This window comes from Helianthus annuus, chromosome 17 (assembly GCF_002127325.2).
Source record: "Helianthus annuus cultivar XRQ/B chromosome 17, HanXRQr2.0-SUNRISE, whole genome shotgun sequence".
NCBI classification, from domain to species: Eukaryota; Viridiplantae; Streptophyta; class Magnoliopsida; order Asterales; family Asteraceae; genus Helianthus; species Helianthus annuus.
The window spans coordinates 152,174,112-152,246,200 of NC_035449.2; positions in this window are offsets into that span (position 1 = coordinate 152,174,112).

Genomic DNA, 72,089 nt, shown 5'->3' on the forward strand with positions numbered 1-72,089 from the left:
GTGATTAGAAATCAAATCAAATCCGTAAACGACTATACCACAAGGACCAAATATGTAATTCTTTTCGTACAATAATAACAAATTTAACATCAATAAATATGTGTATCTTTGACTAACTGACCGAGAGTCAAATCATACGTTTAACATTGAAAGAAGTTGACACCTAAGTGAGTTGTAGACGCTCTCATTTGACCATTTTGGGTTGATATGCATGCTACCTTAGATGGTATCAACTATTAAAGTATTCGGTAAGAGCATTTGGTTTTGGGTTGATCCTTGGCTCAGAAACGAACCTTTACGTGAGGTATGGCCTAGCCTTTTGCGATGGATTCTAATAAATGGTGCAGCGTGGAGGATAGGGTGGTTCCAAATGTTGAGCCGATAGAGTAGAATTGGGTTTGGAGCAGGGGTGTTTTAACGGGAGGCGAGAGGGCGGAATGGGAGGAATGTATAAAATGTTTAGAGTCAACTACTTTGTCTGGAATTGAAGACTCTAGGACTTGGAGCGGTGATGCTTCAGGTCAGTTCTCTGTCGGGTCTTGCAAAAAGCTTTTCAGGGATATGAAAGATTATAGTAGTAATTATGTTTTTAAGTGGTGTAAATGGGACCTCGCGAAGATCAATATTTGTATGTGGCGGGCGAGTAACGGTCGAATTCCTACTTGTGATGCTCTTCAGAGAAGAAATATACAGGTGGGATCGGAAGCGTGTGTGTTCTGCGAGGAAGCTCCTGAATCTGTTGACATATATTTACAGTCTGTTTGTTTCGGTGAGGATTTGGGCAAAATTCTGGAGGTTGTGTGGTATGCAGTTTTTCTTTGCTTTCAGCTTTAAAGATTTGCTGGAACATTACATGGTTTCTGGTATGGATAAGAAGAAGAAAAAGTTGGTTCACGGCCTTTTTATGGTGGCATGTTGGTGCATTTGGCGAGCGAGAAATGATAAAGTGTTTGGTAATAGAAGATGCGATGCTAGAGAGATTATGGGTTCTATTAAATCGCTGGGTTATCTTTGGGCTATACATAAGGGTAATTTCTGAGCTCTTAGTTGGGCCGAATGGTGTAATTCTTCTCTGTACATAATGGGTTTGTAATTGTGGTTTGTCCTCTTTTGAGGTGTGGTGCCGCTGCTGGTTTTGGCAGGGTGTTTTGCTATTAATAAAAGTTAACTTTCAAAAAAAAAAAAAAAAACTATTAAAGTACTTGACTGCTATAATGTAACAATTGATTGATTGATGCTACGCGATTAAACTTGATTAATTAGACCATGTGTAGTCATAAAGCCCTTTTAGGGGCGTTATGCGACAAGTGGCGAAATGCGTAAGAGAGGGGCTTTATGGGGCTTTATATCACAAGAGGGTGTAGTGGTAAGGTGGTTATATAACCCCTTCAATTATACATATACATGTGTGTGAGTGGGGGGAAACATTGTGCAGCGCTATCATCTTCGCGGGACTGGATTTGAAGACCCCATAACGCCCGCCGTAGTGCTGTTAGGCGGCACTATGGGGTGCTATAGCCTCTTTTGTCGTGATATAATGCCCCACTATGGGCGGCCTTAAGTGTGTAACTTTAAATGATTCACGAATGACGTTCAATGATTGGCGATTGATGTTGAGTGATAGACGATTAAATGACAGCGCTAGCCTTATTTGATGGCATGTGAGCGCGACGATATAACATGCATGACGTCTTATACCGGTGTAAGCTTATCTGAAATAACAGTGTAAATGATTGACTTTTTGCCGTGCCCTTATCCATACAGTGACATACAGCAAACCTACCCTTCTTGGGCTTTAAACTTTCATGAAATATGTAAGGTCTAATAATAGGACGATGTTATCAATTTTGTGATCTCGGCAAAAATCTGTTTGCTTCACAACTACTTGCGAGATGGAGGTTTTCCAACAAGAGGCAGCATGGGTTGGAGAATAAGGCTCGATGACATTCTCTAGTGTCGCCATGGCTAATGGTGACACTGTCTTAGTGCCACCATGATGAATGGCGGCCTTGTCCTAGTGTAACGCCCTGCGTCCCTAAACTTTTAACTTTTGGCAATTCTAGTCCCTATACTATGTGAAACTTTACTCAATGTGAAACTTTGTAATGCTTGATTCTTATGATACTTGAATCTTGTGATACTTCAAAACTTGACTCTTGGTACTTTGAAACTTGACTCTTGATGCTTGATACTTATGAATCTTGATTCTTGGTGGAACTTGATACTCGATACTAGATATTTGATACTAGATACTTGATTCTTGATACTTATTGAACGAGACTCTTGATACTTATGGAACGAGAAACTTGAAATTGAACGAGAAACTTGATACTTTGTTAAACAAGAAACTTGAAACTGGACACTTACTAGCCAGCTTATGTAGACTTGAAACATGGAAACTTTTGTGTTAGTTATACAATCTTATCATGAGATGATATCATACAATAATACGCAACGCAACACTTAATCTAGCTCGCAAATTGAATCGAAATCAGAAAACTAGCAAACGGGTCTCGGCTGTCCGAATGGACATCTGATTGGATGACCGTCCGAACGGATGACCGTCCGATCGGATGACCGTCCGATCGGAGGACCGTCCGATCGGATGACCGTCCGATCGAACAGCCATCCAACCCAACACACTTGCACTACCTTATTGTCGCTCTTGCACTATCAATACCTGCTATCACATCATTATTCACTGATGCGACAACCTCCTCCGATCAGACGCACGCTCTCTCATCCTAAGGCACTTTTGTTCCAATTTCACGCGATTCTTGTAATTTTCTCCGTAATTCTTGTACAACTTTCATCTTTACACACTTTCTCACTAGATTCTTCATCAAAAGCATACTTTTCCCCGTGAAATCACTAAGATTTGGGCTACTTGAAGATGACGTCATCATGGATGTTTGTACAATCGGCTAAGTGATGTCATCCCGTCAAGATTTAGTCCAGATCTAAGGGATTTCTACACGTTTTACTACGAATCTATACAAAATCTAATCGTTTTCGGTTGATTACATGCTTTCTTAACTTATCTACTCAAACACGGTGAAATCTGGAGCCAAAACAGGCCTAGGTGTAACACTCCGTGTTTCGAAGTCAAAGTCAAAGTCAAGATTGAAGTCAAAGGAAGAAAATATTGCTAATTGCGATCTGTCTCTCCTTGCTCAATTCCTGTTTTGACTTCTTTGACTCGTAGATTAGTCTATTTTATTTTCACTTTAGTTGTATTATGTGGAGTATCTATTAATAATCGCATGGTAATCGCTATTTATCACATGTTTAGTCGCTTAATCACTATCGCAATCGCACTCGCAACTCGAATTTCGCTTTTTGGTTATTATTATACGTGTGGGTGCTTTATGTGTTACTTGTGCATGTTTAATTTAGGTTATGTGTGGCAATCAATCAAAACGCAATCGAACTCAATCGCAATCGAAACGGTATGATAATTGGTGGAGAAAAGATAGTGCAAGATATGAGTAGTTGGGATTAAAAGTAATTTGACTAAGAAACTCTAACGCATCGCAACGCTCGCAATCGCAATCAAAACGACAAGATGCGTCGCACCGAACACGCGAATCAGATGGTTGATCGACTAGGAGACCGACCGATCGAACAGCCGCTCGATCGATCGACCAGCTATCCGATCGGACTGCCTAACCGATCGACCAGCCCCTCTCCATTCCTTTCCACTTTGGGTAATCCTATAAATACCCCTTGTCACTTTCATACTTACTACTTTTGGCAACTGACGTCCGACCAGCGCTTTCACCTTGCTTTTTCTCCGATTTCTCGCAATTCCGGTAAGATCTCGTCCTAAAACTTGTACTTCCTTAATCTACACGCACTCCTACACCTTTCTATCTTTTGAATCTTAACTTTTAACCGCGAAATCATCAAGATTCAAGGTGTTCTAGGATGACGTCTGTTGGACCGTCGTATGACCCTAAATAGTCAGTATGAGTAGTTCATCATCAAATACAAAGGCGGAATCAATGTAAAAGATGTCAACACAGCTTGTTCCTTTCTAATCTTTATCTATTACTGATTTCCTGAGCTTTTACACGTTCAAATGACAAACGAACAACACCTCGACTCAGAACATATGACCTGATTCCGCTCCAAATGACACAACACATCACCTATTTATAATGTTGGGATTTCGCTTGAACATGACATGACTGTTTCAAGCGGAATAAGTAATTTCGCTTGAACATGTAAATGTTCATTTCAAGCGAAATGAACTTCGTGATTTCGCTTGAAATGCACATAGACACTTTCAAGCGGAATTACCCACTTTTACACATAAAACCCTAATTTCAACCCTGTTGAGTGTTCGTTTATCCTATCTAGACATAAGACTCGATAAAGACGAAGTTAACAGACACTAGATGCACCAACAGACTCCCCTTGGATGTTGACGAAGTCTTCGGCGTCGAGTCTTCAGTCTTTGTCTCTTTCCAAATTGTCTTGTCATTGTAAAAGCTTCCTTCAATCTTCTATCTTCAATCTCCCCTTTGAATATTGATCCAGAATTCTGACTCCCCCTCTCGCTATGCTTGGACTCGAATTTCTGGTTCAAACTTTAACATTTTGTTTCCATGGGGATGTTGAATCCTGTTTCCTGTTTCTCAAACATATAACATTACAATCTATACAAACTTAAAAATTTTCCAACTATTCATCAGTTTTAGAAGTCCACTTAAGTATTCAGGTCCAAATTAATGACCCTGATTACTTAATTTATCTACCAAGTCCAACTTAATGACCTTGGTTGATCTGTGACAAAACAAACTGATTTTTGTTCAAGTATTTACAAACATTTTCTGAAAATTACAAGTTTCAAGTTAATGAACTTGTTTTGACTTTCCAATTTCTCAAGTTTAAAATATGAAGCTCCCAACTCATCATCCAGCTAGAATCTTTCTGCATCTGCTCCAACATTCTGAATCTGAAGATCAATTCTCCACTATGGTTTGTCGGAAAATAAAGCAGAAATGAAAGATCTTTTTGTATTTTAATAAAATTTCTAAACTAGAAAATGAATTACAGAAACTTAAATGCAGAATATAATGAAAGTAAACTATTTACAAACATATTTTTGGTGAGTGTGTTAGGGAATCATATCAGCTATCAGACAAGTCACTAGTACCGTTAAGCTTTAATTACATACTCAGAATTAAACAATTCACTTAGATTGTCGATATGTTGATCCACTTAAATTCTCACACCATTTTCAATCTGTTCAGGATACGAATTAGGTGAATTAAGAACATAAACTCATTCATGTGTCCTACCTCTTGAATATACTCCCGTATCTAGATCCAATATTCAGTCTTACATGTGAGTATACCACAGATGATATCTGTAAAAGGGTTAGATGCGAAACCGTGAGAGCTCAGGTCAGAACTTCCGTTCAGCAGAGAGATGACGGTTCGACTTAAGGTGTGTTCCCTTTAGAGAATCTTTTTTACAACAGCACATGATTACCATTTTTCAATGATTCATCATTTTTTATGCTGAGGGCGATGCTGTATTTCAAGCAATGCAGAAAGTATTATACGGGGACTAGGCCATTGCTTCCGCAAAATCAGAAGTCCCGGAATAATACCCCATATATCACTGAGTATAAAGACCTAGTATCTCAGAAAGAGGGACCTTTCAAACAAGATTTCAGGGGTTACCTATATATCCAAGATTTGTTCCCCACAAAATAAGCAAGTTTGAATTTTTTTGTTTATATCCCGAACAAACCTACTAAATGTGTAAAAACCTATCGGCACATCATCAGCGAGACTGTTTAACACTATTAAACTTTAGAAATCTTTAGCATACCGTAACTGTCAAGCCGATGTACTATCATTTCCCTTTTTACACAAACTCTTTTTCAGTTTTCTATTGTTTTGGATTTTGAAATTTTATCATGTTTTTGTATTTTTGAATTTTTTACTGTTTTTGTATTTTCTGAAAATATTTACTCCCCCTAAATACCAAAACAAGTAAAAAATCGACAAACCATTGCAGATTGTTTCTCAACATCATCATCTACAATGTTATCCTCATCAACACCAATAATCCCATCCGACACCGAAAGAAGCTTCATACCATTTAGTTTTAAAAGATATTTAAAACGAGTTTTATCAAAAGCTTTGGTATGTAAATCAGCTTTCTGTTCGTCAGTTTGGATTTTCTCAATTCGTATCAACTTCTTCTCGAAGCAATCTCGAATGAAGTGATGACGAATTTCTATGTGTTTCGTTTTAGCGTGATGAACAGGTTTTTTCGTTATACTTATTGCGGCCTCATTATCCACAAAGATAGGTGTGTTAAGAAATTGCAAACCGTAGTCACGCATCTGTTGCTAGATCCACAAGATCTGAGAGCAGCAACTGCTAGCAGATACATACTCCGCTTCACATGTGGATAGAGCCACAGAGGTTTGCTTCTTACACTGCCAGGTGACCAGACGAGGTCCAAAAAACTGACAACCCGCTGTTGTTGATTTTGCATTGACTTTGCAGCTTCCGTAGTCGAAATCAGAATACCCTTCGAGCGTGAAATCGCCTGTTTTTGGATACCACAACCCCAATGTTGGAGTTCCTTTCAGGTAGCGTAATATCCTTTTCGCAATTACCATACGCGAAGCTCTGGGGCTTGACTGAAACCGTGTTGCGAGGCACGTTGGATACTTGATATCGGGTCTTGAAGCAGTTAAGTACATCAACGATCCAATCATGGAACGATACGTCGTTTCATCTACCCTGTCTCCAGTGAGATCTGGGTTTATCCCATGATTAGTTGCTAGATGAGTTGACGCTGGAGTGGAACCTGACATCCCAAATTTCTCTAAGATATCATGAACATACTTCGTCTGGTGTATGAAAATTCCCTCAGGTAGTTGTTCAACTTGAAGTCCTAAGAAAAATTTCATCTCCCCCATCGATGACATTTCAAACTTTTGCTTCATAACTGATTCAAAATTTTTGCATAGATTCTCATTCGTTGACCCAAATATGATGTCGTCCACGTATATCTGAACTATCAGAAGATGTCCGTCGATCTCTTTGGTGAGGAGAGTGGCATCCACTTTTCCTCGGATGAAGCTGTTGGCTAGTAGGTGTTGAGACAATGTCTCGTACCTAGCTCTCGGGTCCTGGTGTAAACCATACAACGCTTTATCCAGCAAATAAACCTTGTTTTTGTGGATTGGATCGGAGAAGCCCGGCGGCTGTCCGACATATACCTCCTCTTTAACCTTCCCATAAAGAAACGCCGCTTTAACATCTAACTGAAAGACTTTGAAGTTTTTCCACGATGCAAATTCCAGAAAGATCCTAATTGCTTCTAGTCGAGCCACAGGAGCATAAACTTCTGTAAAATCAATACCCTCCTGTTGAGTAAAGCCCTGGACTACAAGTCGAGCTTTGTTTCGAACAACAACTCCTCGGTCATCTCTCTTGCATTTAAATTGTTAGTGCACTACATCTGTTGATTACGTCTAGGTGTCTAGGATCAGGTCTTATATCGTATTGTATAGCATAGGGCACGAAATACGAGAAAACAGGAGTCTGTATAGGTTTTATATGTTAGGGTCGCTCATAGGGACATAGAAGTCTTGGGTCGCTTATGTGTCAAGTGTGGATCGCTTATATGGACTTACCTGGTCCGCTCATATGAACATGTGACAGATGAGCGGACCCAGTGGCCTATATATAGTTGTTGTTAGGGCGATCCTTAAAGTATGTATGTGAAATTCCACGCCGAAGCTCTGCCGGTGTGAAGTTTGAGCTGTAAAATGTTTCATATCAATAAAACAAGCAGTTAGGAGGAAGAACAAGCTATATCTACTTGCATTTCTTATTATTCCGCATCTGAAACGCAAGAGACAACCTCTGAACGACTCGTTCGGGTCAGCAAACGATCCTACAACTGGTATCAGAGCCTAGGAGGAGGTTTTCTGCAGATTATAGCCGGATTTCATCATTTCTTCTCACTTCTACACCTTCTTTTCGCATTTTCGGGAGATTTCACGGTCGAATTTCGTTCAAAAACTCTCAGATTGTGTATAATCACACTTAGACAAACCCTTGAAAGATTCAGGCAGAAATACAGCTTAAAAACAGATCAAAACATGTTCGTTATATGGTTCGCTCGGAATGACGTCATCTTGAACCGCTCTTAGGTCACGTTTTGGATTGCTCATTCGTACAAATTTTCAGTTGGTTCGCTCAAAATTGGTTTCTGGACCGCTCATAAGACAGTTTCTGGACCGCTCGAGTGTACATTTCTGGACCGCTCCAAAGATCATTTCTGGATCGCTTAGATCGCTCATTTGGATCAGTTTGGTTCGCTCTTTTGGTTATCTGCTGGTTCGCTCGAACGGACATCCGCTTATCTGGACAATTTAATTGATTCGCTCATTTGTCAATTCGTTCGTCAATATGGATTCCGAGTTTTATAACGCTTTTGCTACATCGACTACTCCAGCTGTAATTGCTCAAGCAATGAATTTAGAAAACGAGACGGGAACGACTCAAAAGCCCCCTAGATTGATGAGCATTGAAGAGTATTATGGGTGGAAGGATCAGTTTGAAAACTGGGTTCAGGCAAACCATCTCAGATCATGGGAATGCATATTGAAGAAGTACACATTGCCTCGAACAGATTTGCAAGTTGTTAAAGAGATATCCGAGTTTACTGATCAAGAAAGAGCAATGTATAGAGCCGAGAAAATGATGATCAGTTTGTTGCAGCAGGCAATTAAGGAAGATATATTCATCTTGTTACAGCACGACAAAACTGCTAAGTCCATATGGGATGCTCTTAAGGTTAAATTCGAGGGAAGTGAAAACATGATCAAAAGCAAGAAGGCATTGTTAAAGAAAGAGTTCGATTTGTTTAGCAGTTTGCCGGGAGAGGATACTAAAAAGCTAATCGAGAGATACTGTCACTTGGTGCGATCATTGTCGATGTTGGGAGTTGAAAAAGGTCGTGAGGAATGGGTGGATAAATTGGCTGACGCGTTACCTCAGAAAGAGTGGGGAACGTATTTGATGATCTTAAAGAATACTGGTGTGTATGACGGATTGACTATTTCACAGTTCATTGAGAAAATTGAGAGTCAGGATCTTGAACAACAAAAGATCGCGAGAATGAACAGTCCGAGTGGTCAACAGGACGTGAAGATGTACTACCAGGGTAGTGTGCCAGTCACTGAGTCTGAAAGAAGTCCGAAGATTCAAACTGCGTTTAGTGCTGGTGATTCATCTGAAAAAGCTGATCAGAGTTCGAACAAGAGTAGCAGCGGGTTTTCATCATTTCCAAGTGTGAATCCGAAAGAGACTAACACGAGTTTTCAGTATCAGAGTACAAAAACCAGAAATGGATACATAATTCAGTGCAACATAGCTCTTAATCTTCCAGAAGGTCGAAGCTTTTCTGAAGACACTGCTAAAGACCACATGGCACTTCTTGGTTCTGTGTTGTTATCGTATGAGGGTCTTGTTGCTGGTCGGATCGGAAATCCTATGCTTACCAAAGAGGATTACGATCAGATAGACGCCGAAGAGATGGAACTCATGGATATTAAATGGTGTCTTGCAAGTGTTCTTCGACGAGCAGAGAAATTCAAAACCATTACCGGGAGAAATGATTTTTTGATGCACATGTCTCTACTTTAGGTTTTGATAAATCTAAAGTTACTTGTTTTCGATGCAGGGAGAAAGGCCATTTCAAACGGGAGTGCAAAGGAAGAGAAGCTAGCGGAGCACAAAATCCGTTCGGGAAAGATGATTACTATCGCAAAGCTATCTATCAGCAAGTTGGTCAATCCCAGGAACCACAGACAGCTCACGGAAGAAAGATTGAAGATCCGAAAAGAGCATGTTTGGTAGATTTCAGCTGGAGTAATTACATATCATCTGAAGTCACAGCAGCACGCATTAGTGATCAAGATGATGAGAAACTACAAGAAGGTTTCAGTTGAGATATGTTTGTGGATAAGAAGGGAGAATTCAATGCCTTCATTGCTAAGATCGTCCGAGAGCCAGATTTGTTTGCTACTTGGATGAAATCTATTGGAGAGACTGTGAAAAGTGAAGATGAAAAGTCTGTGTCATCCGATGAAAGTTTAGACAGTACTGATAAACTTTCAGAAATTTCTGGGGAAGTGTCAGAAAGTTCAGATGAAGGTTTACAGGGTTCAGATGAAGAATTACAAAGTTCTGATAAAAGTGTACAGAATGAAAATGTTCAAGAAAAAGAAGTTATTTTTGATAAAACACCTACTGATTCTGATGTATCTGATGGTGATTCTGATAAGTCTGTACAGTTTGATCAATCACCTGATCACAGCAGTAGTGATGATGAAGAAGAAAAACATATAAATATTGCAAAAACTCATCTTTCTCCTGAAAGTTTTCATTTTTATTTTGCAGAAAGAATGGAGAAACTGAAGGAGAAACGAGCTGCTAAAGAACAACAATCTGAATCTGAAGGTGATATTCAAAACGCTGAAAGTGTTGCTGAGAAGATTACTGAGGTTGTGAAATATGAAGAAAAGGTGATTGAAGTAGAAAAAGTGGTAGAAGTTGTTAAAACAATCGAAGTTGAAAAGATTGTTGAAGTCGTCAAGCCGTGTGAGAAGTGCTTGGAAGATTGCAAGAATTGTGCAGCTAAAGACGATATCATAGCTGAATACGAGAAGAAAAAGGAGCAGTTACTGTTCAACCTCAACTATGTGAAAGAATCATATGATGTTCTAAACAAAACAGTAACTGGTCTTCAAAAGACTAACTCAGAGAGAGAACAAGCATTGACGATGTTGAATGCAGTTTTAATGACAAAACAAAAAGCAACAAATTTTTACATCGAAGAGAGTGCTAAGTGGAAGCAAGAGTTGGAGACGGAAAAGATAGAGAATGATAGAATTAGACGCTTATTGCAAAGTTATTCTAGTTCTGATTATCTCATTGATCGTATTTACCCAACTGTTGCAGGTATGGAAGCTTTCAAAGATGAGAAACTGAAAGACAAGAAAGATTGTGGTAAGAAATCGACTGTTAGTTACAACAAATGTCCGCCTCCGATTTGGGATGGTTATTCACCTAGAAGACCAAATGAGGAGCAATTGGAAAAAGCAGTCAATATAAAGCTTAAAACCGACACAACTGACGTTTTACCAGATAACATTGATGTCACGTATACCTCGTCCGATACTGATCATGAGTCTGTACTAATCAAAAAGGTGGTCGATCAGGTGTTGGATACTGATGAGGAATCTGAGTCGAAATCTGGGTCTGGAAAGTCAAAGTCGTCAGTCAACAGTCAAAATTCGTCGGATAAACGGTCTTATAGTAAAGAATTTTTATTGTCAAAGGCAGATTTGAATGATGAAACATTCGAAGTTGTATATACTTTGAATGGTTCGGACAAATTATATTACAATAAAGAGTTCCCAATAATGAGTATTAAAACAGAACTAATAAACAAAACTTTCAAACTTATAGAAATTAATATTCCAGAATTAAAAGTTTTGAAAAGTTTTGAAAAATCTAAAAAATACACTTCTAGAGTTCAGCAACGTTTAAATAAGAAAAAGGGCAACAATTCTGGTCTTGGTTTTCAAAAGAAACCTAACCAGAATAGTAGCTACAAAAAGAAAGGTCTTGGTTTTGTTCCACTAGAAAACGATAAAAATATGAAAAATTTTAAAACAAAATGTGAATTTGTGTCAGGTGGAAGTGCTGAGGAGGAACAGCAGAAACCGTTCTGGAGACAGTCTAATAAAGAGTTTCTTGAAGAGAGAAAGATGAATGGAGCTGTTATATGCTATCAAAGAGAGACAAGAACCTGTTATAGATGCAATGAAACTGGTCACATTGCATGGAATTGCTCAAAAAGTGTCAAATCAAAACAGGGAGTTTCTCAGAAGATGAAAGAGAAAGTTGTTGATGTTGACACACCAACCAATAGACCAAAAATTTTTGAGAATTCAGAATTTGAGGTTGGAGAGTGTTCGGAAAAGAATTTCTACAAAAAGAAAGGAAAAGACAACCAGGTGTGGGTTGCAAAGAAAGGTGAAGTGAATGTCGGCGATGAATCTGGTTCCATAAAGCCAGAAGAGCCACAGGTTGAGAAGAAGATCTCAGTGAATGATGAGGAGTTTCCATCATTAAAGTTTGAGGAAGTGAAGAAAAAAATCGGAAAAACTGAAATTTCTAATCAGTTCTACAAAGAAAAGAATGAATTTGATGTCGAGAAAACATTCAACGGGAATGTTAAAAAGATTTTTGGAAAAATGTTGAGTGGGAGAGCTAAAGGGGTTAAAGATTTTTACGCAACTAAAAAAGCTACATACAACCCGACTGCTCAAGAGTTGAAAGCCATCAAGTCTGAAAAGACTTGGATGGAAGTTTGTTTTCCATAATAATCGAAGGACTACGCCGGAGATCCCAAGTTCATATCGTGGATCAGGAATCGGCATCTTTCTAGTGTTTGAAGAGATTGTTTGAAAGATTTTAAATAATGTTGTTAATGTTTTGCAGGTGAAAGGACTACGCCGGAGCTTCCAGGTTGGAAATTACGAAGCAGGAATCGGCATTCTGATTGGTAAAATGGTGATGTAGATGTAACATTCCTACAGGTGGTAATTTTGATCTTACAAGTGGTATTTGTGGTTATTTTTTGAAATGTTTTTTTTTACAAGTGGTACAAAAGTTTCTGAAATGAAAATGGTAAAACAGGGACATTAAATTGTACTTGATTTACTATTCATGGCAAGAGAAGCACATGATGATGAACCACATCCCCGGTTAAAAATGATAAACCTACAAATGGTTTTTATCAACACTAATTCATTTTCCGGAAAAATCATTTTGATTAAAACAAACTTAAGTGTTTTGAAATGTAAATGAGAAAATGGTTTGTGATAGGGGGAGTTCTGATTGTTTATGCTGAGTGAATGGCGATTTGATGTGATTCGATGTCAGTTGTCAAGTTTCTGTACAGTTTGTTTTACTTTTCATGTTTCTAGTGAGTCAAGAGTCTAGAAGTTTTAAAATTTTCTTTGAAATGTGTTTGCATTTTAGGGGGACTAAGAAATATTTCTGAAAATCCAAAAACATTTGAAAATTTGAAAAAGCCAAAAACATGATAAAATTCAAAAATGAGTTTCGTTGTGAAAAGAGGAAATGATAGTACATCAGTGGACTGTCATGGCACGCTAAAGAAATGTAAAGTTAAAAAGCGATAAACAATCTTACTGCGGATGTGTCAGTAGATTTTCGCACATTTAGTAAATTGAAACGAGATATAAACCTAAATTCAAACTTGCTTGATTCGTGGGTAACTATTCTTGAATATATGGGTAACCCCGGAAATCTTGTTTGAAAGGTCCCGTATTCTGAGATACTAGGTCTTTATACTCAGTGATATCTGGGGTATTATCCCGGGACTTCTGCTGAATGGAAGTTCTGACCTAGTCCCCGGATAATACTTTCTGCAAATGCTTGAAAAAGCGCCGCCCTCAGCAATCTGATTAAACAATAAAATTGATAGTCATTGCTGTTATAAAAAGATCCTCTAAAGGGGACCCACCAAAAGTCGAGCCGTCATCTCTCTGCTGAACGGAAGTTCTGACCTGAGCTCTCACGGTTTCGCACCTAACCCCTTTACAGATATCATCTGTGGTATACTCACATGTAAGATTGAATATTTGGGATCTGGATACGGGAGTATATCCAAGTGGAGTGATACACAATTAAGTTTAAGTCTCTAAAACATTAATATTGTATCTCGAATCGATTGAAATCTGTGTGAGAATTTAAGAGGACAAACATACTGACAATCTAGGTAAATTGTTTAAAACTAAAAATGAAATCAAGCTTAACGGTGTTAGTGACATGTCTCATAAACTGATATGATCCTCTTACACGAATTCACAAAAATATGGTCGGTAAAAGTTTTCTGTTATTGAATTTCAAGTTTTTTTATTTCAAAATCCAAAAAGATTTTAGTGTGTTTTAGCATAAATTTTGAAAAAGTCAAAAAGATTTTCGACAACTGGTATTGGAAAACTGGTTTTCAAAATTCCAAGTGCTAAACATGATGAGCAGCATTTAAGGGGGAGTGTTTGTGTAATCCAAACTGTTTTTGTTAATCTAATCTTCTTCAAGTGGTTCATCATAGTCATATGAGTGTAATCATGTGTTGGTGAATAGTTGTTTGAAATGTTTGTGAAAAGAAAAGTTTATTTCGGAGTTGAGATTATGCAAGTAACCAGGTTTCGATTCCTGAAAATCTCTGATGGAAGAGAGCCAAGTTTCAATCCTGGAAATCAATTCTGAAAGAATGAGTAGAGTCAGTTTCTGATCCTGAAGATCACGTCTATCGTTTATGTTGATGAATTTAAGGAATCAAGAAATCTGATCAAGAGAATTAGAGTGTTTTAGAGCCAGGTTATTCAATTCTGAAAGCCTGTGAAGATCAGACAAAGATCCTGAAGATGTTACTGAAGAACAAAAGAATGCCAGTAAATCGAGAGGGGGAGTCTGAAGATTGAAAGAAGAGAAAAGCCCAGAGACTGATCTAGACTGAAGATGTGAAGATACAGTTTTGAAGTCAAGGTGTGTTGGCGACTCCATCAACATCTGAGGGGGAGTCTGTTAGTGCACTACATCTGTTGATTACGTCTAGGTGTCTAGGATCAGGTCTTATATCGTATTGTATAGCATAGGGCACGAAATACGAGAAAACAGGAGTATGTATAGGTTTTATATGTTAGGGTCGCTCATAGGGACATAGAAGTCTTGGGTCGCTTATGTGTCAAGTGTGGATCGCTTATATGGACTTACTTGGTCCGCTCATATGAACATGTGACAGATGAGCGGACCCAGTGGCCTATATATAGTTGTTGTTATGGCGATCCTCAAAGTATGTATGTGAAATTCCACGCCGAAGCTCTGCCGGTGTGAAGTTTGAGCTGTAAAACGTTTCATATCAATAAAACAAGCAGTTAGGAGGAAGAACAAGCTATATCTACTTGCATTTCTTATTATTCCACATCTGAAACGCAAGAGACAACCTCTGAATGACTCGTTCGGGTCAGCAAACGATCCTACATAAATACCCATTTTGTGTTAATTTTCCTGTGACCGTCAGGCAAATCTACCAACTTCCACACTCCTAACTTCTCGAACTGACTTAAATCTTCTTGCATAGCATTGACCCAAGAATCTTCAGTTAACGCCTCTTTGTATGTTCTCGGTTCGATCTGCGAAATAAAACAACTATGTGAAAATCAGTTTGTAAAGAAGCAACTGTAGAATAAAAGCAAGTAAGCCCTTGGTCAATTTGACATCTTGTGCGAACGCCTGATGGCAATTCTCCTATGATCAAATCCTCTGGATGGTATGAAAGAGTTCTTGGCATTACTTCGCCTGGAACATCTACCTCGCCTTCCAAATTCGTAATATTTTGGTTTTCATCTTGTTCACCAACTGGATTTGTTTGACTTGAAATCTGAATTTGCTCCCCCTCAGAATCTGAATCACCATGATCGAAAACTGGTCCGTTCTCAGATTCTTGATTATCATTCTCTGCCGTCTGTTTATCATGAGCAACTTCATCTTGTTGAATATCATCATGTTCTCCAGCATTGCTTGGACCTGCTTCATCGTCATTTGAAGTTTGTCGAGGTCGACTTGAATACTCAGCTGGGAACCTTTCCTGAGATGATTCATACTCTCTTAGAATATCCAACTCATCAAAGAAATCTTCTTCTTCCTCTTCTCTCATGTCAAACGAATCCCATAAAGTATCATAGTGAAAACGCCATGAATCACCGGGATTTTGTGGTGGCATTGTATTGCCTTGACATTCAACATTTTGCGCCTGAATAATCCGCTTTAAGCTTGGAACAAAAACTTGTTTCATAGGACTTGAACAACCCACAAATACTCCCTCGATGCTCTTTGGACCAAACTTACCAGAAGGCTCAAGAACTGTACAGGGAGACCCAAATGGTTCAAGATACTTTAGGTTTGGTTTGCGGTTGTTGATTAGCTCAAAACATGTCTTGTTGAATTTCTTGACTGTTAGAACCCGGTTGAGCGTATAGCATGCGGCGGAAACTGTTTCTACCCAAAAATTTACAGGTAGTTTGGAATCAACAAGCATCGTCCTGGCCGTTTCGATTAGTGTCCTGTTCTTTCGTTCAGCTACTCCATTCTGCTGCGGAGTGTAAGGAGCACTAAATTCATGCAATATACCTCTTTCATCACAGTATTCTTCCATCTTGTTGTTCTTGAATTCAGTACCATTATCACTTCTGATTCATGCTTGGTACACATTTTCAATTTTTCTGAACAACGACATCAGGCTTTCAAATTTCGACTTCAGAAAAGAAACCCACGAAAATCTGGAATAATCATCAGTTACTACAAGACAATAGAGATCCCCAGTAATACTTTTGACGTTCACTGGACCAAACAGGTCCATATGAAGTCTCTCTAAAGGTCTTGAGACTGAATTGACTTGCTTTTGAGGGTGTGACTTTTTCTTCTGCTTGCCTTTGATGCAGCTAATGCACTCCCCTTCCAGATGAAAACCTTTAATGTGAACACCCGTAACTAGATCATTGTGCACCAAATGATTCATTTTTCTCAAATGTATATGCCCCATCTTGCGGTGCCACAACTGTGATTCTTTCTCCGTTGCTCTAGACACAAAACAATGAGCCTGATCCGTGGTTGTAGTTGCTACACTCATATCCAACACGTACAGATCATTGACTCTTGGTGCCCTCATGATAATCCATTCTTCAGGAATAACAAATCCTGGCTTCAAGATCAAACATTCCTTATCAGTGAAATGAGTGGTATACATCCTATCACAGATCTGCGAGATACTCAGCAGATTATTCTCAAGCTCAGCAATGTAATTCACTCTCTCAAACGTTACAATCCCATTGGATAACGTTCCTTCACCAACTATTCTACCTCCTTGATTTCCTGCGAAACCTACATAACCTCCATTAAAATTTCTAACATCGTACAACAGGGCTGTTTACCCTGTCATGTGCCGAGAAGCTCCACTATCCATAATCCATCGCGAAACGGATCTTGGAAGCTCCTGCACATTTAAAAAACACTTAGTTAGATTTTGGTGCTACCCAAGCCTCTATCGACTCAGGTAACTGGACATCAATAACAGTTCTTTTGTTGATCAATGGTGGAAAATTCTTATCATTGATTTTCAAGTTTTCTTCAGACCCAACCTCAACCCTTTTTTATAAGAAAAACTCATCTTTCTAAGGTTGACCAGATGGTTGGTCTTTCTTTTGAACATCTTTCTTCTCAGTTTTTTGCATTTCTTTCTCAAGTTTCACATAATAATCCAAAGGAACATCCATCTTTACCAGTGTGGTAGAAGATGATTGTTTTTCAGTCTCAGAAACCTTTGTTTTTGGAACACTTGATTTCTTTTCAATCACTTTTGGCTTCCATGTTTGTTGAGGTGATGCAACCCGCTTATAAAATTTGTCATTTTTAGTTACCACTTTTTTAGCAGGTTCAGTTTTTACTTTGATGTTTTCATTCTTCAAAACCTTTTTCTCAACAACCAATGGAGCTTTTCCTTTCCCATCAACTTTCTTCTTTTGAATCTCAACAACTTCAGTCTTAGGCTTCAAGTTGGTACACTTTCGTGCAATATGTCCAACTTGATTACACTTGAAGCATGTTCGAGTGTCAACTACTCGACTTGTGCCTTCAGACTGAGGCTGTGAGGCCTTCTTTTCAAAGAACTCTTTGTTTGATTTCGAAAAGATTTTAGATTCCTCATCAGAAAGTGAACTTGAACTTGTCACAAACACTTTCTTCTCAACAAACCTTCTGTTTTGAACATTCTTTTTCTAATAAGTCTTACCACCGTGATAACCACCCGACCATTTGTTTCGATTGTTGTTATAAAACCGTGGTGGAACAGCAGGTTTCTTGTAGTAATCTTTATCTTTTCAAAATTCATTTGTCTTTTTGTGTGATTTAAACTGTTCACTTATGATAGATCAACTTCAATCAATTTGAACACGTTTGTCAGCTTAGCAACATTTACATTCTCCGGTGGAAACTCAGAATCCGAAAACAACTTATCCGAACCCAACATCTTGTACATGACAAGATTTGGTTCTTCATTTAAGTTATTTTTGGACTGTGGTTTCGGAATGTATTTGTCCAAGAAACATTCATCTTCCTCAGTAGTGTCACTTTCAGATTTAAAAACATTCTCAACTACACTTTTCACAACTTTAGTCTGGACACTATCCTCATCGGAAGACGAAGTGAACGTGGCATCAATTGTGTCCGGAAGTTTCACCTCATTTTCATCATCATCATTAACCAACCCTAATTGTTTCTTTGTAAAATTGTTTAGAACTGGTGGTGGAATTTGATGATAACCCACCCCTGTTCCATCAAAATATACATCTTCGCCTGCTTTGTTCTTTCCAATGGGTTTGGGAACAATATGTTGTAAAACAAAGCTTGCGGAGTTGTAACTGGTTAATTTCAGATTGATGCGCTCATTCTCAATCTTAGCTTCTTCAAACTGAAGCTTTAACTTAGCAATCTCATCCAGTTGCTTGTTGATTTGTTCGTCTTTGTGTCTAAGAACTCCAGTTAAATGATCATTTTCTTTTCTGGTTTTACTGTTTCGTTCATCAGAATCCTTTATCATTTGTTTTAACTTGTTAAAATTTTCTAAGAGTTGACGATTTTCATGAATTAGTTTTTCATTTTCTTTCCTAATTCTTTCTACTTCAATTTTATCATTGTCAATTTTCTCAGTCAACTTTTTAACTTGATCATTTGAAAATTTGAGCATTTTATCACGATCAAGAATCTGATCTTCAACCTTTCTGACTTTTTTTGTCAGATCATTAACCTTCGTATCATTGAGGTAAGCTTGTGTACTACAAACTTTGCAGTTTCTCATGCAATTTTTGCAGTCACTGTCACCTTTGACTTTCTTACCTGACTCACTCGACGACGCATTTGAACTGACCTGGCTTTTAGACTCAGATACAGACTTAGAGTCTACCTCAAGTTCCTTAGCAGCCAGCACCTTGTCAGCCATCTTTCCCAAGTTTTCAGCTGTCAACTCCTGTGACGTATCAATAATCCCTTCATCAATCTTCTTTGGCTTCTGCTCCTGCTTTTTTTCTTTCTCTTTCTCTTCACCACCTCCCCACCATTTTCTCTGTTGAGACTCTTCTAGTTCAGCAAATTCCTCAGCGAAAGCTTCAAGACTAAGAGTCTTTGGATCAATAGCAATGTTTCCTTCAGGATCAAGGTAACATTCTCTATCCGCATCCCATCTTTTTGCCTTTTTAGCTTCATTGTATACACGAGAAATTCTGATCATTTTGTATTAAGCTCTCTGTTGTCTATCATTTGATTTTTCTGCTGCTGTTCTGGTGTCTCTGAACGGTTTGATTTCTGTTGTTGCAGCAAACGCATAACCTACTGCATCTTCCTCAGGCAGTATATCACTCCAATCAAATCCTTCGTCGTCATGAATCACAGCGAGAGCTCTGGATTTTTCTTTGGGGGTATCCTCAAGCTGCTTCATCCTGGGTGGTTCTGATTTGTTCTGGTGATAGATAACTCTTTTGTAGTAATCTTCTCTAAACGGATTTTCAGAGTCATCAGCATAAGCATTTCGACACTCTCTTTTAACATGACCTTTCTATTTACACTTGAAGCATGTGACTTTCGATTTGTCAAAGCCTAACTTGGTAGATGGTCCACCAATAAACTTTCTTCCTGTAATCTCCATGAAACATTGAGCTCTCCTGACTGCACTGGCCATACACCACCTGATGTCGATCAATTCCATCTATTCCGGATCGATCTGGTCATAATCCTCCTTTGTCAGGTTGGTGTTTCCAATCTTGCCTGCCACAAGGCTCTCATATGATTCAAGCACAGATGGTAAGAATACCATCTGCTGTTTTGCTGACTCTTCACTGAAATTTTGAGCGTTCTTCAGATCCATAGAAATGTTACATTGGAATAAATTCTTAGATGCAGATTGGTTTGAAGTTGTTGATGAAGATCCACTGTGAAAACCACTTTGAGGTGTTTCATGATTCACAGTATTTGAACTTTCTGCAGAAAACGCTGTTCTTGGAGATCCAGTCTTTGGTAGATTTCCTCTGTAATACAGCTCTACGTTCTGCTGATAGACTGAATTGTTGACTTTAGATTTCTTGATCTCCAACTCATGGCTTTCAAGTCTTTCGATAAGCAAATCCACTGTCAAGTCTTCGGACTTGATTGTGTTCTTCAACATCAAGGCGAAGTATTGCCAATCTTGCTCATTTTGCAACGAATCAAACAATTTGTCGACCAACTCCTCTTGAGTGTATGTTATTTTGTGTCTTGCCAGCTCCATCTTCAGATGCCCAAATCTCTCGATCATTTTACAAACAGATTCATTCTTCATACAACCAAATAAATCAAACTCGTAACAATTTCTTTTTGTTTTTCACAATCTCAGCACTACCTACACACTTTACCCTCAGTTTCTCCCAAAGATCTGTTGAATTTGTATACTCGATCAATGAAATTATATCATCTCTGACTGATTGATGAATCAACGCTATGCATCTTTGTTCAGCAACGTATCTTTCTATATCATCAGGTTCTACTAAACTTTGACCACTTCGATCTCCTGAAGTATAACCATTCTTTAAACTTTTCCAGCTTGGGTATGCGAATGATTTAAGCCACTCCTCAAATCTCGTAGCCCACCGATTATAATCTTCGATCGCCATCAGTTTAGGAGGTTTGTTGTATGTACCGTAAGCATTTTCTACACTCATTGCATCGGAAAGAATCTTCTTTGCACTCGATGTCGATGTAGTGTCATTCATACTCTTCGATGTATCATCTCCCAAACCACTGGTATAAGAAAACACATCACAAAATGGATTCATGAACGGATCATCCATTTCCAAGTACCTTAAACGATCAACAAACACTTAGAAAATTTTTGAAATTTTGAAAAACAACAACTTCAAGCGGAATCAGTTGAAGCGAAATAGCTTCAAGCAGAATACTGCTCAAGTGAAATCAGGTTAGAAGCGAAATCACTTATTTCGCTTGAACTTTCAAGTGGAATCTGATTTCAAGCGGAATCAGACAATATTTTTCAAGCAGAAATAGATTTTGAAGCGAAATTAGACAATAACTTTCAAGCGGAATCTGATTTCAAACTGATTTCGCTTGAAATTACACAAGCAAGTACAAGCGGAATCAAGATGATGTCAACAAATCGAACAGTTTTCAAGCGAAATTACAAGTTTTTATCAGATTTAAGTCGAATTAAGATCCAATAATTTCACGGATTAGTTAAAACTAAGTTTCGCTTGATATATGTGAGTTTTAAGCCATTTTGACCGTTAAATTTCGTTCAAATCAGAAAAGAAAGGGTAGAAGTGAGAGAATCCGGTAAAATCAAGCTGAATTGGTATGAACTCCTCGTCCTGAGCTCTGATACCACTTGTTGGACCGTCGTATGTCCCTAAATAGTCAGTATGAGTAGTTCATCATCAAATACAAAGGCGGAATCAATGTAAAAGATGTCAACACAGCTTGTTCCTTTCTAATCTTTATCTATTACTGATTTCCTGAGCTTTTACACGTTCAAATGACAAACGGACAGCACCTCGACTCAGAACATATGACCTGATTCCGCTCCAAATGACACAACACATCACCTATTTATAATGTTGGGATTTCGCTTGAACATGACATGACTGTTTCAAGCGGAATAAGTAATTTCGCTTGAACATGTCAATGTTCATTTCAAGCGAAATTAACTTCGTGATTTCGCTTGAAATGCACATAGACACTTTCAAGCGGAATTACCCACTTTTACACATAAAACCCTAATTTTAACCCTGTTGAGTGTTCGTTTATCTTATCTAGACATAAGACTCGATAAAGACGAAGTTAACAGACACTAGATGCACCAACAACGTCATCATGTGTTCTTGAATAACTTCATGTTTTGGCCTCAATCCACCAAGAATAACTTAGATCTAACCGATTTCTACATAAACTAACAAAGATCTGTCAAAGATCTAAACATATTCATAATGAAAAGGATTGAAAGATGGTTTTCCAACTTTCTTTCAACTCTTTTACACTCAATGCACTCAAAACCGACAGAATCGGAGCTTGTGCCGACTTACTACTCATTCTCGTGGTTGCGTTGGTTCAAGATCCGTATCCTATCCACAAGATTATCGATTTTGGGTTAACCAAGAACAATCATCTTGAATCTGTGGACTGACTGAACTTGGGTGGTTCCTGTTCAATCGGGTCACTAGAGCTTAGGATGGGGTTCTGTTGGTTAGCACGTTATCAACACATCACGATAAATCGACAAACAATCAAAACAACCAAGTGTAAGACGAACAGGACGACCAGGACGGGGTGTCGTCCGATCGGACTGCTGTCCGAACGGACAGCCAATCCGAACGACTGGCCAATCCGAACGACTTGCACCTTGGGTCCCACACCTAACCATTTTTGCCAACATTTGAAGTCTGAATGTTGAACGAAGTGTTGTCCGATCGGACTACCGTCCGATCGAACTGCCATCCATGTCATGAGACATTTAAACAATTTTCAACATGTTCAATGTACAAGGGATGCCACCCGATCGAACAACCGTCCGATCGAGTGACAACCTGTTGTGAACTTGTTCTCACTAAAGTGTCCAACCAATCGGGTTGTCGTACGATCGAACTACCGTCTGATCGACCGGCTTGAAAGGTAGTGATACTTTTATGTTTTCTAAATGCTACAACAAAAACTTCAAAAGTCAAGCCATCATACACAAACACATATTTCCCAAAGGAAGAAACAATCCACTCGAACGGCCAACCGACCGGACGACCGTCCGAACGGACTACCACCCGCACGACTGGCTGTCCGATCGGATTACCATCCGATCGAACTGCTGTCCGACTCACTTGTACTTTGCATCGTTTTGCGCGTCACTTATCGTTATGCTATCGAACTGTTCAGGCTAACCCTACTCTCTAGCGCTCTCTTCAATCCATCAATCACTGTGAGTATACTTGATCCCTTTTTGCTTTACGCACTTTTGGGTGTTACATACGTTACTTATACAAAATCACATCAAACACACTATGCAATACTTTAAACGCTAACCGCTATCGCATGTATACTTGACTTAATGAATGCATGTTTGTTATGTTTACACATGGAATGCTGTCTACCTGCCTTAGCAACGATAGTACTATTAGTTTGGACTCAGCACCCGTTCACTCGGGGGTTATTAAGGACAATTACCTACATGGCTCACAGTGGTGAGTATGTATCGCGGACTGCCTTGGGCAGTCAACCCGCAGTCATTGGTATCGATAGGTTCATGTCGATAACTAACATGCCTCATTTCACTCTGTGTACGTGTTGGTTATACGTAACGCTTTCGAACTCTATATGCTATTATCAAACTTGTATGCTCGCCTTTACACTATGTGTATTGACTTTTATTTTAACGTATGTGACAGGTGCTTAAGTTGCTAGGATGCTTAATTGCACGGTGATGAAATCGAGGCTAGGGAATGTCTAGAAACCAAATAAACAATTGTCTGTTATAAAAATCTGAGTTGTCGGAATAGAACAATTTGACTAGATCTTTCCGTAATAATTGTATTATCATTTGTGACATGGTATGGGACATGTTGCTTTAAATATCTGGTAAATATATAGTTGTTATGGAAACTTCTGGACAATCTGTTTTCGCTCAGTGCCGCGCCCCGATGTTTCCGCTATCGGTTGGGGTGTGACAGATTGGTATCAGAGCCTTAACTATTGGGAATTAGGCAAGACTCGACCTAGTCCGGGTCGATGTCTTAGAGACCTAGTCTATAGTTAGGACCCAATAGACTGACTCGTGCATGTCCAGTAGGGATTATGTATGAGCTTACTGCTATTCCACGCTATTCTCGCCTACGCTACACTATCACGACACTCGAATTTTTAATTGTGAATAAGCGATTAAGTCGAGATTAGGTGTGGAAACCGCAAACTCTCGATTAAATTGCTTGTTTGATCTGTATTTACCTATAAAACGCGAGGATTCGCGTTGAACCAGGAGTGAAATCCATACTTTAGCGCACATTTTCGTCTTTATCTTACGAAAATAGGAATAAGTTGTTAAGCCAGGGTGAAACCTTAACCTTGACGACTTATTCCGACTTTTACTTGGTTTTCAAAAAACTCTCACCAAAGTCTCGACGGACTCCAACGACTTGAAGTCATGGTATGACTAAAGGGATGCGTGCCGAACGCCTAAGAATCGAGGCAGAAGCACGATCCTGAAAGTAAAAAATGTGTATGACAAGTCCTTGAGAATAGTCGAATCATTTGGGTAGTCAATGTCTAATAGCCGCAGACAATCTATTTCTCGATTTTTATGTGTTTCGATTCTGAGCCCGCAACTGCTGACTCTGATGATTTGTCGATTTTATGTGTTTGTATGTTTTTACCTGTTTGTGTGTTTAAATTTTGCAGAATTATTCGATTTTGCTTTTACTTTGATCGACACGCACGATTCGCACTGCACTTCTATCTCAAAATGCTGACAAATCGCTGAATTATGGACGACCTTATGCTATGTCATACGCTTATGCTATACTACCCGCTATATTATTCGCTTATATTATACTACTCGATAAGTTATTCACGACCCCTATATTTGAACACTCACAAACTTTGAATAATAGGTTTCTGTATTCTGACTGCCTCTGTGGTTACATGCGTATGTGCTTCTGTGCTTCTGTGCCCTACGTGCTTATGTGTTTATGTGCTTATGTGTCTCTATGTAAATCTGTGATTTCGTGCCTATGTGCTTACATGATTAAACGTGCTCCTGAGCTTTAGTAAGTATTAGACGTGTGAGGTGAGATTCGATTTTGACGTGTCTGAGACCTATGACGATGTCTGTTGCAGACAATGTCAACTGGACCATCATCTGGACCCCGTCACCCACGACTCACTCGCCAGGAACAGAGGGACAAACGCCTTGCTGCCATCCTCGCTAAACAAGTGGCCAAGGTTGTGCCTCATATCGTGAGTGAGATTTAGGAGAATGTCAGCAAATCGTCTGAGGAGTCCAGAACCGAAGCTCCTAAAGTTGCTACCAAGACCGCTTTCAGCTTTAAGCAGTTCAAGGCTTGCGGTCCAAAGGAATTCACTGGAGAAGATGGCCCGACGGCTATGTTTCAATGGTTCGATTCCGTCGAAGTCACTCTGCGCCAGAGTGGATGTCTAGAAAATCTCCGCACTCTAAACGCTACCGGCATTTTCCAGTCCCGCGCATTAGAATGGTGGACGCCCGAGAGAAACAAACGCGGAAATGATGCAGCCTATGAGCTGACATGGGAGGAGTTGAAAGCCATCATGATGGACGAATTCTACCCTCCCCATGAACGCCAAAAGCTAGAGGACGAATTCTGGAACATTAAGCAGAAGGAAGGTGACAACACTGCCCTGACTGCTCCCTAAGCAACTCAGCATCATCTGCCCCGATCAAGTGAAGACGCCCGACATGGCGATCTAGAAGTACATCCGAGCTCTACCCGACTGTGTTGCGGACTTTTTGCATGCCGCAAAGACAACAACGATGGAAGAAACTTACTTGCTTGCCGCTGAAATCAACGACAAGCGAGTAAAAGCTGGTTTTTGGGATAAAACTTCGAAGAACCTGCATCAAGTCACCGCTGCACCAGCTTCTGAAACCGCCACCACTCAACCGTCAAGATCCTCACGCTGCAAGAAGAAGAACAACAGCAGCTCCAGCAACAAGAACTGCGCTGCCACCACCACTGCTGCTCCACTTCAAGCCATACCGGCTCAGCAGCAGTCTCACCACCGCCCAGCACCAGTTACTTATGCACCGCCTGCAAAGCATGCATACACAGGCCCTCACCCTGCCTACCCAACATGCACTTATCATCACCCGGTGGGTCTCGCCTGCCGTTTCTGCGCTCACTGTAATATGTACGGCCACTTCACGGTTAACTGCCATACTGGTCCCCGTCAAGCGCCAACTCAAGCCACTGCTCATCAAGCTCTGCTCCCAGCCCGTCAAGGCCAACACGCGACTCAGGCACCCGCGGTCAACGCCCGAGTCTGCTTCGCATGTGGTGATCCCAACCACTTTGCGAACATGTGCCCGAACAGGGTTGTGAAACAAGAGCCCCAGCAGCAACAGCCACAAGCCACACGCGCTAGAACTTTCAACATCAATGTGCGCCAAGCCCAGGCTGACAACAACGTGGTTAATGGTACGTTCCTTGTGAATGGTATTTATGCTTCATGTTTGTTTGATACTGGAGCTGATAACTGCTTTGTGTCGTTTGAATTCGAGAAGCTCCTTAGTCGTAAGCGCTCCCATCTCCCCTCGACGTTCGATGTAGAAGTTGCCACCGGAAGAACTGTCGCCGTTAGTTCTGTTCTTCGTGATTGTACTCTTGAGCTCAACAATCACATCTTCCCAATCGACCTTATCCTGATGCAACTCGGAAGTTTCGACGTCATAGTAGGCATGGACTTTCTTCGTGAAAACCATGCTGAAGTTGTGTGCTTTGATAAGATGATTCAATTCTCGCTCGCGAATGGAGATTTATTGTTTGTCTATGGTGAAACTGCTTCGAAAGGTCTCAAACTCATGTCATGTGTCCAAGCTAGCAAGTATCTCCGCAAGGAATACAGAGCTTTCTTGGCTAACATTGTAGTAGCGGAGAAGGAAAAGAAAAGGAAGACCGATGTGAAAGACGTTCCTATGGTCCGTGAATTTCCTCAGGTGTTCCCTGATGATCTTCCTAGACTTCCGCCAAGTCGTGATATCGACTTTCGTATCGACCTCATTCCTGGAGTCAACCCTGTTGCCAAAGCTCCTTACCGACTCGCATCGTCCGAAATGCGTGAACTCTCGAGTCAGCTTCTGGAATTACTTGAGAAAGGCTTCATTTGCCCGAGCACCTCTCCTTGGGGCGCGCCAGTCCTCCTCGTTAAAAAGGATGGGTCGTTTCGGATGTGCATTGACTACCGTGAGTTGAATAAGCTAACCATCAAGAACCGTTATCCCCTGCCTCGCATTGATGATTTGTTTGATCAGCTACAAGGTGCTACATGTTTTTCGAAGATCGACCTACGCTCAGGCTATCACCAGCTACGCATCCAAGAGGAGGATATACCCAAAACCGCGTTTCGCACTCGTTATGGCCAATATGAATTCGTTGTTATGCCTTTCGGTTTAACCAACGCACCCGCGGTCTTCATGGATCTGATGAATCGAGTGTGTAAACCATATCTCAACCGTTTCGTCATCGTGTGCATCGACGATGTCTTGATCTATTCCAAGTCGAAAGCCGAACAAGCGCAACATCTACGTTTGGTTCTCGAGCTACTCCAGGGGAATCGACTCTATGCCAAGTTCTCCAAGTGTGAATTCTGGCTAGAGGAGGTTCAGTTTCTGGGTCACATTGTAAATAGTCGAGGTATTCATGTTGATCCCCCGAAGATTGAAGCAGTTAAGAGTTGTATTACGCCGAAGAACTCGTCTGAAGTCCGTTCTTTTCTTGGATTGGCGGGCTATTATCGACGATTTATCCAAGGATTCTCTAAGATCGCTGTGCCGCTTACCGCTCTTACGCATAAAGACAAGCCTTTTCTTTGAGGAACCAAACAAGAGTCTACCTTCCAAACCCTCAAGCACATGCTTTGCAATGCTCCTGTTCTCACATTTCCTGACGGAAACGACGACTTCATTGTCTATTGTGATGCTTCCAACCTTGATCTTGGTTGTGTTCTCATGCAACGTGACAAGTTCATTGCTTACGCATCTCGTCAGCTCAAAATCCACGAGAAGAACTATACAACCCACGATCTCGAGCTAGGCGCAGTTGTTTTTGCATTAAAGATTTGGCGACACTACCTGTATGGTACCAAGTGTACGATCTTCACCGATCATAGGAGCCTACAACATATCTTTGATCAGAAAGAACTTAATATGCGTCAACGCTGATGGGTAGAACTTCTCAACGATTACGACTATAAGATTCGTTATTACCCAGGCAAGGCAAATGTCGTTGCCGACGCTCTCAGCAGACGGAGTTATTTGCTCAGCATTCGTAATGCCCAAGCCCAATACGATCTCGGAACTCTCATCCGCGAAGCCCAGCATGTGTGCTTTAACGAGCGCACTCTGAAGAAGGAACGAATCTACCACGATGGAGCCCAGCTTGTTAATAAGTCAAATGGGATATTCCATTATTTGGACTGAATTTGGATCCCTAAACGGACAGATTTGCGAAAGATTTTGATGGACGAAGCCCACAAATCCCGGTTTCCTATTCATCCCGGTGCCGATAAAATGTACCAGGACCTACGCTACAAGTACTGGTGGCCGGGCATGTAAAGGGATATTGCCCTCTACGATGGAAGGTGCCTGACTTGCTCGAAGGTCAAGGCTGAACACCAAAGACCCTCTGGCTTACTCAAACAACCGCCGATCCCTATGTGGAAGTGGGAGAGTATAACTATGGACTTCATAACCAAGCTCCCGCGCACGTCAACAGGTCACGATAGCATCTGGGTTGTCGCTGACCGTTTGACCAAATCTGCTCACGTTTTGCCAATACAGGAAGACTACAAGGTAGAACGATTAGCCCGAATCTACACCGATGAGATCATTTGTAATCATGGGACGCCTCGCGACATCATCTCTGACCATGACGCTCAGTTTACCTCGCGACTGTGGGAAACGTTTCAAGCGGCTCTCGGTACTACGCTTAACCTAAGTACCGCATTCCATCCTCAAACCGACGGTCAGACAGAAAGAACGATTCATACCCTTGAAGACATGCTCCGTTCGTGTGTCATAGATTTCGGTGGTAATTGGGACACTTACCTGCCGTTAGTTGAATTCTCGTATAATAACAGTTATCATTCCAGCATTCAAATGGCACCGTTTGAGGCTCTATACGGAAGAAGATGTCGATCGCCTATTGTATGGCACGAGATCGGTCACTCGCAACTAACCGGTCCCGAGCTATTGCAAGAAACGACTGACAAAGTCCTCCAAGTTCGAGACAACTTGTTGAAAGCTCGAAGTCGACAGAAAAGTTACGCCGATAGATGATGCAAGCCCCTTGAATTTGACGTTGGCGACTACGTACTCCTAAAGGTATCACCTTGGAAGGGTGTGGTCAGATTCGGAAAGAAAGGGAAACTAGCGCCTCGATATGTTGGACCTTTTAAGATTCTGGAAAGGATCGTAAAAGACACCTATAGACTCAAACTACCGGAGGAACTTAGTAATGTCCTCCCGACTTTCCATGTTTCGAACCTCCGCAAGTGCCTGGCTGAGCATGATTTAGTTGTACCTCCTGACGATCTCCAAATAAACGAAACACTACACTTCGTGGAAAAGCCTGTCGAGATCATGGATCGCCAAACCAAGCAGCTCAGAAGCTCGCGCATTCCTATTGTGAAAGTCCGATGGGAAGGCAAACGAGGCGCAGAGTTCACTTGGGAACTCGAAAGCGACATGAAGGCGAAGTACCGGCAGTTGTTTGTTACAGCTTCAGCCTAATTTCGGGACGAAATTCCCTCAACTAGGGGAGGCTGTAACACCCCGTGTTTCGAAGTCAAAGTCAAAGTCAAGAATGAAGTCAAAGGAAGAAAAGATTCCTAATTGCGATCTGTCTCTCCTTGCTCAATTCCTGTTTTGACTTCTTTGACTCGTAGACTAGTCTATTTTATTTTCGCTTAGTTTGCATTATGTGGAGTATCTATTAATAATCGCATGGTAATCGCTATTTATCGCATGCTTAGTCGCTTAATCGCTATCGCAATCACACTTGCAACTCGAATTTCGCATTTTGGTTATTGTTATACGTGTGTGTGCTTTATGTGTTAGTTGTGCATGTTTAATTTATGTTATGTGTAGCAATCAATCGAAACGCAATCGAACTCAATCGCAATTGAAACGGTATGATAATTGGTGGAGAAGAGATAGTGCAAGATATGAGTAGTTGGGATTAAAAGTAATTTGACTAAGAAACTCTAACGCATCGCAACGCTCGCAATCGCAATCAAAACGACAAGATTCGTCGCACCGAACATGCGAATCAGATGGCCAATCGACCAGGAGACCGACCGATCGACTAGCCCCTCTCCATTCCTTTTCACTTTGGGTAATCCTATAAATACCCCTTGTCACTTTCATACTTACTACTTTTAGCAACTGACGTCCGACCAGCACTTTCACCTTGCTTTTTCTCCGATTTCTCGCAATTCCGATAAGATCTCGTCCTAAAACTTGTACTTCCTTAATCTACACGCACTCCTACACCTTTCTATCTTTTGAATCTTAACTTTTAACCGTGAAATCATCAAGATTCAAGGTGTTCTAGGATGAGGTCATCATGTGTTCTTGAAGAACTTCATGTTTTGGCCTCAATCCACCAAGAATAACTTAGATCTAACCGATTTCCACATAAACTAACAAAGATCTGTCAAAGATCTAAACATATTCACAATGAAAAGGATTGAAAGATGGTTTTCCAACTTTCTTTCAACTCTTTTACACTCAATGCACTCAAAACCGACAGAATCGGAGCTTGTGCCGACTTACTACTCATTCTCATGGTTGCGTTGGTTCAAGATCCATATCTTATCCATGAGATTATCGATTCCGGGTTAACCAAGAACAATCGTCTTGAACCTGTGGACTGACTGAACTTGGGTGGTTCCTGTTCAATCGGGTCACTAGAGCTTAGGATGGGGTTCTGTTGGTTAGCACGTTATCAACACATCTCAATAAAACGACAAACAATCAAAACAACCAAGTGTAATATGAACAGGACGACCAGGACGGGGTGTCGTCCGATCGGACTGCTGTCCGAACGGACAGCCAATCCGAACGACTGGCCAATCCGAACGACTTGCACCTTGGGTCCCACACCTAACCATTTTTTCCAACATTTGAAGTCTGAATGTTGAACGAAGTGTTGTCCGATCGGACTACCATCCGATCGAACTACCATCCGTATCATGAGACATTTAAAGCAATTTTCAACGTGTTCAATGTACAAGGGATGCAACCTGATCGAACAACCGTCCGATCGAGTGACAACCTGCTGTGAACTTGTTCTCACTAAAGTGTCCAACCAATCGGGTTGTTGTACGATCGAACTACTGTCCGATCGACCGACTTGAAAGGTAGTGATACTTCTATGTTTTCTAAATGCTACAACAAAAACTTCAAAAGTCAAGCCATCATACATAAACACATCTTTCCCAAAGGAAGAAACAATCCACTCGAACGGCCATCCAACCGGACGACTGTCCGAACGGACTACCACCCGCACGACTGGCTGTCTGATCGGATTACCATCCGATCGAACTGTTGTCCGACTCACTTGTACTTTGCATCGGTTTATGCGTCACTTATTGTTATGCTATTAAACTGTTCAGGCTAACCCTACTCCCTAGCGCTCCCTTCAATCCATCAATCGCTGTGAGTATACTCGATCGGTCGATCCCTTTTTGCTTTACGCACTTTTGTGTGTTACATACGTTACTTATACAAAATCACATCAAACACACTACGCAATACTTTAAACGCTAACCGCTATCGCATGTATACGTGACTTAATGAATGCTTGTTTATTATGTTTACACATGGAATGCTGTCTACCTGCCTTAGCAATGATAGTATTATTAGTTTGGACTCAGCACCCGTTCACTCGGGGGTTGTTAAGGACAATTACCTACATGGCTCACAGTGGTGAATATGTATCGCGAACTGCCTTGGGCAGTCAACCCACAATCATTGGTATCGATAGGTTCATGTCAATAACTAACATGCCTCATTTCACTCTGTGTATGTGCTGGTTATGCGTAACGCTTTCAAACTCTATATGCTATTATCAAACTTGTATGCTCGCCTTTACACTATGTGTATTGACTTTTATTTTAACGTATGCGACAGGTGCTTAAGTTGCTAGGATGCTTAATTGCACGTTGATGAAATCGAGGCTAGGGAAGGTCTAGAAACCAAATAAACAATTGTCTGTAATAAAAATTTGAGTTGTCAGAGCAGAACAATTTGACTAGATCTTTCTGTAATAATTGTATTATCATTTATGACATGGTATGGGACATGTTGCTTTAAATATCTGGTAAATATATAGTTGTCATGGAAACTTCTGGACAATCTGTTTCACTCAGTGCCGCGCCCCGATGTTTCCGCCATCGGTTGGGGTGTGACACTTGGACTTGTTCCTTAGTCTGGAGTCGGCTCGATAACGGATTTCCACCAGAGAGATGACCAAATTACGGGTCAGACATGAAACTCCGTCAAGAATAGTCATCCGGTCGAACAGGGTGATTCCCATCCGATCAGACGAGCTGAACCTTAGTGGGTTTTCGTTGTCTGAACATGTTACCACGACGTCTCCATTAAACTCGAACTTGGAAATTTTACAAAAGTTTCAAAGGAACAAGATCACAACAGTCAAATGATCATCCGATCGGACGATCATCTGAACGAACGACCATCCGACCGAACGACATGTTCCCTATAGCCTTCAACACTTAGACTATTTGAATCAGGGTTTTAAACAATTAAACTTTCACTCGAACAGTAATCTGACTGAAGGGTCATCCGTCCGGATGACCATCCGATCGAACGACTTGAACTTATGCTACAACGAAAACTTCAAAAGTTTGAAACATTTTTTGCAACCCACTACTGATCATTTGTCCGGATGACCGTCCGATCGTATGGGTTCCATCTGGGTAGAATGGTCATCCGACCGGATGACCATCCATCCCGATGACCATCCGAACAGAAGACCTGTCAGACACTTTCCTTCGACACTTGCACGATACGACATTCTGTTCAACGCTTACACTGTTATACTATAATCAGGCTAACTCCAGCACTTTCTTCGATCCAAATAGTTGGTGTGGATACTTAGCACCCACAGTGAGTATACTCGATCCCTTTTTTCTAAACACTTTTGGGATGCAACATGTATTCTATATCAAGACACTTGACACTTGAAACTATTTGAAACATACTCTATCCGCTGTGAACATGAAACTTGAAACTTGTGATTCTTGAGACTTTTATGCTATGTGAACGTTTAATCCTTGTGTGTAATTCCGCCTTAACATTGGTAGCGCTATAGGGGTAATGCACTTCCCTGTTAGTCTTTGGGGTATTGTTAGGAGGAGACATTTTAGCTTCCCTTGAGTCTTGGGGAAGGCATTTAACGCATTGGAAACTTGGACTATCACTTGGACGCGTTTAATAGCATGGTGAAACTTGTTATATGTGTTTATGCTGGATATGAATTTTTAAACGTTTTAAACTATTATACTATTACGTACTCAAACTTGTATACTCGCCAACATTATTGTTGATAGTATTTTAATACATGTTGCAGGTTGATAGTAGCTGAGGAAATCAAGAAACTTGCTAGGATGCTGCTAGAAACACATCTTAGTTAAATTAGAAACTTTTGAACAATATTTGGGAATGTTATGTACTTGATATGTTTGTGGTTGTGAAATTTTGGTTGATGATTAGAGAATGTTATGAAATTCGATTAATTACTATTGAAACAAATAGTGTTATGGAAACTCTTGAGCAATCTGAACGCTTAGTGCCGCGCCCCGATGTTTCCGCCATCGGTTGGGGTGTGACAGATTGGTATCAGAGCCATAACTATAGGGAATTAGGGAAGTAAGAATGCCTTGCCTAGTCTATAGTTCTAGGAACGTTAACTCTTATCTGTTGTTTAAGACTTATGCATTCTACCGTACTTGCTTCCTAGCAACACATTTCCTGTTAAAATTACATGCCTTTCCAAAGGATGACATAATATACACTTGGATGCTTTGAGATGCTGAACAGCGTTTGTATTTCGCACGAGATTTACCCTCAAGCCAGGAGTGACATCCGAAACTTGACGGGAAATTTCCATATCATATTCTAGTCGGTCTTATCTTATGATAAGTACCGACACTACTAGGGTACGACGTTGTCAAGTTAGAGGTGAAACTCACATCTTGATAACTAGTCCCACTCTTTGATTTTCAGTCTCGACAAAGTCTCAAAATTCCCAATCAATTTGGGACGTGTAGTGATCGAAAGGGCAAATATTGTAGGCCTAACATCGATGACGTATTTGTCTAAGTAGGTCAAGGCACGTTGCCTCAATTCGAGAGGGGTTAGATTTACTTTGGTTAGTCAACGTTCCTCTACCTGGAACAATCCTATGTTTTATGAACCTATCTTTTATGTTTTCTCAGTTTTATATGTGGTTTTAAACTTGATCCTTTATTCGTTTCACAAATCGCACGTATCTCCACAGTCTAAAACATTAATAATCTTTCATGGTCGAACTAAATTTATGAAGCCTTATTCATTGTGTTATACTATATGGGAGTCTTGATTAAACTATGGGAAACATGATTGAACGTTATGCTATGTGAAACTACTTGCTTAATCTATGTGGTATGTGCTGTTGTGGGTAACAAAACACTATACGTAACATGGCACCAAATGACGAGACAGAAGTAACATGGATGAAACATGGTGGATACGCTGCTGGTACTTCCTATATATAAGTGTTTTCAACATGTTACCAACTTTCATACCACGTGCCATGCGAAATATGGTGTTTTGCAGACCGGTGATGAGAATGTTGTACGTTAAGCTATGTGAAACTACTTGCTTGATCTATGTGTACGTAACCGGTTGAAGCGCATGAGAATGATGGAGTGTACTATTATGGTTGGCAAAACACGACACGTAACATGACACCGAATGACGAGATGAACATGACATGCCCGAAACATAATGGATACGCCACTGGTACTTCCTATATATAAGTGTTTCTGACATGTTACCGAACTTTCGTACCACGTGCCATGCGAAAGTCGTGGTTTTGAAGACTTGTGGTGAGAATGTTGAACCTTTTTGCTATGCAAAACTTGTTGAACATTTGTGAGGTGTGAAACTTGAGTCTTTATGCGATCGTGTGTGAAACTATAGACTACGAGACTTTATGATCTAGACTTATACGATCCTTTTCCTTGGATCTTTAGATGTCTTCCCGTAAACTATCCAACTCTCTCAAGAGATCCAGGGCCAACTCTCAGAAGAAAATGATGTCTTTCATGGCCGATCAGATTGCTCGCATCATGCCAAAGATCGTTTCTGTGATCCAGGGTTCAAACACTCCTCCCTCCTCAGTTGACTCTAAGACAGAGAAACTAAAGCCTATGAACTTCAACTACAAGCACTTTGTCTCTTGCAACCCTAAGCCTTTCACGGGCAGTGATGGGGTGACTGCTATGCTGGAGTAGTTTGACAGCATCGAGGTTACTTTCATCAACAGCGAGTGCCCAGAACACTTAAAGACTAGGAGTGCAACTGGCATGTTTCAAGGTAGAGCCCTGGAGTGGTGGTCCAATGAGAGAAACATCCGCTCTAACGAAGAAGCTTATGTTCTTCCATGGCCTGAGGTGCGAGAATTGATGATGCTCGAATTCTGCCCTCCCCATGAACAGCTAAAGCTTGAGTAAGAGTTCTGGCACCTCAAGCAGGTTGGAGATGGCAACTTGGCTTACACTACCCGTTTTAAGCAACTCAGCATAATCATGCCTCGCTTGGTTTCCACTCCGAAATGCATGATAACCAAGTACATCAATGGGTTACCTCTTGCCATACGTGACTCGATTGAAGCAACTCAGCTCGACACTATTGAAGAAGTTTATCATCTTGCCGCAAGTCTGAACAACAACCGTGTCGTGACAAACAGTTCGCTACTCCTGCTCCCTCAAAATTAGCGAACCAAGTTAGCCAGCTGCCCAGTGGCAACATAAATAAGAAACGAAAGTCTCAGGGTTCTGGCTGCAATACCATTGTCCCTGCTTCAAATGCAAACCCTGCAGGCAATACTATTGTGCCTATTGCTGCTAACCCTCCTGCACCGAAAAACAAGAAGTCATACACTGGGGTTCATCCCAAGTGTGCTACTTGCAACTTCCATCATCCGGCTACCTCTGCTTGCCGTCTGTGTACCAATTGCAATCGCTATGGTCACACAACTCCCTACTGCCGTCAAGCCAACCAAGCCCAACAAACACCAGCTCAGGCAGCTCTACTAGCTCTCCCAGCTCCTCTGTAGAACCCCTGGCCAGTCAACAATGTCCGTGCATGCTTCAAGTGTGGAGACACTACTCATCTCCGTAACCAGTGTCCCCAACCGAACAAGGAGCAACAGCCAGCCACTCGAGGACGAGCGTTCAACATCAATGCAAACCAGGCTCGTAACGACAATGACGTCGTTAATGGTACATTCCTTGTCAATAATCTTTACACTTTGATACTATTTGATACTGGTGCCTATAGAAGCTTTCTGTCCATAGAATTTGAATCTTTGTTAAACTGTGCATGCTCTAAACTACCTAAGTCATTCTCTGTTGAAATTGCCGATGGTAAGTCTATTCTAGTTGATTCTATTCTCAGTGGTTGTTCCTTGACTCTTAACGACCACGTCTTTACTATTGATCTCATACCCATGCAAGTGGGTAGCTTTGATGTCATAATCGGCGTGGATTGGTTACGTAAGAATAATGTCGAGATCGCTTGCCACGAGAAGTGCGTTTGTTTACCTCTTCCGTCTGGTGATACTTTGCATGTTTATGGAGACCGACCTTCTAGAGGACTGAAGTTGATGTCATGCACTCAAGCGAACAGGTGCTTACGTAAACGATACTTTACCTTCTTGGCCCACGTAGTGGAACAAAAGGGCAAGGGAAAGAGCATAAGCGATGTTCCAGTAGTGTGTGATTTCCCTGATGTCTTTCCTGAAGATCTTCCTGGTCTTCCTCCTCCTCGATCTGTTGATTTTCGTATTCATCGCATACCTGGTTCGACTCCTGTCGCCAAGGCTCCGTACCGACTTGCACCCTCTGAGATGCAAGAACTATCTAGCCAACTACAGGAACTGCTCGACAAAGGCTTTATACGTCCAAGTACCTCTCCGTGAGGTGCTCCTGTGCTTTTCGTCAAGAAGAAAGATGGTTCGTTCCGTATGTGTATCGACTACCGCGAGCTTAATAAACTCACCATTAAGAATCGTTATCCTCTCCCCCGTATCGATGATCTCTTTGACCAACAACAAGGCGCGTCCTGCTTTTCAAAAATCGACTTTCGATATGGTTATCATCAGCTCCGTGTTTTTGAAGGATATATTCCCAAAACTGCATTTCGCACTCGTTATGGGCACTACGAGTTCATAGTTATGCCTTTTGGCTTGACCAACGCACCCGCTGTGTTCATGGATCTTATGAATCGTGTTTGTAAACCTTATTTGGATCGTTTTGTGATAGTCTTTATTGATGATATTCTTATTTACTCGAAAACTAGAGCTGATCATGAACGCCATCTACGTCTGATGCTAGAACTTTTACGTGGTGAACGCTTATACGCTAAATTTTCTAAGTGTGAGTTTTGGATTGATGAAGTACAATTTCTAGGGCATGTTGTTAGTAAACAAGGTATTCATGTTGACCCTTCTAAAATCGAAGCTGTGAAGAATTGGAGTACACCTAAATCTGTATCTGAGATTCGTTCCTTCCTAGGATTGGCGGGTTATTACCGTCGATTCATCTCGGACTTTTCAAAGATCGTCGTTACTCTCACTTCTTTGACTCTGAAAGGGAAACCTTTTGCTTGGGGTCCCGAGCAAGAGGAATCTTTCCAAACTCTTAAGGATCTCCTTTGTAATGGTCATGTCCTCGCTCTCCCTGATGGGAATGACGACTTCGTGGTATATTGTGATGCCTCGAACCGTAGCATGGGCTGTGTGCTCATGCAGCGGGACAAGGTTATCGCTTATGCCTCCCGTTAACTCAAAATACACGAGAAAAACTATACTACCAATGACCTTGAGCTTGGCGCTGTTCTTTTTGCGTTAAAGATCGGGCGACACTACCTATATGGTACCAAGGTTATCGCTTATGCCTCCCGTCAACTCAAAATACATGAGAAAAACTATACTACCCATGACCTTGAGCTTGGCGTAGTTCTTTTTGCGTTAAAGATCTGGCGACACTACCTATATGGTACCAAGTGAGTGGTTTTCACTGACTATAAGAGCCTGCAGCACATCTTTAACCAAAATGAACTGAATATGCGTCAGCGACGATGGGTGGAATTGCTTAACGAATACGACTTCAAGATTCGCTATCACCCTGGCAAGGCGAATGTCGTGGTCGATGCTCTTAGTCGTAAGACTCATGTTAATACTATCCGATGTTTTCACATCTCTAGTGATCTTCATACTTGTATCCGTGAAGCTCAGTATTCGTCAGCTAATGAAGGTAGTCTAATCGTTGAAGTACGAGGTGCTTCTGTTGATCAACTTGAAACTAAGTCTGATGGACTTCAATACTATCTTAATCACATCTGGGTGCCAGATCGCGACAATCTACGTGAGCTCATTATGAATGAAGCTCACAAATCTGGTACTCTATTCATCCAGGTGCTGACAAGATGTATCATGACTTGCGTATGACTTATTGGTGGCCTGGTATCAAAAAGGACATTGACGCGTACGTCTCGAAATGCCTTACTTGCACGAAGGTAAAGGCTGAACATCAACGTCCTTCAGAACTTCTTGAACAACCAGAAATCCCTGTGTGGAAATGGGATAGTATCGCTATGGACTTCATAACTAAACTACCCCGTACGCCTGCTGGTCATGATAGTATATGGGTTATCATTGATCGTTTGACCAAATCAGCCCACTTTCTTCCTATTTGTGAGGATTTCAAGTGGAGAAACTTACTCGAATCTCTACCGATGAGATCATATGCCATCATGGCATACCTCTTGACATAATCTCTGACCGTGATGGTTGTTTTACGTCGCGTCTTTGGCAAACTTTTCAGTCTGCTATGGGTTCTCACTTGAATCTTAGTACGGCCTTTCATCCTCAAACAGATGGACAAACCAAACGTACTATATCAAACCCTAGAGGATATGCTCCGTTCTTGTGTCATCGACTTTGGTGGTAACTGGGATGTACATTTACCATTTATCGAGTTCTCGTACAACAACAACTATCATTCCAGTATTCAGATGGCTCCTTTTGAAGCTTTATACGGTCGCAAGTGTCGATCTCCTCTCAGTTGGCATGAGATTGGTGACAAGCAATTTACTGGCCCTGAGATCATTCAAGAGACGACGGATAAGATTCTTTAGATCCGTAATAACTTGATCAAGGCTAGGAGCAGACAAAAGAGCTATGCTGATAAAAGGCGTAAGCCTCTAGAATTTGATGTTGGAGATCGAGTGCTGCTCAAGGTCTCTCCGTGGAAGGGAGTGGTTCGCTTTGGTAAGAAGGGAAAGCTCGCCCCTTGCTATGTAGGTCCTTTCAAGATTCTCGAAAGGATAGGCAAGGTGACTTACCGACTCGATTTGCCTTAAGAACTTAGCAATGTACATCCAGTGTTCCACGTATCTAATCCCAGGAAATGCTTAGCCGACGAGGGACTTCAGGTTCCCATCAAAGACTTGCAAGTAAACGAAACTTTACATTTTGTGGAGAAACCGGTCGAAATCATTGACCGAGGAACCAAGCGGCTAAGGCGCAGCAAAATTTCCATAGTCAAGATTCGATGGGAAGGAAAGCGTGGCGCCGAATTCAGTTGGGAACTCGAGAGTAAGATGAAGGCCAAGTATCCGCAGCTCTTTGAGCAGTCTTCCTCTTAGATTTCGGGGACGAAATCTCCTAAAGGAGGGGAGACTGTAACGCCCTGCGTCCTTAAACTTTTAACTTTTGGCAATTCTAGTCCATATACTATGTGAAACTTTACTCAATGTGAAACTTTGTGATGCTTGACTCTTATGATACTTGAATCTTGTGATACTTCGAAACTTGACTCTTGATACTTTGAAACTTGACTCTTGATGCTTGATACTTATGAATCTTGATTCTTGGTGGAACTTGATACTCGATACTAGATACTAGATACTTGATACTTGATTCTTGATACTTATTGAACGAGACTCTTAATACTTATGGAACGAGAAACTTGAAATTGAACGAGAAACTTGATACTTTGTTAAACAAGAAACTTAAAACTTGACACTTACTAGCTAGCTTATGTTTTAACGCCCTGCTTTTTCTTACTTTCCCTAATTAGAAAACTTGTCGTATATTTCTACTTTTGGAAATCCGTCTTCTTTGTAATCGTAATTCATTTCAAGCCATTGTAAACCCGAGACTTCGATTGTAGTAAAAAAAAATTGATCTTTTATATGAAATTCATGTTGTTTATACTTAATGCATACTTACGAAGATTAACTCGCAAACAACTACCATGTGTTCGTGATTCTTAAACAAACATTTGGTCACATTTTGCAAGATGCAAATTCATGTTCTTTACGCTCATTTGATACCTCAAGTCACATGTCGTACATACTTGTTATATTAGTTTATTACACATACTTATGCATAACATCTTTCTTTTTACTCTTACTTTAATTCATGTTTAATATACCTTTAGGCCTTGATACATGTTCAATACACACTAGACATTGTAGGACATGTTAACCATATATAAAATACATCTTATTTATACATTTTACATCAGTTAAACAACAAAAAAAAAATATAAAAGCTACCAAACAGCCCTTGCAATTAAGCCATATATTGCTGAATTATTTCTTTTTTTATTGCTTAAACTCAATGCCAACCCAACTTAACTCTAATCCTTCCCCCTATAAATACCACTTATAACTAGCCTCCCTACCACTTTTGCAACACTAAAACACTCTCAAAATCACTCTAAATCGCAGTTGGATTCTGAAGTTCGGACATATTGTCGCCTTCATATGAAAATGAGCATAACTCACTCGTTTCTTGTCCAATTCAGTATATTCTTTTTCCTACTTCTTTGGATTGATCTTAGCTACGTTTTCAGAGGTTTTCCCTGGAAAACCAGAGCCTAGAACGTCGCCAGAAAGGCTCCAAAGATGACTGATTTTTCTGTTTTGTACAAGAACTTTGCTAAAACTTGAGGAAACTCATCTCAAACCTATGTCCTTATGCTTAAAACCACATCTATGGTTAGTTAGGCTTAAAAACAAGGTTGAGACATTCAAAATCAGAGGCATAAACCTCACAAACTTTCTGTTTTGTTCAAGGGTTTAAATCACAAGTGACGTTCAAGCTTAAGACTTGATGAAAGTGTGATTTAGGATTTGCTTGGGCTATCCTACTTAAAAATCCACACATTGCTTGACGATTTCTCATAGATTAGACGTTCATATTCTATTATTACTTGTAAGTTCAAGACCCTCCTTGAATGTTCATAACATCAAGTGTAGTGGTGAACACTTAGAGGTGCCTAAATGGAAAACTTGTTCTTCCTACCTCCTACATGAATTCTATGATACTTAAGAGGTTCCTAAATGGAGGATTCATTCTCCTACTTCATGCTTGACATATTTGACATATTACATACTACATAACTTATATATATTGCCTAAGTAATCAACCTTTGATAATGATATAATGGTCACTTGTCAAAGAGTTTGGTTACATCATCTAAACACTATGCGTTAAAAGATGATTACTATTCATACGTTTATTTTCATGTCCACAAACTCCAAATCCTTAGACCATATGTAGACATCTCTTAAACTCCTAAGCGAACACATTTAACTTGCTAGTCTCAATAAATTCGTCACACTGGATAATCGGAAGAATTAGCAATGTTGTGAGTATACTCGAACCCATTTTTACTTTTAAACACTTTGGGTGCAACATGTATTCTATATTAAACTCATGAAAATTTGAAACTATTTGAATCACTCTCTATCTATATTTGAACATGAAACTATATGATGCTTGTTAATCTCGTATGCGATGTTAAACTTTTTGTGTCTATATGCTCATTAACTTCATACAAGCCTACCTTAATAATTATAGCGCTATAGGAGTAACGCACCACCCGTGAACGAGAGGTCATGTTAGGTTTATTCATTCATACTTGCGTAAACAGAGGGTTGACTTGTAAATCGCATGCCAATTTATACGTTAATCTTGATAACTAGGTTTGCCATGTGGATTATTCCTTATTATTTTCTATACGTATATACTACGCACCAAACTTGTATACTCGCAAATACCTTTGTATTGAACTACACTTTTAAAACATGTTGCAGGTTTAGCGATGACGTTGGTGATACATGGAATCTAGTAGTATGCTTTGATACACACTTTAAATTTGTATTCTTGTCGTATTGTATTTCATTATTCATGTTGTAATTATTTCAAATCCTTGTAATTGACTATTTAGAAATGAAATGAAAATTTATTATTTAAATACTTGTCACAAATAACGTTATGAAGTCTCTTGCAATCTATTTCGTCTCACTCCGATGTTTCCGCCATCGGTTGGGGTGTGACAGATTGGTATCAGAGCCATAACTATAGGGAATTAGGAAAATTGCCATGCTTTTGACCAAGTCTATAGTTAAGCACCAAATTCGACCATACTTGCTTCACATGATATTTTTATGAAACATCTATATGTGCTATTCTTGAAATGCTTTATGTGATTATACTCGTTATTATTATTTCGAACATACGCCTTTTTGCATGTTTATACTAAAAATCGAAACCACTCGTAATAAACAAACGAGACGACTTCACCAAAATAGGCGTGAAACCCACAATTTGGTGAACAACTCTCAATTCATCTACTTTTTCTTTTTACATGAAATTCACCATCAAGTTTGGAGAAATTCAAATTTCAAATTCTAGTGGACCCTCGTCAAGTGTTGAAATTAAATTTCGACCCTACGAGTACCAACCACACTTAGGATACGAAATCGTCAAGTTAGGGGTGAAACCCGCACCTTTTGTCGACTAGTTCCATTCCTTGATTATTTATAAATCCCGCCAAGTCTAGAAATTTCGATTGATTCTGGACATGTAGTAACCGGAAGGGTAAATACCGTTAACCGACTTGTCGGCGAGAGTATTCCACCTTTTAGGCCAAAGCATGCTCCTCAAACTCGAAAGACTTTTCGACCACTTTGGTTCGTCAAAGTTCCGTTTCAGAACCATCCAATTTTTAATCGAACCTATGTTTTACTATTATCAATCTTATGAGATGCAATTCTCTCCTCTCAGATTCGAATTATTTTTGAGAAAATTTTTTTCTCCTTATACACATATCATACTAAATCTTTTCATACACTTATACGTACTTCACATGTATGATTTCGAAAACATCACCAATTAGATTTACATTTCTTACAACCACCAAATGGAGACATATCATCCAGATAGGAGTGATTTCCTTACCTTGACGGTTAACTCCACTCCTCCTTTTCTTAAAACGACCTCACCAATGGGTTAGGGGTGATTCCCTTACCTAGGTGATCATTACCAAAACTTTCCCTCAAAATATTTTATTATGCAAACCCGATCATGTTTTATACTTAGATCATTTATCATTTATCAAAATACCTACTTATATCAATTTCAAAAATACATTGTTTTATCAAACGTACCTCTTATCCTACAATCTATTTCCACTCGACTCATATACACGAGATTCTTAATCATGTCTTAAAATGTTTTATTACCCGAATTTCAAAACCTTACGAAATGCTACCTAACAACCGGTTCGATGAATCTCTTGCCCATGAACTTCATATTCGACTTAATCACTAAAACACACTCACTTTATATCATCATACTAAAGACTTCCACTCTCAATCATGATCAAACCAACCTTTCTCATATACTTATAAAATCTTATGGATGTTATACGATCGTTTTACCAAAGACTCTTTTCAACATCAACAAATAAATTGTTAAAACTATTTTTTTCACAATCGCTAAGACCTTTTGCTAAATTCTTTTCTAAGGGCCAACGTTTTCACAAGAACCTCCAAAATTCAGAATTTCTTGTTTAATTCAAACAAAGCGAACTTATTATTTTCGAAAACCTTTTTCCTACACCGCTCAATTCGTCATTCAAATTTCAAAACACGTGGGCAAGAAAACTTCATGGGGACCGACAATCTTCAACTTAAGTAAATTCTTTTAAAACAAGAGTAGCATTTCCGTTCTTTTACAAAGTACATCTCACATAATCAATAGATTCTTTACATACTTTTGACATCCACAAACTAGATTCTATATTACAAGTCAAACTCAATCTATTTTGATTTGATACACTCAACGTTTTGCTCAAACAACTATACGTGCATATCATCGTACGTGTTTTAGTCAATATCTCATGACAATTTCACTTAAGTCGTTCGTTTTTACATACTCAACCTCTTGATTGTTTTATATGCTTAAATTCGTTATGTTTCAAATAATACTATATACGCAATCATTAGTATTCGCACTTGCACTCATACTCATACTCATAACAATACGTTTTATGGTTATACTTATACTCATATTCATATGCATACCCATACGTTTTATGTTCATTCCTTTACTCACATGCGTATTCATACTTAAACTTATACTTATGCTCATACTTTTATTCATACTCATTGTTTTGGTCAAAAATTACCGAAGCAATTAAGTGATCAAATTAGTTAAGTGAGATAGTGTGCTAAGAGAATGTGTTTAAAAATATGTTGATTAAGTTGTTTGCAAAAACAGTTTCAGGATACGGCTCAGGATACAGAGCCATAGTGATGATCAAACAATGAGCAGAAAAGTAAAGGGTGACACAGTGTCACAACCCCCGATCCCTAATCCCCGTGAACGGGCGGCCGCAAGCCAGTTTCGGTGGTATCACGTTTATTTATTCATCGGACCGTAGTTAGGAAATATTTAATCAGAGTAAACCACCACGTTTTATAACATTAAACACTCGGGTAAAACCCAAGTTTTCAGTACACACATTTCATAGGAATAAATCCTATTTTATTTAATAAAAACATCTATTTTATCTTTAGGTAACTTTATTGCCACTTTTCCAAGCCTTCAGTGCTGTCCAGCTGGCTTCTATTTGGCTTTCACATTTTGTTACCTGAAACGCGTTTTAAAAACAGTTTGTCAGTGGGAAATACTGGTGAGTGAATCCCAGTTTAATCAAGTTTAAATAAAAAGTCACAGTGAACAGTATTGAGGGCGCATCCGCAATTACATTTGTTTCCAAGTTATATCAATTACCACCACACGGTAATGTCGTTCCGACTTATGGTCATGTTACTCCTTTACCAGGTGGTAACAAATTTTGTATACAAAACCCCAAATTTGCCGACTGTAATTGTATTCTTACAAATACTCAATAACTATCATTCGCATGGAAAGATATTTAAGGTTTTGTAAAAACAGTTAACAAAAAGATTTACAAAAAAGTGGATCAACTCACATTGCTGTTTTAGGTTATCCTTTAGGGTTTCCTGGTGAATATCTATAATTTACACAAATGCACGGAGTGTTAGTATAATAACCCATTTTAACATTAGTAATACCCTCCCCGAGACGACATTCTAACGACTACGTCGGGCAGAACCACGACAGCCGTTACGGAACCCTAGATCAATCGGGCAGAGTATCTAATACGTATCCAGGGGTTATAATACTTACAACGGAGCAGAACCTCGCTATTTAGGGGGTATAATATCCGGGTATAATAACTTCCTACAGAAATTGTGATTTGAGACTTGAATTGTGAGCGACGGAAAACGAAAGCTGATGTGTTCTATTTATAGTTGTGCAATCTGACTTCCAGGCGGCCTGCGTAAAACACAGGCCAGGTTTACGCGGCCCGCGTCAACCTTGGTCAACACAATAGCTTGGCCCGGTCATCTACTAGGTTCGACACGATATCGACACATGTCAGCTCAGGGCTGCGCCACAACTTAGGTCACTCGCGGCCCGCGTTAACTATCGAGAACTATTACGCGGCCCGCTTCGACTTAAAGAAATCAAAGGAATCCGGTTTACATCTTCATACGGCCCGCGTGAGATGTTGGGGTGGGTTTACGCGGCCCGTCTCAACTTAATATTTATTGTTTTTAATTTATTTTAATACTATAACGTATTTCGGGCTTGGTATTCACATACGGGATATAATATAATACATATTGGGACATTTTAAGATATATTAGGGTGTCGGAAAAGTAATCGAGGGTGTCGGTTTACGTTAGGGTTGTTATATCCTCCCCACCTTGTTTTAGAGCTCGTCCTCGAGATCTATTGGAACAAGTGCGGATATTTCTTTTGCATTTCTGATTCAAGCTCCCATGTGTACTCAGGTCCTCTTTTGGAGTTCCACTTCACTTTGACCAGAATTAATCTCTTATGCTTGAGGTTCTTGATCTTCCTATCTTCAATTTGTGAAGGTCTTTCTACAAATTTGAGTTGTTCATTTACTTCTATATCCTTAAGAGGTACTACGAGTGATTCATCGGCTAGACACTTTTTGAGATTAGATACATGAAATACATCATGTATTCCTGCCATTTCCTCCGGTAGTTGTAGCTGATAGGCTACAGGTCCTATTCTTTTAATAATCTCAAAAGGTCCAATATACCTGGGACTTAGCTTTCCTCTTTTGATGAATCTTACCACTCCTTTCCAGGGAGAGACTTTTAGCAATACCTTGTCACCTACCTGGAATTCTAACGGTTTACGTCTGTTATCAGCGTAGCTCTTCTGTCGATCACATGCGTTTTTCAGTCGTTCCTTGACTTGAATGATTTTGTCAGTTGTTTCTTGTACTATCTCGGGTCCAGATAGTTGCTTTTCCCCAATTTCTGCCCAACAGACTGGGGTTCTGCACTTTCGTCCATAAAGTGCTTCGAATGGTGCAACATTGATACTTGTGTGATAGCTGTTATTATAAGAAAATTCTATTAAAGGTAAGTGATCATCCCAATTACCTCCGAAATCAATTACACAAGCTCTGAGCATGTCTTCCATTGTCTAAATTGTCCTTCACTTTGTCCGTCCGTTTGAGGATGATAAGCGGTGCTTAGATTCAACTTGGTTCCCATTGCTTTTTGGAAACTTGTCCAAAAATGAGAGGTAAAACGGCTATCCCTATCAGAAACAATTGATAAAGGTATTCCATGTAATGAAACAATTTCATTTACATATAATTTGGCTAATTGTTCCATACTGAAAGTTTCCTTCATTGGTAAGAAATGAGCTGACTTGGTTAGCTTATCTACAATCACCCAGATTGTATCATTACCTTTTCTTGTTTTGGGTAACTTGGTAACAAAATCCATTGTTATCAATTCCCATTTCCAGACTGGCATTTCTGATTGCTGTAATAAACCTGAGGGTTTCTGATGTTCAGCTTTAACTTGTGAGCAAGTTAAACATTTAGAAACATAAGCTGCTATATCCTTTTTTATTCCTATCCACCAGAAATTTTTCCTTAAATCCTGGTACATTTTATCGCTTCCTGGATGCATCATATATTTAGATTTATGGGCTTCTTCTAATATACGGTGACGTAGGTTTCCTAACTTAGGTATCCACATTCTCTTTTTATGGAATCTCCAAATTCCATCTGTTCCTTGTTCTAATTCTTTAATCATTCCTTTTAATTTTTCAGTATCTTCCTTGATTACTGATTCTTGTGCTTTTCTAATTTGATTGTTTAAATCTACTTGTAGATTTAATTTAAGAGAACGTACCCTTTTTGGCTTTTCGTGATACTTTCGACTTAAAGCATCAGCCACTACATTGGCTTTTCCTGCATGATACTTGATATCACAATCATAATTGCTAAGCAATTCCATCCAGCGTCTTTGTCTCATATTCAACTCTTTTTGCCCAAAAACATATCTTAAGCTCTTATGATCAGTGAATATGGTAAACTTACTACCATAAAGATAATGTCTCCAAATCTTAAGATCAAAAATTATAGCTCCTAATTCCAGATCATGGGTTGAATAATTCTCTTCATGACTCTTAAGCTGTCTAGAGGCGTAAGCTATAACCTTTTGACGTTGCATTAACACACATCCATAACCTAACTTAGAAGCGTCACAATAGACTACAAAGTCTTTAGTTCCTTCTGGTAACACTAATATGGGTGTATGGGTTAATCTTTGCTTAAGGATTCTAAATGCTTCTTCTTGTTTTGGTCCCCATTCAAACTTAACAGATTTACAGGTTAACTTGGTTAAGGGAATGGCTATTCTAGAAAAATATCGGATAAATCTTCTATAATAACCGGCCAATCCTAAGAAACTTCTAACCTCGGTTGGTGACTCCGGGGTTTTCCATTTAGTAATTGCCTCGATCTTCGTTGGATCCACATGGATTCCTTCATGGTTAACTAAATGTCCAAGGAATTGTACCTGTTCTAACCAAAACTCGCACTTTGAAAACTTAGCGTAAAGCTTTTCCTTTCTTAACAAACTTAAAAGTAAATGCAAGTGCTTTGCATGCTCCTCTTTACTTTTAGAGTAAATTAGAATATCATCTATGAAGACAATTATGAATTTATCCAAATATGGCTTACATATTCGGTTCATCATGTCCATAAATGCGGTTGGGGCATTGGTTAAACCAAATGGCATGACAGTAAATTCATAATGACCATACCTTGTTCTGAATGCGGCTTTAGGAATATCCTCTTCCTGTACCTTTAATTGATGATATCCTGATCTTAAATCGATTTTAGAGAAAAATCGAGCTCCTTGAAGTTGATCGAACAGATCATCGATCCTCGGTAATGGATACCGATTCTTAATCGTGATTTTGTTCAATTCCCGGTAGTCAATGCACATACGCATTGATCCGTCCTTCTTTTTAACAAACAAAATCGGTGCTCCCCATGGCGATGAGCTTGGTTGTATGAATCCTTTCTCCAACAATTCGTCTAATTGGTTCTTCAGTTCCTGCATTTCAGCGGGTGCCAAACAGTAAGGTGCTTTGGCAATTGGTGCTGTCCCTGGTAGCAGATGAATTCTGAATTCAACTTCCCTATCTTGCGGTAGTCCTGGCAATTCTTCTGGAAAGACATCTGTAAACTGGGACACTACTGGAATGTCTTTTAATTATTTTCCTTTAGTGTTAGTGATTATAGAAATCAAATACACTATAGATCCTTTTCTTATATAACTTGTAGTTTTCATCACAGAGATGAATTTAGTGGATCTAGATGGTTTATCTCCTTTAATTGTGATCTTTTCACCCTTTGGTGCTTTTACTTGAATTGACTTTTGATCACATAAAATACTGGCTTTATTGGCTATTAACCAATCCATTCCTAACGCGATATCGAATCCAGCCAGATTCATTGGGTAAAGGTTTGCAATAAACTTCTGATTAAAAATTTCTATTCTTGCTCCCTGCAAGATTTCAGAAATCCTAACGGTTTCTCCATTCGCGGTCTCTACTAGACATTCTTGTGGTAGTTTAGTTAATGATTGATTTAGAAGTTTGCAAAATGAAGTATTAATAAAACTTTGGTTTGCACCAGAGTCAAATAATACTTTAGCAAAAATATCATTAACTAAAAACGTACCAGCTATGATATCCGGAATTATCCTGGCTTCATCTGCAGTTAGAACGAATGCTTTAGCATTTTTAGTGTTCTTGTTGTTTGCAGCTGGAGCTAACTTTAGACAGTTTGGCTTGATATGACCTTTTTCTCCACAGTTGAAGCACATTCCATTGGTTGGTTTCCTTCTGCAGGTTTCTTCCTTATGTCCTAGTGCTTTGCAGAAATTACAGTAAGTAGAGCATCTTCCTGAATGCTTCTTTCTGCAGGCTTTGCAGTATGGCGCAAAGGTAGAACCTACATTCCTATGGTTGGAATTCCCAGAACGGAATTCTTGAGTAAGCCTTTGGGATAGGTTTCTTCTCTTGTCTTCTTCTCTAGTTCGCACTAGTTCATCAGTCAAGGTATTGGCTAGTTCTACAGCTTCTTCTATGGTTTGGGGTCTAGCTGCCTTGACTTTGACAACTGGCACCAAACCGGTAATTTCCATGCACTTTAATTATTATTTAATGACTGCAATTATGTCCTTAATTGTCAGAAATGTCTGAACACATGATTAAACAAGTGAATTCATGCACGTTGTATACTACAAAAATATTGCTTTATGCATAAACGAGAGCGTTGCGTCAGAAATAATAGTAAACTAACCGGTAAGACACACTGTGTCAACAGAACTGTAGAAAGCAGTCAGACATTAGAATTGAGGCCTAGGTGTAGGTCCGACGACAAATGTACATTAAAACCCAAGAGTACATGTAAGGGTTTAATTTATAGACATTGCGAAAGCAAAAATAAGCACTAAAAAGCACCCGAAACGTATTTTAAGTGCAGAATTTTATATAATTCAGCAATATTTCAGCATTTAGACATATGAATATTATGCAGAAATGTCATTTTATTATCCAGAATATTTCCCTAAGTGTTGGGAATTAAAAGGGATACAAAAAGGTACTTAAAGGGTACTAAAAAGTGTAATTTAGCACTTTAACGGATTAATATCCAACCGAACAACCGAACTATACCCGGAACATAAAAATATTGTCATTGACACTATTTTTCTTTTTCTGAGCCAGTTAGGGTCCCCGAATACCCTAACACCCGTTATATATAATAACACACTAGTAAACTATTTAATCCCCTAATTAACTAACCAAGCACTAACAAAATGGTTAAAATTCAACCATAATTACCCCACCCCATGAAACGATCGGTTCCCACTAGGGGACACCACCTTTACTTTTTATGATTATAATATTAAGTTGTCTCATATCTAGAATACATTGTACCCAATGGTTGTTAGCTCAAAATGGTTTATAATAATGACCACCATATCACATTACCAATTACTCCAACAACACAAAAATTTTTGTTCTCTTTCCCTCTTGCTTGGTGTTCGGCCGAGAGCACTCATACACCCACCACCACTTCAAATTTTCAATCTTGCAATTCTACATAATTACCAAGGTGAAAGGGTTCATACAAGGAGGCTCGGTGCTTACGAAATCGCGAGGACCTCACCACAACGCTATTAACCACCCGTTTTTCGTCTAGTTTCTTCCCTAACCTCGAGCTAGTAGTAAGTGTTCTAAAACATCCTATTGATATTGTCTAAAGTGGTTAATAAGAGATTTTGTCGGATAAAAATTATGAACACTAGAGACCAAAACTAAAAGTCTACTAAAAATAATAAACTTGGTGGTTAATGAATGAATGTTAGTGTAAAACTTATGGAACTTGTTTTGTGATGATTATTTTGTGTTGTTTAATGCTAGTAGTAGTTCGGATCGTCATCTAACCCGGCTAGGTTATGTTCATAAAACATGACCTAGAGTATGTTAAAGTGTGAAAGTGGTTAGATGAAGAACACTACTACATGGTAACATGAACTTGTGTAAAAATAATTTTTCTTATGAAATGGAGTTCTAAACTAGTAGATCTAAAGATCTACAAGTGGTATTTTCGAAAAACCAACTGTAAGACGAAACCATGTTTTAAAACCGGATCTTTCATGAACTAGAGGTGTTTTTATGAACAAACAAGTGTGTGGACACTTGTGTAACAAAAGTTTTAACAAAGAAATAATTTTCGTAAAAACCGACTAGAAGTTGTGAAACTTCATGTTCTTTAAAAATAAAGTTTTTAAGAAATTAAACTTATTTTTAAAGATAACAAGACTTACTAAATGTGCTAGTAAGTTACTACACATTTTTGTAAATATTCAAGTTCATGAAATGGAGAAATTAGTGATTGTTGTTGATGATTATTGTTGATAATTGTTGTTGATGATTGTTGACGATTTAAAAGAAAATAAACACATGTTTTGAAAACATGGGAAACCTCCATTTTTAGGGGAAACTCTGTCAAATTTTTTATAAATTTTGACACTTAGAAAAATATAAGTTTTTGAGAAACTTATTCCCTAAAAATGTATTTAAGAGTATTACCAAGGTTTCCCTAATTTTTGGTGATATGAAATGAGGATTTCTTCAAGAATAAAAATGGATACTAAGTATGTATATTTTTGAGGAAAATATATATATTATTTGATCACCAACTTTTGTGCTAAATGTATATAGTATGTGTTATACGTATTAGTGTATTAAGACTTAAAAATACACAAGATACTCATGAGAAGTATAAAACACAAAAATACACTTACAATATACAAGACACATAATTTGGGTGCAAAGTGCAAAACACTAAAGACTTATATTTATTTGTGAGAAAATAATATAAGTAAGATACCTAGTTAAAAATATAAAATATTTTTAACACAACTATACGAATACAAAAGAGAGTGACTGTACTTGTGCGACGCAAGTCTAGTAACTAACGTTAAGAAAACGCGTATAGGTTACGACGTTAATTAAGCAAACCCGGTGAAGTTTACGACGCAAGGAACGCAAAGTTGTGAGTTCATGCTCCCCCCTTTTCTCTTAACTGTTTTCAGTTTTATAACTTCGAGGGTGAAATACATGTTACAAATATTTTTATGTTTAACAAATGGTATGATAACAAAAAGCACACTTGGTGAGAACGAGTACCAAGTGTGTTGTGATATAAGAATACAAGAAACACACTTGGTGAGAACGAGTACCAAGTGTGATGTGATATAAGAATTCGAGAAGCGCACTTGGTGAGAACGAGAACCAAGTAGGATGCGTTATGAGAAATGATACGAGAAATCGTGTCACGAATAGGGTACATAAGCACCATTAATCAAAAATATACCTAGACCGCAGAACAAAAGGTTAGATCTAACGGGTGCCGGGCAGCCACACTCTCGGTGAGGGCGAGAATCGAGCAGTGCTTTTGTGTCTCAGAATATACCAATTAAATGCCTAAGATTTGGTGACTTCCTATGTCGTGTCACATGTTAATGGCTTTGCAACCCATTAACAATCCTGATACTTACAGGAATACTTCATCTACATAAAATTCATACCATATTAAAACTTGATGAATACTTGAGTACGTGGGGTACTCAAGAAAAGCTTGAATTATACTTGAAGTACGTGGGGTACTCAAGAAAATGGGAATTATACTTGAGTACGTGGGGTACTCAAGAAGAATTTGATTTATACATGAGTACATGGTGTACACATGAAACTAGATTTATATATATGAAAACTTAATTTATTCACACACTATGTTTTCATACAAAGTATACAAACGTGAAATACAAAACTGCATGAATTCACACCAACATTATGTTGACGTTTTTCCAAAACTCACATGTATTTCAGGTAATTAGGATGGATGTGCGCGTGGTCTTACTTATGCTCGTGGATGTCGATTTGTTTATCATTAAATAAAGTTGTAACCTTTAAGACAATATGCTATCATGTGTTGTAAACACTTGACTTATGTTTTTGGTAATGTAATGTTTGAAGTTATTTTCGAGCATATAGTATGTTTACCTTTCGTATGCAATGAGAACCTTTCATGATCACGCCTCGTGCTTCCGCCGCAGAAAGGGGTGTGACAGATTGGTATCAGAGTTGCGATTGTAGTGAACCAGGATTCCTTCTCGAGTCTAGTCTACAATCTCTAGGATCCTATCATGAAAACAATTTTTCAAAAAGTTTTCATTGCATAAAACGTCCCGCGACATCCACTGCCTGAAACTGTTTACATGAGTCTAGAAGAGACACTACGAGACTTAGGGTGCACAGGAGTAGCACTTGTCTTTAACTGAGAAATTACTTGCAATTATGTGTGATAATTAGCATATGTAGAATACCCCTAGTATACATGACTTTGCCTGAAAACAATGACTTAACTGAAGGAAGAAATACGAGGATGAAACGAACTGTGCGGACTGTGCAAGGAGTTACGTAATTATGGATGCATACATAATTATGGAATTCAGTGCACAGAAACCACAGCAAGTCTTGTCACGTGTAGATTCCCTCAGTGCAAGCCTACTAAGTACTCTGCTAGAGTAATAATTGTTTGATGTTAACTATGTGGTATATACCTGTGAATATATATGCTACTACTGTTTAGTACGACGATATCAAACAAGTATTTAACCCTGTTGTGTTATGTTCTGTCAGAACATGGCACCCAGGAGAGCTGTGAATGCTCGAAATGGTGATCAACCTCCTCCTCTCCCACTGCCAAAGACTGCTGAAGAGCTGAGCGCTCTACTGGAAGAAAGGATCTCTGCTGCTATCGCCCAGTACGAGGCGAACCGTACCCAAGACAGTGGAGGGCCAAGCAATGCTAGGTGTAACGGACATGGAGATTCGTCGGGAGGAAACGCAACCCAAGGTAACCTTAAGACAATTTGCTAAGCATGGAGAAATTTATGAACGGTCCTTGCTTCATTATTTCTTCGATTGCTCATATGTGAATTGGTTGGGTTAATTACAGGCTGCACATTTAAGCAGTTCCTCGACTGCAAACCAATGAACTACGATGGCACTGGAGTAGCGGTAGCATTTGTGCGTTGGACGGAGAAGACTGAGGCCACTATCCGCATGAGCAAGTGTACCGCGGATCAAAAAGTCACTTTTGCTACTGGGTTATTTGTCGATGAAGCTTTGACTTGGTGGAACCTACAAGTCCAAACCCTAGGCGATGATACCGCGTATGGCATGACTTGGGATGAACTGAAAGAGAAAATGAGAGAGAAGTACTGCTCTCGTGCCGAACTCCAAAGGTTGGAGACAGAGTTCTGGCACTTGACTATGGTAGGTGCTGACATCACTGGGTATGTGACAACTCGTACTTTAGACCTATCTTGTAACGCTACGTGCTTATGTGAAATATATTATTTAATGATTGTTATGACTATGTGCATTGTGTTATGTAATGTGTGTGTATATTTAACGGCCCGAACCGCACAACACACAACTGGTCGCACAAGCCCACTAGGGGCCATACCTCGTGTAAACGGACCAAGGGGCAGCCCGAGATGGGCCGGCCCACTCCTCCCTCTTACGCAAACAAACACTCTCTAGGGAGTTGTTTCTCTCATTCGGTTGCAACACACACATACACACCAAAACCCTAACTCTCCTTCTCTCTCTCAAACCCGACGGCGAACAACCCCTAGGATCGGAGATCTTGCTCTTTCTTTCGGCACCCTTTCTCTTGGCTTGATTCTATCTTACGGTTAGTGTTTGATTAATTGTTGTTGATGTTTTGATGTGTGTTTTAATAGTCATGCATGAAGATATAGGGTTCTTGTTTAACATGATTGATTATGCTGATTGATTGATATATGTTTACTTATCATGAAACCGGCTCACATGTGCACTTTATTATGAATCGGATTGTTCAAGATGGTTGTTAACCGAATGCTAGTTAAACCGGTTGTGATATTATGATAGAGGGTTATGATTTAGGTTGCATGATAGTTCTATTAATCACATGAATCCGATCATATGTTCTGCATGTTGGTGAATAGATGTTCTTGATATGATGTGAACGTATATGAACATGTGTGATTTCTGAATAAGTTGTTGATTGATCTGTTTTTCGAAATTGCCAAGATTGTTTGCTGATATTTAGGAATTGATTGAGCTGCAAAAGATGGAAATCTGTTACACGTTGTCTCGACCAAGGTTGCGAGTCGAGAACTCTTAGTCTCGACTCGAGACCACAACACTCGCACACAAACAGCACAACTCGAGACCAGCGTTTACGAGTCCGGTTGCGACTCGAGACCGTGTAGTCTCGACTAGACCATAACAACTCGAGACCGCCCTTGTTGCGACTCGAGACCCCGAACCCAGCACAACCCGAGACCGACTAGTCTCGACTCGAGATCGTTAGTCTCGACTCGAGACCGCGAACACTTGCACCTTATTGGACTTTCACTGTTACGAGCCCAATTAATTGGGCCGCATACTTGGACTTCGTTAATTTACGTGACTTTGCTGTTGATGGATTGCCATGATTATACTTGTGTACATTATGTGTAGAACATACGTGCTATATTCGAATACGAACCTGACTTGTATGATAACCATGCTAGGACGTGGTTGATCACCATATAGCTTACTTGAATTCTCTGTGTATCTGCCGAGCAAACCAAGGTGAGTTCACACAGCCAAGGCATGGGGTTCCCAGGGTGGGAATGGGATTGGATGATTATTTCGTGCGTACTTAGTTAATGGAACCTAATGATGTGGTCCTCAGGGTGAGGATGGTAGATGATAAGATACGGCTAGACTAGTATACCTACTTGAACTGATCTTCGCACACACGCCAGGGGTTGGCTGCGATATTATGACTGATCTTCGCACACATGCCTTAGGAAGGCTGCGAACTATACGTACTAAAACTTCGCACACATGCCAGGGTGGTTGCGATACAAATATACATAGTCTAGGATATTTGGGAGTATTAACCCAAATCTTCGCATACATGCCGAAAGGGCCCGCGATGGAAACCAATACTATACATGAACAATGAACGAACATAATACGACTCATACAATTACTATTACTGAACTTACTTTCTGTGAACTCGCTCAACTAGTTGTTGACTCTCTGCTGCATGCCTTGCAGGACCTTAGGTACTATTGGAGCTTGCACAAGGAGGAGCGGGTCGTTGTGGGCAATGGATCATGAATGCCTATTAAACACTTATGACATTTCATACATTGAATACTTATGATTGGGTTTTTACATTAATGCTTCCGCTATACTTAACTATATTGGTTTTTGGTGAACACCTTTCGTATTGATGGATAACTTTTACTATTTAATTACATGTTCAATATGATTGGTGGCTTGATCCTGGTCATGTCACGCCTCCAAGCGGTGGTACTCCGCGTGTGGGATCTTGGGGGTGTGACAGATTGGTATCAGAGCCATTGGTTATAGAGAACTCGGTTTTAATATGGGAAAACGTTTTTATTAAAACCAGACTATAACCAGAACAGTGCTCTCAACGATCCACAACGACGCTTCGCTCCACGTGCAAGACTCGACATCCTAGGTAATAAGGTTTATGTTTATTACCTGCATGCTAGAACTATATAGAACTTTGCTCGTATTACGCTTAGATACACATGACTATATTACATGAAAATCCCTATGTGCTTACACTTTTCTGTCATCGCCCTACTCGCGAACCATTCTCACTTACGCTACTTTTACAATGAAGATCATGTCTGGACGAATTAACATGACTCAAGCCCAGCTAGAGGCTCTCGTTCAAGCTCAAGTTGCTGCGGCACTTGCAGCCGCACAAGCAGGAGGTATATCCTGTGGTTATAGCACACACTAGGATCTTTAGATCCTACACTCCTAAACTAGCCCTTGTAATTAAACTTTGTCCTATTCGTACACAATAGGTCAACCAGCACAGCAACCTGTCTGCACTTTTAAGAACTTCATGGACTGTCGTCCCAGCACATTTAGTGGCACGGAAGGAGCAGTGGGACTCCTCCACTGGTTTGAAAAGCTCGAGTCTGTGTTCGAGATGTGTGAATGCCCTAAGGCTCGCAGGGTGAAATACGCCACTGGCACGCTAGAAGGAATAGCACTAACTTGGTGGAACGCCCAAGTTCAGATTTTAGGGTTGGCAGCTGCTAACGCCACACCCTGGAACGACTTCAAGGAACTCATAAAGAGGGAATACTGCACACGTGATGACATCCACAAGTTGGAGAACGAGCTTTATCACTTGAAAATGACGGGGTCAGAGATTGAAGCCTATACGAAACGATCAAACGAACTGGCCATTCTGTGTCCAACTATGGTGGACCCTCCAGTGAAGCGCATTGAGTTGTATCTCAAGGGACTTGCGCCAGAGATCCAGAGCCATGTTACATCAGCAAACCTCGACAACATCCAAGACATCCAGCGTCTTGCTCATCGACTCACAAATCAGGCAGTAGAACAGAACAAGCTGCCCAAACGCGTCAGTGCAACTACTACTCCAGCTGCTATTTCTGCTACACACAGCGACAACAAACGGAAATGGGATGGGGATTCCAGCAGGGGATCAGTTTCCGTTCAGTCTCAAGCACAGCAGCGCAGGACGAATGACTACCAGAATTCGAGTCAGCAATCATCTGGCAGTCAGGGGCAGGGTGGATACCAGGGAGTTCACCCACTATGTAACAAATGTAACAGACACCACAGTGGAAGGTGTCGCAAAGAACGTTGTTAGAGACGTCTCAAGTTAGGGCACGAAGCCAAAGAATGCAGGAGCTCACGACCTGCGAACCAGAATCAGCAATTTCCGCCACCGGTTCCTCAAAACCCACAGCAGCAGCAACCACAGCGTGGAAACCGGGGATGTTTCCAGTATGGGGCAGAAGGTCATTACAAACGCGATTGTCCTCAGTTGAACCAGAACCAGAACCGCAACAACAACAATAACCAGGGCAACGGGCACAACAACGGTGGGAACAACAACAACAATGGCAACGAGGCAAGGGGTCGAGCTTTCGTGTTAGGACGAGGAGACGCAATGAACGATCCCAATGTGGTTATGGGTAAGTTTCTCCTTGACGATATTTATGTTACTGTTTTATTTGATTCGGGTGCGGATACAAGTTATATTTCTGTGAAAGCCAGTAAATTGTTAAAACGTACATCAACACCCCTAAACACCAAACACGTCGTAGAACTAGCTAATGGTAAGAGTTTAGAAGCCACGCAGATAGTCAGGGGTTGTAGTATCGCCTTAGCCGGTCAAGTTTTCTCCATCGACCTTATTCCCATAGTCTTGGGAAGCTTCGACATCGGCATAGGGATGGATTGGTTATCCCAGCATCAGGCAGAAATCTTATGCAGCGAGAAGATCATTCGCATTCCCCGTACTGGTCAAGAACCTCTCGAAGTCCAAGGCGACAAGAGTGGTGCTGTGGTTGGCATCATCTCTTTCTTGAAGGCTCAGAAATGTCTGCGGAAGGGTCACACCGCGATCTTGGCACTCGTTTCAGATGCATCAGTGAAGGAAAAGAAACTGGAGGATATTCCAGTAGTACGCGACTACCCTCAGGTGTTTCCTGAAGATTTACCTGGATTACCGCCTCACCGTCAGGTCGAATTTCAAATCGAGCTCGCTCCAGGAGCAGCACCCATAGCTCGCGCACCATATCATCTAGCTCCATCAGAATTGGAGGAACTGTCAAAGCAGCTACAAGAGCTCTTGGAAAAGGGCTTCATTCGTCCAAGCTCTTCGCCTTGGGGAGCTCCAATGTTATTCGTGAGAAAGAAAGACGGTACGTTCAGAATGTGCATTGACTACCGTGAACTGAACAAGGTGACGGTGAAGAACCGTTATCCTCTTCCACGCATAGACGACTTATTCGACCAGTTGCAAGGGTCGTGTTACTACTCCAAGATAGACTTGAGGTCTGGTTATCATTAGCTGAGAGTCCGGGATGAGGACGTCTCCAAAACTGCATTCAGAACTCGCTATGGCCACTACGAGTTTCTTGTCATGCCGTTCGGGTTAACGAACGCGCCTGCCATATTTATGGATCTTATGAACAGGGTATGCAAACCCTATCTTGACAAGTTCGTCATTGTCTTCATCGACGACATCTTGATCTACTCCAAGAGTCAGGAGGAACACGAGCAGCATCTACGCCTTATTCTGGAACTCCTACGGAAGGAACGGCTGTACGCTAAGTTTTCGAAATGCGACTTCTGGCTTCGTGAAGTCCACTTTCTAGGCCATGTGGTAAACAAGGATGGGATCCATGTTGATCCATCCAAGGTAGACTCGATCAGAAACTGGCCTGCACCGCGTACACCAACAGAAATACGCCAATTCTTGGGTTTGGCGGGGTACTACAGACGATTTATCAAGGATTTCTCGAAGATTGCTCAGCCGCTTACACTACTGACACAGAAGGGTGTCACCTACCGTTGGGGCAACACGCAGGAAACTGCTTTTCAGCACTTAAAGGATAGACTTTGTAGTGCACCTATCCTCTCATTGCCAGAGGGCACGGACGATTTTGTGGTCTATTGTGATGCATCCATTCAGGGTCTTGGATGTGTATTGATGCAACGGGATAAGGTTATCGCTTACGCTTCGCGTCAACTCAAGATTCATGAACGGAATTACACGACGCACGATTTAGAGCTGGGAGCTGTTGTTTTCGCGCTCAAGATATGGCGACACTACCTGTACGGTACCAAGTGCACAATTTACACCGATCACAGGAGTCTCGAGCATATCTTCAAGCAGAAGGAATTGAACATGTGTCAACGTCGATGGGTTGAACTACTTAATGATTACGAATGCGCCATCAAGTACCATCTAGGCAAAGCCAATGTTGTGGCTGACGCTCTCAGTCGGAAAGACACTTTACCTCGGCGCGTGCGAGCGCTGCAGCTTACGATTCAGCCTAGCCTTCCTGCACAGATACGAGAGGCTCAGGCAGAAGCATTGAAACCAGAAAACGTCAGGGCTGAAGCCCTATGCGGCTCACGGCAGCGATTAGAACAGAAGGCAGACGGCGCCTACTATGTAATGGGGCGTATTTGGGTCCCACTTTATGGCAGTCTACGCGAGCTTGTAATGGATGAAGCTCACAAGTCTCGCTACTCGGTACATCCAGGGTCGGATAAAATGTACCACGACATCAGAACTACTTATTGGTGGCCTAGCATGAAGGCCCACATTGCTACTTATGTCGGCAAGTGCTTGACCTGTGCGAGAGTCAAGGTTGAATACCAGAAACCAGCGGGTCTACTTCAGCAACCGAAGATACCGCAATGGAAATGGGAAGAAATTTCCATGGATTTTGTTACAGGCCTTCCCAGATCCCAGCGTGGGAATGATACCATATGGGTGATCGTGGATCGACTCACCAGGTCTGCACACTTCCTAGCTATAAAGGAAACGGATAAGTTCTCCACTCTCGCAGACATCTACCTTAAAGAAGTTGTTTTGAGGCACGGAGTGCCCACTTCCATCATTTCGGATCGGGATGCACGATTCACGTCAGAGCTATGGCAAGCGATGCACAAATCTTTCGGCTCACGGTTAGACATGAGCACAGCATATCATCCTCAGACGGATGGGCAGTCTGAGCGAACGATTCAAACTCTTGAAGACATGCTTCGGGCATGCGTTATTGATTTCGGCAACGGCTGGGAAAAGCACCTCCCTTTGGTGGAGTTCTCATATAATAACAGTTACCACACCAGCATACAAGCCGCTCCATTCGAGGCATTGTACGGACGTAAATGCCGGTCACCTCTCTGTTGGGCAGAGGTGGGGGATAGTCAGATTACGGGTCCAGAGATTGTAGTGGACGCCACAGAAAAGATTGCACAAATACGACAACGCATGGCGGCAGCACGCGACCGTCAGAAAGCCTACGCGGATAAGCGTAGAAAGCCATTGGAATTTCAGGTCGGGGACCGGGTTTTACTCAAAGTCTCACCCTGGAAGGGTGTGGTTCGTTTTGGCAAACGGGGCAAACTAAATCCGCGGTACGTCGGACCGTTCGAAATCATTGAGAAGATAGGCAAAGTAGCCTACAAGCTAAACCTACCAGCTGAACTCGGTGCAGTTCACAATGTATTTCACGTGTCGAATCTGAAGAAGTGCCTGTCAGATGAGACCCTTATAATTCCTTTTAAGGAACTCACTATCGACGAGCGGTTGCAGTTCGTCGAGGAACCAGTTGAAATCACGGACCGGGATGTTAAGGTCCTCAAGAACAAGAGAATCCCTCTTGTCCGAGTTCGTTGGAACTCCAGACGTGGCCCAGAGTACACCTGGGAACGCGAAGACCAGATGACAGAAAAGTACCCCCAGTTATTCGGAACCAATGCAACCACTACTGAGGCTGAAGCTACTACTGCGGAATTTCGGGATGAAATTCCAGATCAACGGGGGGAGGATGTGACACCCCAGGAAAACCAGTGAACGATAACTTACCTTGCTTCCTCAGTGAGTGCATACCAAATTTCGGGACGAAATTTCTTTTTAGTTGGGGATAATGTGACAACTCGTAGTTTAGACCTATCTTGTAACGCTACGTGCTTATGTGAAATATATTATTTAATGATTGTTATGACTATGTGCATTGTGTTATGTAATGTGTGTGTATATTTAACGGCCTGAACCGCACAACACACAACTGGTCGCACAAGCCCACTAGGGGCCGTACCTCGTGTAAACGGACCAAGGGGCAGCTCGAGATGGGCCGGCCCACTCCTCCCTCTTACGCAAACAAACACTCTCTAGGGAGTTGTTTCTCTCATTCGGTTGCAACACACAGATACACACCAAAACCCTAACTCTCTTTCTCTCTCTCAAACCCGACGGCGAACAACCCCTAGGATCGGAGATCTTGCTCTTTCTTTCGGCACCCTTTCTCTTGGTTTGATTCTATCTTACGGTTAGTGTTTGATTAATTGTTGTTGATGTTTTGATGTGTGTTATAATAGTCATGCATGAAGATATAGGGTTCTTGTTTAACATGATTGATTATGCTGATTGATTGATATATGTTTACTTGTCATGAAACCGGCTCACATGTGCACTTTATTATGAATCGGATTGTTCAAGATGGTTGTTAACCGAATGCTAGTTAAACCGGTTGTGATATTATGATAGAGGGTTATGATTTAGGTTGCATGATAGTTCTATTAATCACATGAATCCGATCATATGTTCTGCATGTTGGTGAATAGATGTTCTTGATATGATGTGAACGTATATGAACATGTGTGATTTCTGAATAAGTTGTTGATTGATCTGTTTTTCGAAATTGCCAAGATTGTTTGCTGATATTTAGGAATTGATTGAGCTGCAAAAGATGGAAATCTGTTACATGTTGTCTCGACCAAGGTTGCGAGTCGAGAACTCTTAGTCTCGACTCGAGACCACAACACTCGCACACAAACAGCACAACTCGAGACCAGCGTTTACGAGTCCGGTTGCGACTCGAGACCGTGTAGTCTCGACTAGACCATAACAACTCGAGACCGCCCTTGTTGCGACTCGAGACCCCGAACCCAGCACAACCCGAGATCGACTAGTCTCGACTCGAGATCGTTAGTCTCGACTCGAGACCGCGAACACTTGCACCTTATTGGACTTTCACTGTTACGAGCCAAATTGATTGGGCCGCATACTTGGACTTCGTTAATTTACGTGACTTTGATGTTGATGTATTGCCATGATTATACTTGTGAACATTATGTGTAGAACATACGTGTTATATTCGAATACGAACCTGACTTGTATGATAACCATGCTAGGACGTGGTTGATCACCATATAGCTTACTTGAATTCTCTGTGTATCTGCCGAGCAAACCAAGGTGAGTTCACACAGCCAAGGCATGGGGTTCCCAGGGTGGGAATGGGATTGGATGATTATTTCGTGCGTACTTAGTTAATGGAACCTAATGATGTGGTCCTCAGGGTGAGGATGGTAGATGATAAGATACGGCTAGACTAGTATACCTACTTGAACTGATCTTCGCACTCACGCTAGGGGTTGGCTGCGATATTATGACTGATCTTCGCACACATGCCTTAGGAAGGCTGCGAACTATACGTACTAAAACTTCGCACACATGCCAGGGTGGTTGCGATACAAATATACATAGTCTAGGATATTTGGGAGTATTAACCCAAATCTTCGCATACATGCCGAAAGGGCCCGCGATGGAAACCAATACTATACATGAACAATGAACGAACATAATACGACTCATACAATTACTATTACTAAACTTACTTTCTGTGAACTCGCTCAACTAGTTGTTGACTCTCTGCTGCATGCCTTGCAGGACCTTAGGTACTACTGGAGCTTGCACAAGGAGGAGCGGGTCGTTGTGGGCAATGGATCATGAATGCCTATTAAACACTTATGACATTTCATACATTGAATACTTATGATTGGGTTTTTACATTAATGCTTCCGCTATACTTAACTATATTGGTTTTTGGTGAACACCTTTCGTATTGATGGATAACTTTTACTATTTAATTACATGTTCAATATGATTGGTGGCTTGATCCTGGTCTTGTCACGCCTCCAAGCGGTGGTACTCTGCGTGTGGGATCTTGGGGGTGTGACAGGGTATACTCGAAGGTTCCATGATTTGTCCAGGGTGATTCCTTATATGGTGACCCCGGAATTTAAGCGCGTTGAACACTACATTTGGGGACTGGCCCCGGAATTTCACGGCATGGTGACTTCAGCCAAACCCCAGACAATCACTGAGGCTGTAACTCTGGCTGTCAGCCTTACTGAAGACTGTGTTCGCATGGAGAAGCTATCACTGAACCCGACAGAAAACACCGAGACGCATGCTGAGTCGTCCGGGGACAAGAAAAGGAAGCGTGCAAACCTGAATCAAGCAACTCGCAACAACAAGGGTTCCAACAAGAAACGTGACACCAACCCCCCTAAGGAGGCAAATACTGCAGCCAAAGGATACCAAGGCACCATGCCTAAGTTCCAAAAATGTAAGTATCATCATGATGGAGCTTGTCGCATTCCAAGGTGCGACAAATGTGGTAGATTGGGTCATCAAACGGAAGACTGCTGGGGTAAGGGAAAGAATCAAAATGGAAACGGTGCTGGTAACAAGAATGGTAACGGGAAGGGGCGGAACCAAGGATGCTTCCGTTGTGGAAGCAATGATCATTTCATGAAAGACTACCCAAAGAAAGACAATGCTCAGGCTCGAGCATTTGTGATTGGAGCAAAGGATGCACGCGAGGACCCTAACGTGGTCACCGGTACGTTTCTCGTTAACAATCACTTTGCATCCATATTATTTGACACTGGTGCCGATTATAGTTTCATGTCTGTGGAATTTAAACGTACGCTTGGGATAGAGTCTAGTAGATTGGATATTCCATACTCCATAGAACTAGCCAATGGTAAACTTGTTGAGTCGAGCGAAGTTGTTAGAGGATGCACACTAGAACTTGGTGAACGAAGATTTAGCATCGACCTCTTACCTATTCAATTGGGTAGCTTCGATGTAGTAGTCGGAATGGACTGGCTGTCCAAGAACAAAGCTGAAGTTATTTGTTATGAGAAAATCATTTGCATCCCTTTAGCGGATGGTGAAACTCTCATCGTACATGGAGAAAAACGAGACGCGCCTCTTCGAATCATCAGTTGCATGAAGGCACAAAAGTGCTTAAGGAAAGGATGTATTGCCTTCCTAGCACACGTTGTAGATAAGAAGGCTGAGGAGCCGAAACTCGAAGATATTTCTGTGGTGAAGGAATTCCCTGATTTTTTCCCGAAGACCTGCCAGGACTACCTCCGCAACGACAAGTCAAATTCCATATAGACTTGGTTCCAGGAGCCGCTCCTGTAGCCAAGGCACCCTATCGACTTGCACCATCCGAAATGCAAGAATTATCCACACAACTCCAGGAGTTGTTGGATAAAGGATTCATAAGGCCAAGCTTCTCGCCCCGGGGAGCTCCGGTATTGTTCGTAAAGAAGAAGGATGGAACTCTGCGGATGTGTATCGACTACAGGGAACTAAACAAGCTCACGATCAAGAATCGGTATCCGCTACCGAGGATTGATGACTTATTTGATCAACTGCAAGGATCAAGCTACTATTCCAAGATCGACCTTCGATCTGGATATCATCAGTTAAGGATACAAGAAGAAAGCGACCAAAAACGGCATTCAGAACACGCTATGGACATTACAAGTTTCTCGTGATGCTATTCGGGCTGACGAATGCACCAGCGGTCTTTATGGATCTGATGAACCGCGTATGCAAACTATATCTCGATAAATTCGTGATTGTATTTATCGACGGCATCCTGATCTACTCACGGACGAAAGAAGAGCACGAGCAACACCTCAGAACCATTTTAGAGCTACTGAAGAAAGAGAAACTGTATGCAAAATTCTCAAAGTGCGAATTCTGGATTCGTGAAGTACAATTTCTTGGTCACGTGGTGAATGAGAAGGGCATTCATGTAGACCCGTCTAAGATTGAAGCCATAAAGAATTGGGAAGCTCCCAAAACCCCGACTGAAGTTCGGCAATTTTTGGGCTTAGCAGGCTACTATAGGCGATTCATCGAGAATTTCTCAAAAATAGCTCAGCCGCTAACTGCCCTTACGCAGAAAGACAAGAAATACGACTGGGGTGTTAAGCAAGAAGAAGCTTTTCTGCTACTCAAAAATAAGCTATGCGATGCACCAATATTGTCACTACCTGAAGGCATGGAAGACTTCGTGGTATACTGCGACGCCTCGCGACAAGGACTGGGTTGCGTGCTCATGCAACGCCAAAAGGTCATCACTTACGCTTCAAGGCAACTGAAGGTGCATGAAAGAAACTATACCACTCACGACCTGGAGCTGGGCGCAGTGGTATTTGCATTGAAGATTTGGGGACACTATTTATATGGTACTCGATGTACAATCTTCACAGATCACAAAAGTTTACAACACATATTTGATCAGAAGGAATTGAATATGCGCCAGCAGCGATGGGTCGAGCTGCTAAATGATTACGACTGTGAGATCAAGTACCATCCTGGGAAGGCAAACGTTGTAGCGGACGCGTTGAGCCAAAAAGAAAGGGTTAAGACCCTAAGGGTTCGAGCATTAGAAATGACCATTCGAACGAACCTCACTGCACGCATTCGAGATGCACAACAAGAAGCTCTTAAAGGAGAGAACCGTAGAACTGAATACCTCCGGGGTGCATTGAAATATATGGTGCCAAATGAAGAAGGAGCCTTATACTTTAAGAAACGTATATGGGTTCCGCTCTATGGTGGCTTACGAGAAGTCATCCTTGATGAAGCGCACAAGTCAAGATACTCGATCCATCCAGGATCGGACAAGATGTATCAAGACTTAAAAGAATATTATTGGTGGCCAAGACTCAAAAGCGACGTTGCTGTCTATGTTGGAAAGTGCCTGACCTGCGCTAAGGTTAAGGCTGAATATCAGAAACTGTCTGGCCTACTACAACAACCAGAGATTCCCGTATGGAAGTGGGAACAGATCTCGATGGACTTCATAACAAAGTTACCTAGGACCCCTAGAGGGCATGATATGATATGGGTGATAGTCGATCGGCTAACGAAATCTGCGCATTTCCTACCAATCCGAGAAAAGGATAGCACCGGAAAGCTTGCAGAGATATACCTAAAAGAAATTGTCACGCGTCATGGAGTGCCAATCTCCATTATTTCAGACAGAGATGGACGCTTTGTCTCAAGAATCTGGCAATCATTCCAAGAAGCCTTTGGGTCTCAGCTAGATCTGAGCACGGCATTCCATCCACAAACAGACGGCCAGAGCGAACGCACTATACAAACGTTAGAAGATATGCTTCGCGCATGCGTCATGGATCTAGGCGGCAGCTGGGATACTCACCTACCTTTAGTTGAGTTTTCCTACAATAACAGTTATCATACAAGCATAAACGCTGCACCGTTCGAAGCTCTGTATGGCCGCAAGTGTCGATCGCCCCTATGTTGGGCAGACGCTGGTGACAAACGTATGGTTGGTCCTGAACTTGTACAAGAGACAACCGACAAGATTGCGTAGATCCGAGAGCGCATTAAGGCAGCTCGAGATCGACAGAAGAGCTACGCCGATCAAAGACGAAAACCATTAGAATTCGAGGTGGGAGACAAAGTGTTGTTAAAAGTCTCACCTTGGAAGGGAGTAGCCAGATTCGGAAAACGTGGGAAGCTGAATCCACGATACATCAGACCATTCAGAATCTTGGAGAGAATTGGTACTGTGGCGTACAAGTTGGAGTTACCGGAAAAACTTAATGGAGTACATGATACGTTTCATGTGTCCAACCTCAAGAAGAGTCCAACACAAGAGAACGTGATCATCCCCGCGGATGAAGTGCATATTGATGACGCCCTCCGATTTACAGAACAACCCGTTGAGGTTACCGACTGGAAAGTCAACAAGACCAGGAGGAGCCGTGTGAAACTGGTCAAAGTACGTTGGAACTCTAAGCATGGGCCCGAATACACATGGGAACGCGAAGACCAGTTCAAGGAAAAGTATCCCCACCTATTTAAGAAGACTCATGCGAGAGTTAGTTCAGCCTGAATTTCGCGACGAAATTCTTTTAACCGGGGGAGACTGTGACAACTGGCACCAAACCCGTAATTTCCATACACTTTAATTATTATTTAATGACTGCAATTATGTGCTTAATTGTCAGAAATGTCTGAACACATGATTAAACAAGTGAATTCATGCACGTTGTATACTACAAAAATATTGCTTTATGCATAAACGAGAGCGTTGCGTCAGAAATAATAGTAAACTAACCGGTAAGACACACTGTGTCAACAGAACTGTAGAAAGCAGTCAGACATTAGAATTGAGGCCTAGGTGTAGGTCCGACGACAAATGTACATTAAAACCCAAGAGTACATGTAAGGGTTTAATTTATAGACATTGCGAAAGCAAAAATAAGCACTAAAAAGCACCCGAAACGTATTTTAAGTGCAGAATTTTATATAATTCAGCAATATTTCAGCATTTAGACATATGAATATTATGCAGAAATGTCATTTTATTATCCAGAATATTTCCCTAAGTGTTGGGAATTAAAAGGGATACAAAAAGGTACTTAAAGGGTACTAAAAAGTGTAATTTAGCACTTTAACAGATTAATATCCAACCGAACAACCGAACTATACCCGGAACATAAAAATATTGTCATTGACACTATTTTTCTTTTTCTGAGCCAGTTAGGGTCCCCGAATACCCTAACACCCGTTATATATAATAACACACTAGTAAACTATTTAATCCCCTAATTAACTAACCAAGCACTAACAAAATGGTTAAAATTCAATCATAATTACCCCACCCCATGAAACGATCGGTTCCCACTAGGGGACACCACCTTTACTTTTTATGATTATAATATTAAGTTGTCTCATATCTAGAATACATTGTACCCAATGGTTGTTAGCTCAAAATGGTTTATAATAATGACCACCATATCACATTACCAATTACTCCAACAACACAAAAATTTTTGTTCTCTTTCCCTCTTGCTTGGTGTTCGGCCGAGAGCACTCATACACCCACCACCACTTCAAATTTTCAATCTTGCAATTCTACATAATTACCAAGGTGAAAGGGTTCATACAAGGAGGCTCGGTGCTTACGAAATCGCGAGGACCTCACCACAACGCTATTAACCACCCGTTTTTCGTCTAGTTTCTTTCCTAACCTCGAGCTAGTAGTAAGTGTTCTAAAACATCCTATTGATCTTGTCTAAAGTGGTTAATAAGAGATTTGTCGGATAAAAATTATGAACACTAGAGACCAAAACTAAAAGTCTACTAAAAATAATAAACTTGGTGGTTAATGAATGAATGTTAGTGTAAAACTTATGGAACTTGTTTTGTGATGATTATTTTGTGTTGTTTAATGCTAGTAGTAGTTCGGATCGTCATCTAACCCGGCTAGGTTATGTTCATAAAACATGACCTAGAGTATGTTAAAGTGTGAAAGTGGTTAGATGAAGAACACTACTACATGGTAACATGAACTTGTGTAAAAATAATTTTTCTTATGAAATGGAGTTCTAAACTAGTAGATCTAAAGATCTACAAGTGGTATTTTCGAAAAACCAACTGTAAGACGAAACCATGTTTTAAAACCGGATCTTTCATGAACTAGAGGTGTTTTTATGAACAAACAAGTGTGTGGACACTTGTGTAACAAAAGTTTTAACAAAGAAATAATTTTCGTAAAAACCGATTAGAAGTTGTGAAACTTCATGTTCTTTAAAAATAAAGTTTTTAAGAAATTAAACTTATTTTTAAAGATAACAAGACTTACTAAATGTGCTAGTAAGTTACTACACATTTTTGTAAATATTCAAGTTCATGAAATGGAGAAATTAGTGATTGTTGTTGATGATTATTGTTGATAATTGTTGTTGATGATTGTTGACGATTTAAAAGAAAATAAACACATGTTTTGAAAACATGGGAAACCTCCATTTTTAGGGGAAACTCTGTCAAAATTTTTATAAATTTTGACACTTAGAAAAATATAAGTTTTTGAGAAACTTATTCCCTAAAAATGTATTTAAGAGTATTACCAAGGTTTCCCTAATTTTTGGTGATAAGAAATGAGGATTTCTTCAAGAATAAAAATGGATACTAAGTATGTATATTTTTGAGGAAAATATATATATTATTTGATCACCAACTTTTGTGCTAAATGTATATAGTATGTGTTATACGTATTAGTGTATTAAGACTTAAAAATACACAAGATACTCATGAGAAGTATAAAACACAAAAATACACTTACAATATACAAGACACATAATTCGGGTGCAAAGTGCAAAACACAAAAGACTTATATTTATTTGTGAGAAAATAATATAAGTAAGATACCTAGTTAAAAATATAAAATATTTTTAACACAACTATACGAATACAAAAGAGAGTGACTGTACTTGTGCGACGCAAGTCTAGTAACTAACGTTAAGAAAATGCGTATAGGTTACGACGTTAATTAAGCAAACCCCCCTTTTCTCTTAACTGTTTTCAGTTTTATAACTTCGGGGGTGAAATACATGTTACAAATATTTTTATGTTTAACAAATGGTATGATAACAAAAAGCACACTTGGTGAGAACGAGTACCAAGTGTGTTGTGATATAAGAATACAAGAAACACACTTGGTGAGAACGAGTACCAAGTGTGATGTGATATAAGAATTCGAGAAGCGCACTTGGTGAGAACGAGAACCAAGTAGGATGCGTTATGAGAAATGATACGAGAAATCGTGTCACGAATAGGGTACATAAGCACCATTAATCAACAATATACCTAGACCGCAGAACAAAAGGTTAGATCTAACGGGTGCCGGGCAGCCACACTCTCGGTGAGGGCGAGAATCGAGCAGTGCTTTTGTGTCTCAGAATATACCAATTAAATGCCTAAGGTTTGGTGACTTCCTATGTCGTGTCACATGTTAATGGCTTTGCAACCCATTAACAATCCTGATACTTACAGGAATACTTCATCTACATAAAATTCATACCATATTAAAACTTGATGAATACTTGAGTACGTGGGGTACTCAAGAAAAGCTTGAATTATACTTGAAGTACGTGGGGTACTCAAGAAAATGGGAATTATACTTGAGTACGTGGGGTACTCAAGAAGAATTTGAATTATACATGAGTACGTGGTGTACACATGAAACTGGATTTATATATATGAAAACTTGATTTATTCACACACTATGTTTTCATACAAAGTATATAAACGTGAAATACAAAACTGCATGAATTCACACCAACATTATGTTGACGTTTTTCCAAAACTCACATGTATTTCAGGTAACTAGGATGGATGTGCGCGTGGTCTTACTTATGCTCTTGGATGTCGCTTTGTTTATCATTAAATAAAGTTGAAACCTTTAAGACAATATGCTATCACGTGTTGTAAACACTTAACTTATGTTTTTGGTAATGTAATGTTTGAAGTTATTTTCGAGCATATAGTATATTTACCTTTCGTATGCAATGAGAACCTTTCATGATCACGCCTCGTGCTTCCGCCGCAGAAAGGGGTGTGACATTGACTACATGTCTAATTTCCCCAATTAATCCCCAGATGTAACGGGAAATTAATACTGGTTCAGGTGATGCAAGGGTTGGTACTATCCTAGCATATTCAAAGAATGTGGTAGTGTAACCCTTACTGTCTACCCCGGTCATTCTAAGATTCAGAAACTTATTTGCTATCTGTTCCTTTTCATTGGGAGGGCAGAATTTCCTTTCTACCATGTTTTTGAATTCTTCCCATTCCATGTTATAAATCCTATTACTTCTTCTTGAATGGAGGATAGTGTTCCACCATTCTAAGGCTGCATTTTTAAACAGATTCAAAGCAAACATTATTTTATCTTCTTCAGCACACTTGCTTATTTTCAGAACAGCCTCGGTTTTCTCTATCCAGCATAGA